The 72,089-nt window shown below is 41.1% G+C and overlaps 1 pseudogene; it reads right to left on the minus strand.

Annotated features, from left to right (window-relative positions):
- Positions 1-17,478: 17,478 nt before the first annotated feature.
- Positions 17,479-35,404, minus strand: LOC138414797 (growth hormone-inducible transmembrane protein-like; annotated as a pseudogene).
- Positions 35,405-72,089: the final 36,685 nt, after the last annotated feature.

Here is a 72,089-nt window from a genome sequence, read left to right on the forward strand (position 1 = left end):
CAGGCTCAAAGAGTCCCAAACAGGATAAACCAAAAGAGAAACATGCCAAGACACATACTAATCAAACTAACAAAGATTGAACACAAAGAAAGAATATTAAAAGCAGCAAGGGAAAAGCAACAGGTAACATAATAGGGAAACTGCATACATTTAACAGCTGATCTTTCAGCAGAAACTGCAGGCCAGAAGGGAATGGCAGGATATATTTAAAGTACTGAAAGGGAAAAATCTACAACCAAGATTAGTCTACCCAGCAAGGATCTCATTCAAAATTGATGCAGAAATAAAAAAGCTTTTCAGACAAGCAAAAGTTCAGAGAATTCAGATTTACAACAAATGTTAAAGGGTCTTATTTAATCAAGAAATAATCAAGAAATACAAGAGAAGAAAAAGATCTACAAAATCAAACCCCAAACAATTAAGAAAATGGCAAATATCAATATATCAATAATTACTTTAAGTGTAAATAGATTAAATGCTCCAACCAAAAGACACAGATTGGCTGAATGGATACAAAAACAAGACCCATATATATGCTGTCTAAAAGAAACCCGCTTCAGACCTCAAGACACATATAGACTGAAAGTGAGAGGATGGAAAAATATATTCCATGCAAATGGAAAGCAAAAGAAAGTGAAGTAGCAATCCTCATATCAGACAAAATGGACCTTAAAATAGACACTATTACAAGAGATAAGGAAGGACACCACATAATGATCAAGGGATCAGTCCAAGAGGAAGACACAACAATTGTAAATATCTAGGCACCCAACATAGGAGCACCTCAATACAAAAGACCAACACTAACATACATAAAGGAAGAAATTGACAGTAACATAATAATAGTAAGAGACTTTAACACCCCACTCACACCAATGGCTAGATCATCAAAACAGAAAATTACTAAGGAAACACAAGTCTTAAATGATACATTAGATGAGATGGATCTTATTGATATCTTCAGGACATTCCATCCAAATGCAGAAGAATACACCTTCATCTCAAGGATAGATCACATCTTGGGTCAAATATCAAACCTCAGGAAATTGGAGAAAATTGAAATCATATCAAGCATCTTGTCTGAACACTATGCTATGAGGCCATATATCAATTACAAGAAAAAAACTGTAAAAAACACAAACACATGGAGATTAAACAATTTGTTTCTAAATAACCAATGGGTTACTGATGAAATCAAGAGGGAAATAAAACAATTTCTAGAAACAAATGACAATGAAAATATATCTCAAAATGCAGCAGAAGCAGTTCTAGGAGGGAACTTTATAGCAATACAATCCTACCTCAAGAAACAAGAAAAACATTGAATGAACAACCTAAATTTACACCTAAAACAACTGGAAAAAGAACAAAATTAACAGAAGGGAAGAAATCATGAATATCAGAGCAGAAATAAGTGAAAAAGAAATGAAAGAAACAATAGTAAAGATTAATAAAACTAAAAACTGGTTCTTCGGGAAGATAACAAAATTGACAAACCTTTAGCCTTACTCATCAAGAAAAAAAGAGAGAAGAATCAAATCAACAAACTGAGAAATGAAAAAGGAGGGGTTACAACTGACAATGCAGAAATACAAAACATTATAAGAGACTATTATGAACAACTGTATGCCAATAAAATAACCTGGAAGAAATGGAGAGATTCTTAGAAAAGTTCAATCTTCCAAGACTGAATCAGGAAGAAACAGGAACTATGAACAACAATTACAAGCACTAAAATTGAAGCTGTGATCAAAAGTCTCCTAAAATACAAAAGCCAGAGGGCTTCACAGGAGAATTCTATCAAACATTTAGAGAAGAGCTAATACCTATCCTTCTAAAACTCTTTCAAAAAATTGCAGAGGAAGGAACACTTCCAAACTCATTCTACAAGGCTACCATCACCCTGATACCAAAACCAGACAAATAAAACAGAAAAAGAGAAAACTACAGGCCAATATCACTGATGCACACAGATACAAAAATCCTCAGCAAAATTTTAGCAAACAGAGTTTAGCAATGCATTAAAAAACTCATACACCATGATCGGTTCAGTTCAGTCGCTCAGTCAGGTCTGACTCTCTGCGACCCCATGGACTGCAACACACCAGCTTCCCTGTCCATCATCAACCTCTGGAGCTTGCTCAGACTCATGTACATTGAATCGGTGATGCCATTCAAACCATCTCATCTTCTGCCATCCCCTTCTCCTGCCTTCAATCTTTCCCAGCATCAGGATCTTTTCCAATGAGTCAATTCTTCACATCAGGTGGCCAAAGTATTGGAGTTTCAGCTTCAGCATCAGTCTTTCCAATGAATATTCAGGACTGATTTGCTTTAGGATGGACTTCTTTGATCTCCTTGCAGTTGAAGGGACTCTCAAGAGTCTTCTCCAACACCACAGTTCAAAAGCATCAGTTCTTCAGCACTCAGCTTTCTTTAAAATGATCAAGTTAGGTTTATTCCAAGGATGCAAGGATTCTTCAATATAGGCAAATCAATCAATGTGATACACCATATTAACAAATTGAAAGATAGAAACAATATGATAATCTCAATAGATGCAGAAAAAGCCTTTGAAAAAGTTAAGCACCCATTTGTGATTAAAACTCTTCAAAAACTGGGCACAGAAGGAACCTATCTCAACATAGTGAAGGCCATATATAATGGGCCTACAGCAAACATTTTGCTAAGTGGTGAAAAACTGAAAGAAGTCTCCCTAAGATCAGGAACAAGAAAAGGGAGTCCACTTCCTTAATACCACTATAATTCAACATAGTTTTGAAAGTCCTAGCTACAGCAATCAGAGAAAAGAAAGAAAGGGATCCAGATCAGAAAAGAAGAAGTAAAGTTCTCAGTGTTTGCAGATGACATGATGCTGTAACAAAATATAGACATTAGTACCTAAATATACTTTACTTAAATAAAAATCTTAAATAAATGATCAGAAAATTACTAGAGTTAATCAGTGAATTTAGCAAAGTTGTAGAGTACAAAATCAACACACAGAAATCACTTGCATTTATATATACTAACAATGAAAAATCAGAAAGATAAAGAACCAATCCCATTCACCATTGCAACAAAAAGAATTAAATATCTAGGAATAAACTTACCTAAGGAGAGAAAAGAACTGTACACAGAAAATTATAAGACACTGATGAAAGAAATCAAAGATGACATAAGCAGATGGAGAAATATTCCATGTTCCTGGGTAGGAAGAATCAATATTGTGAAAATGATTATACTATCAAATGCAATCTACAGATTTAAAGTGATCCCTATCAAATTGCCAATGTCATTTTTCACAGAACTAGAACAAAAAATTTCACAATTCATATGGAAACACAAAAGATCCTGAATAGCAAAAGCAGTCTTGAGAAATAAGAATGGAGCTGGAGGAATCAACATTCCTGACTTCAAATTATACTACAAAGTTACAGTCATCAAGACAGTATGGTACTGGCATAAAAACAGAAATATAGACCAATGGAACAAGATAGAAAGCCCAGAAATAAACCCATGCACCTATGGATACCTTGTTTTTTACAAAGGAGGCAAGAATATGCAATGGGGAAAAGACAGCCTCTTCAATAAATGGTGCTGGGAAAACTGGACAGTGACATGTAAAAGAATGAAATTAGAACACTTCCTAACACTATACACAAAGATAAACTGAAAATGGATTAAAGATATAAATGTAAGACCAGAAAACATAAAACTCTTAGAGGAAAACTTAGGCAGAACACTCAATGACATAAATCAAAGCAAGATCCTCTATGACCCACCACCTAGACTAATGGAAAGAAAAACAAAAGTGAACAAGTGGGACCTGATTAAACTTAAAAGCTTTTGCACAGCAAAGGAAACCATAAGCAAGGTGAAAAGACAACCCTCAGAATGGGAGAAAATAATAGCAACTGAAACAACTGACAAAGGATTGATTTCCAAAGCATACAAGCAACACATACAACTCAATACCAGAAAAACAAACAACCCAATCAAAAAGTAGGAAAAAGACCTAAACAGACATTTCTCCAAGGAAGACATACAGATGGCTAACAAACACATGAAAAGATGCTCAACATTGTTCATTATTAGAGGAATGCAAATCAAAACTACAATGAGACACCACCTCACATCAGTCAGAATCAGTCAGTTCAGTCACTCAGTTGTGTCCAACTCTTTGCAACCCCATGGACTGCAGCACGCCAGGCCTCCCTGTCCATCATCAACTCTCGGAGTCCACCCAAATCCATGTCCATTGAGTCGGTGATACCATCCAGCCATCTCATCCTCTATCATCCCCTTCTCCTCCTGCCCTCAATCTTTCCCAGCATCAGGGTCTTTTCCAATGAGTCAGTTCTTCTCATCAGATGGCCAAAGTATTGGAGTTTCAGCTTCAGCATCACTCCTTCCAATGAACACCCAGGACTGATCTCCTTTAGGATGGACTGGTTGGATGTCCTTGCAGTCCAAGGGACTCTCAAGAGTCTTCTCCAACATCAAAGTTCAAAAGCAATCAGTCAGAATGGCCATCATCAAAAAGTCTACAAACAACAAATGCTGGAGAGGGTGTGGAGAGAAGGGAATGCCCCTGCACTGTTGGTGGGAAAATAGATTGATACAGTCATTATGGAAGATGGTATGGATAGTCCTTAAAAAATTAGGAATAAAACCACTGTATGATGCAGCAATCTCACTGCTAGGCATATACCTTGAGGAAACCAAGTTGAAAAAGACACAGGTAACCCATTATTCATTGCAGCACTATTTACAATAGTTAGAACATGGAAGCAACCTGGATGTCCTTTGACAGATGAATAGATAAAGAAGTTGTGGTACATATACACAATGGAATATTACTCAGTCCTAAAAAGGAACACATTTAGGTCAGTCTGATGAGGTGGATGTACCGAGAGCCTATTATACAGAGTGAAATAAGTCAGAAAGAGAAAGATAAATATTGTATACTAATGTATATGTACGGAATCTAGAAAAGTGGTACCGAAGAATTTATTTACACAGCAGCAGTGGAGAAACAGATATAAACAATAGCGTTATGGACATGGGGAGAGGGGAGTCGAGGGTAAGGTATATGGAGAGAGTAACGTGAAAACTTACATTCAGTTCAGTTCAGTTCAGTTCATTCGCTCAGTCATATCTGACTCTTTCCGACCCCATGAATCGCAGCATGCCAGGCCTCCCTGTCCATCACCAACTCCCGGAGTTTACTCACCTTCATCGAGTCAGTGACGCCAACCAACATTACTGTATGTAAAATATGTCCCAATGGGAATTTGCTGTATGGCTCAGGAAACTCAAACAGGGGCTCTGTATCAACCTAGAGGGGTGGGATGGGGTGGGAGATAGGAGGGAGGTTCAAAAGGGGAGGGAATATATGTATACCTATGGCTGTTTCATGTTGAGGTTTGACAGGAAACAACAAAATTCTGTAAAGCAATTATCCTTCAAAATAAATAAATTAATAAAAATTAGCAACTAGATGGCAGGCCCTGACATGACCCCCTTCTATATATTGCCAATAAAATCCTTGGGAGACACAGAAAACTATGAAGGCCTACAAAAGAAATAAAAAAGGTAGTGTATCAGGGGGTAATATTTTAAAGATATTAAGGCATTGTTTCTCCCCTCTTCCCTTCTCAATAATTATTTGAACTCATTTCTCTTCTCGTACATAAGTGACTCTCAAGAGAGATGCATCCTGAAAGAGGAAAATTCATCATTCTTGAGCTTCTTTGTAGACTTCTGTAAATTTATGCCACAGTCCATAGGCTTAGGGCCAGCATTGTGGGGAGAGTAAAGACCATTTTTAAAAATTACAACATATTGGCTTTGTGTATCAGGAGACGATGCACATAGAATTTACATCACAGGCCAAAAGTAGGAAAGGGAAAGTAAACAATGGGAGTAACTCTTAAGGCAATGAGTTGAAAGGGGGAGTCCAGGAGGGAGTAACAAGAGCTTAGATGCTAGTGTGCCCCTGTGAAGGCCCTTCCCTTTCCCCACACCAGAGACTGTAGGCTGATTCATGCTTCAGCACTCCAAAGCAGAAAGGCTGGGGGTTTGATTCCACAGTATGACTGTGGAAGACTTTCATACTCTTGGGGAAGCCCCATGCTTAATGTGACACTGAGCAGCAGAGTGCTGGAATAGCAGAGAACAATTTCCAGAACAGGAGATGACTGGACAAGCCAGGGCTACCTTACAATCAAAAGCAAATCAACGAAAATAGCCAAGAGTTCCCAGAGCTCCAAAACGGATTAAGATGGAAGAGTTGAGTGATGTCTGATTGAAAAGATTCTACCAAAGGGCAGAGAGTGAGCAGACTGCCAGCGGTAGGATTGGAGGCTTGGAGAGGAGCAGTGAAGTAGCTGTGCAGAGTCTGATGCCCAGGAACAGGGTGGGGCAAGCTTCACATCAGTGGGGGACATCGAAGGCAGGTGGAAATATGTAGACCATATGTTCCTTCCCCAAAGTTGGGACCTAAGCCCTCTGGAACTTAGATGACTCCCAGAAAGAAGGTGGGAAGAAGGAGACAAGTGAGAATCCAGACTTTGAATCGGTATTTACTTCGCCAAAGATGAGAGGCTTCCCTGGTCATTTAGCTGGTAAAGAATCTGCCTGCAATGCAGGAGACCCCAGTTCAATTCCTAGGTCAGGAAGATCCCCTGGAGAAAGGATAGGCTACCCAGCCCCAGTACTCTTGGGCTTCTCTCATGGCTCAGATGGTAAAGAATCCACCTGCAGTGTGGGAGATCTGTATTCAATCCCTGGGTTGGGAAGATCCCCTCGAGGAGGGCAAGGCAACCCACTCCAGTATTCTTGCCTGGAGAATCCCATGGACAGAGGAGCCTGGAGGGCTACAGTCCACGGGGTCACAAAGAGTTGGACACGACTGAGTGACTAAGCACTATAGCACTCCCCAAATATGAAACTTTAAACAAGAAGTTGTTGAACTTCTTTTTATTGACAAGATTGGGTTTTCATCATTGGCAGATGAGGAGTCTTCTGAACTTTTATCTTACTAACAGACAAATGAAGCAAAATAGAAAATGAAGGATTTGTGTACTTGAGTTATGCCTGTCAGTTATACAGGCATTCAAGTAAGATTGAAAGATAACCTAATACCAGAGTTTGACAGACTCTTGACTAACCATCAGGTAGACGGAGCTAGATTTATCAGTATTTAAACAGTCTTCACTGCAGGGCATAACCAGGGCATTATGAAATAAAGAATGTTTCAGGATAGTTGGACATTTGTCCAACCAAAACCCCATCTGGCCCTGTACCATAGATCCAGGACACAGAACTTTATCTCTTTTCCCATCCTCAGCATCTTCAGTGCAAGGGACGTGAGTATGAATGGAGGGGTGGTGCTGCCTAACACCATGGGCACCCATTCCTCACAAGTTAGATGTGAGGAATGTGATGATTTGATATACGTTATAGATCATGGATATTTCAATAAAGCTGAAAAAAAGAAAAGAATAAAGAGAACAAAAAGATAGCAGGAATCCTGAGAAAAGGCACAATGGGCAGAAGAAAGCTCCATCTCTATAACAAAGGTGTACCAGGTTAATGCAGGGTCAGGTCACAGAGGATGTGGTAAGCTCTACTAGAGAATTTGGATTTTACTCTAATTGCCACAAGAAGCTATCAGGGAGATTTCAATAGGTTGACAGTGATCACCCTTAATCTTGGAGAAACTTGCTATGGCTGATCTTCAGAGAATGAGTTATCAAGAAACAAGAGTAGGACGAGAGGGATGCATAAAGGAGGCTGCTGCAATGCTGCAGGTGAGATGTGGTGAAGGCACAGACTAGAATATTGATGATGCTGAGAAGTGGCTTGGATTTGAGAAATAGATGTGACACTTGCTGAGGGTTGGGTGTAAGTGATGCCTGAAAGAGGATTTTGGCCTGAGCAACTGAATTTAGGGTGGTAGCCGATGTGGGGAGTCAGACAGGACTGAATGACTAAGCAGAAGCAAGGTGATACACATATAGTGTGTTAGGCTTCCCAAGTGGTGCAGTGGTAAAGAATCTGCCTGCTGATGCAGGAGACACAAGAGATGCACGTTCAGTCCCTGGTGGGAAAGATTCCCTGGATTAGGAAATGGCAACCTTCTCCAGTATTCTTGCCTAAAAAGTCCATGGACAGAGGATCCTGGTGGGTTATAGTCCACAGAGTGGCAAAGAGTCAGACATAAGTGAGCAGCTGAGCACAGCACAGCACATATATGGGATTACCACTTAATTACATGTTTGTGGCTGGTGGTTCTCCTTAGCGTTAGTTAAATTTTCGATGTTGATTAGGTAACTGGATATATGGGTCCAGATCTTAGTGGGAAGACAGTGGTGCAGGTATGAGTTTTGAAGTTAGCAGTATGTAGGTAGTATTCATAGTGACGGAACTGGACAAGATGAGATTGGAAGAAAGTGTAGATAGGGAAGAGAAGAAGACTAAGGATAGGACCTAGAATTTTCCAACATTTAGAGACTCAGCCGAGAAGAAAGAGCCAACAAACCAAACAAGGAGTAGCCAGTGAGGTAAGAGGAAAAGTCAGAAGGTGGCCAGATGACTGTGGAAGGAAGAGGTAACTGGTGGTCAAGTCTGATGGATAAAAGAGAAAGGTATGTTTAGAAATAGAACTCAGGGTGACAATTTTCATGGTATCAGAAAAACCTGGGAAAAAGAGAGTATGAAAAAGAAGTAGCCAACTGGGTTAAAAGCTGCTAAGTGATTGGGTAATACGAGAATAGGGAATGACCACTGGTTTTTTTGAGACTTTAGTAAATACTATAGGAGTTTTTCATGAAGGGGATGGTGTGAGGAATAAAACCCAAAAAAAGTAGATTGAGAAAAGAAGGTAAGAAACTAGAGATAGTGAGTATAAATAAATTTTGAGAAGTTTGGTTGTGAAAGATTGCAGAGAAATTGCAAGTAACTGGACACCAGTGTGGGAGTAAGAAAGAAGTATTTGTTTAAAAGAGGTTTTTTAGATGAATGATATCAAGACATGTATGTGAGTCAGCGGGGAAAGTCCAGTTGTGAGAGGGCAGTCAATAATGCAAGAGAAAAGGGAAGACTATAGGGTCAAATTCCTCGAGCAGGGAAGAGACCCAGCGCAAACATGGAAGAGTGGGTCCCCGCTGGGAGCCGGGGTGATTCTTCTGTTGTATCAACAGAGAAGGAAAAGTGGGCTTTGAGTAGCTTTAGTGGTAGGAAGATGAGGTTAGTTTCATTTGATTCCTGAGTTTTGTTTTGTTTTCCACTCAGGAATGAGTCAACGTCCTCAGCAGAGATTGAGTGAGAGACATGTATGTCTGTTGAAAATGAGAAGTTTTAAAATATTTGTGTTGGAGAAAGAAACCAAATATCCTAAGGAAGTGGGGTAAGAGTGTTGGGCAGTGTTGAGTTGAGATTAGTCATTGTGAATTTAAAATGAGACATTTAAAATATTGAATATTAATGCGCACACATGGAAACTATAAAAATGGTACTAATGAACCCATTTGCAGGTCAGGAATAGAGACGCAGATGTAGAGAATGGACTTGTGGGCATGGCGGGGGCAGGGAGAGGGTGGGACAGATTGAGAAAGCAGTACTGTTATACACACAGTAATGCACGTAAAGTAGATAGCTAGCGGGAAGCTGCTGAATAACACGGCGAGCCCAGCCTGGCACTCTGAGATGATTCAGGTGGGTGGGATGGGGGAAGGGAGGCTCAAGAGGGAGTGGATATATGTATACTTATGGCTGATCCACGTTGTTATAAGACAGAAACCAATACAACATTGTAAAGCAATTACTCTCCACTTAAAAATAAATTTAAAAAGATAAAAAAAAAAATGAAGTGAGATGTTTAGCTCAAAGTAAGTAAATGGTTTGGATAAGCAGCTTGGAGGTTTAATCAGATGAATAAAACAGGCGGTAGGACCAATAATGGAGTTGAAAAGGAAATGATTCTCAGATCAAAGCTTCTTAAGCTGGAGGGAAATGGAGGGGGGTGGAGTAGTGATATATAGTAGGGTCAGTGCCATGGGAACCCCTCTGTGGTCAAGAGACTGCTGAGGCAGATAAATGAGTCCTCACCGTGAAGGCTGGAGATGGTGGGTGGAGAGGAGCGGGACCAGAACTAAAATTTTGGAGGGTGTAAGTTTATTGGTGATGATCTCAAGATTTTGGGAGAATCATGAGCGTGTGGATGCCTGAAGTGGAATGAAAGGCACATCCTCTTAACTGAGTAGTAAAAAGTCTGCAAAAGAGAAAATTGAAATTGCCAAGAAGGCTGAAAGGGTAAGAGCAAAGAGAGTGAAGCCAGGTGAGCACTAAAGCCGGTGATGAGCAGGGAGTGGTTAGGAGGTGGCCAGATGACAGTTAAACGGAGAGGTGTCTGGTGGATGGGGGCAAAGATACGTTTAGAAGTAGCATTCAGGGTAACAAACCATCTGCTTAAACTGTAGCTATGTTAGGTGGTATAACAAAGTAATACAAACTTTGTAGTTTGAGACAACAGAAATCTATTCTCCCGCAGTTACAGAGGTCAAAAGTACAAAGTCAGTATTACTGGGCCAAAATCAGGGTGTTGTGCTTCCTCCAGAGATTCTAGGGGAGAAGGTGCTCCTTGTTTCTTTCATAGTTTGGAGGCTCCTGGCACTCCTTGGCTCATGCTTTGCATCTTTCCAATTTTCAAAGCTACCACCTTCAAATCTTTCTCTGCTCTCTCTTCATGTTTCTAGACAGTGCATTAAAAAGCAGAGACATCATTTTGCCAACAAAGGTCCATGTAGTCAAAGCTATGGTTTTTCCAGTAGTCATGTATAGATGGGAGAGCTGGACTGTAAAGAGGCTGAGAGCGAAGAGTTGATACTTTCGAACTGTGGTGTTGGAGAAGACTCTTGAGAGTCCCTTGGACTGCAAGGAGATCAAACCAGTCCATCCCAAAGGAGATCAGTCCTGAATAGTCATTGGAAGGAAGATGCTGAAGCTGAAGCTCCAATACGTTGGCCACCTGATGCGACGAACTGACTCATTGGAAAATATCCTGATGCTGGGAAAGATTGAAGGCAGGAGGAAAAGGGGATGACAGAGGGTGAGATGGTTTGAATGGCATCACCAACTCAGTGGACATGAATTTGAGCAAGCTCTGGGAGTTGGTGATGAACAGGGAAGCCTGGAGTGCCGCAGTCCATGGGGTCGCAAGGAATTAGACATGGCTTAGCGACTACACAACAACAATGTTTCTATTACCTTCTCCTCTGTGTGTGTGTGTTAAATCTCTCTGCCTCACTCTTAGGATATGTGTGATTGCATTCTGAATTTACCCAGATAATCCAGGATAATCTCCCCATCTCAAAATCCTGAATTTAATGGCATCTGCATGGCAACCCACTCCAGTACTCTTGCCTGGAAAATCCCATGGGTGGAAGAGCCTGGTGGGCTGCAGTCCATGGGGTCGCTAGGAGTCAGACACGACTGAGTGACTTCACTTTCACTTTTCACTTTCATGCATTGGAGAAGGAAATGGCAACCCACTCCAGCGTTCTTGCCTGGTGAATCCCAGGGATGGGGGAGCCTGGTGGGCTGCCGTCTATGGGGCTATGGGGTCGCATAGAGCCGGACACGACTGAAGCAACAGCAGCAGCAGCAGCAGCAGCAAAAATTGCCATACAAAGTAACAGTCCAGAAATTAGAATGTGGATCTCTTCTTAGAGTTCGTTTTTTAACCTACCACATGGAGTATGAAAAAAAAAATCAGCTTTTGTTTGAGAAAGCTGTGGGGAACCAGTATCTTCAGGGGTGGTTATTTTTCAATAAAAATGATACTAGTTAATAACAGTAATTGTGATAATTTTTATTATTTGAGAAATAAGCATGTATGTAACTTGTACGTAACTTGAGGCGGTTGGAATTTCTGGATTACTGAAATAAATCTTTTGTCAAAACATCTGTTTTAATAATCATACACTTAATTTCATTCATAAGAAATTTCAAAAGTAAATTCTTCTGCATCAAAAATTTACAAATGGCACGAGAGAGTTAAATAATGGTCTATGGTGTAGGGAAGGGAAATTCTGCTAGGGGAAACTAATAAAGCATTTTTCCATTACAGTCATGATTGATATAGTTCATGAAAGAAATGTCGCTTTTTGTTCTGTTTTTTAGTGATTCCTCTGAAAAGCAATGCAAAAAACCAGATCTAAGGGGAAAAATTACTTTAATAATTCAAGTGTAAAACAAACAGGCTTTTCTGATAAAAGCTTTAAAGCTTGAAGAGATGAGAAAGGTAAGAATGTATGCCTTTAAACACCGCAATAAATTTTTCAAAAGTATTCAGCAATTATGCATATATTGCTTGTATGCTTAAAAAAGCAACAATTTTCATGCTTTGAGCTTTTCCCCCAAGTGTTTTAAGGACATTTTGTTCTAGAAGCTTCAAAAATAAGAATTATACAAATATAATATAGAACTGGTGGCTCAGACAGTAAAGAATCTGCCTGCAATGCAGAAGACCTGGGTTCAATCTCTGGGTTGGGAAGATCCCCTGGAGGAGGGCATGGCAACCCACTCCAATATTCTTGCCTGGAGTATCCCAAGGGCAAAGGAGCCTGGCAGACTGGGGTCCATGGGGTCGCAAAGAGTTGGGCACGACTAAACACAGCCAGTTTAATATAGAGCAGGAATTATACATATGATTAACTTTGTGGGCCGCTGTAACAATGTTAAACAATGAGAAGCCAAACATGGATCTGTATTGTGAGGACAACCTGGAGAATTTCCTATGTTTTCTGTTTGGTGCTTCTGCTAAGTTCAGTGGAAGTAAAGTCATCACTTTCCTCCAGATATCCAGAAGCCCTCACCAACTCACCACAATTATGTCAAGTGCTAAGTTCTAAGTGTTCGAAAAAAGACTGCAGATGACACTTTACTTCTCTCTGGTCCCTTTACCAGAACCCCTGTATCACTTAGGACACTACTCATTAATATTCCACATTCCAAAAAAAAAAAAAAAAAAAAACCAAACAAATGTAGGTACACAAGTTTGCTAAATTTCACTTAACCAAATCAATGTAAAAACAGATAAAATACTTAATTCCTGCATCATAAACCTTGGCTTTCACATTCATTAGAACACTTAAATGTTGTTGCTCAGTTATTCAGCTGTGTCCAGTTCCTTGCGACCCCCTGGACTGCATGTTAGGCTTCCCTGTCCTTCAGAATCTCCCGGAGCTTGCTCAGACTCATGTTTATTGAGTCAGTGATGCCACCCAACCATCCCATCCTCTGTTGTCCCCTTCTCCTGCCTTCAATATTTCCCAGCATCGGAGTCTTTTTCAATGATTTGGCTCTTTCCTTCAGGTGGCCAAAGTATTGGAGCTTCAGCTTCAACATCAGTCCTTCTAATGCATCTTCAGAGTTGATTTCCTTTAGGATTGGCTGGTTTGATCTCCTTGCAGTCCAAGGGAACCTCAAGAGCCTTCTCCAACACCACAGTTCAAAAGCATCAATTCTTCAGCCCTCAACTTACTTTATGGTCCAACACTCACATCCATATGCGATGACTGGAAAAACCATAGATCTGACTATGCAGAACTTTGGTGGCAAAGTAAAGTCTCTGCTTTTTAATATCCTGTCTAAGTTTGTCATAGCTTTTCTTCCAAGGAGCAACATCTTTTAAGTTCAGGGCTGCAGTCACCATCAGCAGTGATTTTGGAGCCCCAACAAATGAAGTCTGCCACTGTTTCTACTGTTTCTCCATCTATTTGCCATGAAGTGATGGGACTGAATGCCATGATCTTCATTTGTTGAATGCTGACTTTCAAGCCAACTTTTTCACTCTGCCCTTTCTCCTCCATCAAGAGGCTCTTTAGTTCCTGGTCACTTTCTGCCATAAGGGTGGTGTCATCTACATACCTGAGGTTATTGATATTTCTCCAAGCAATCTTGATTCCAGCTTGTGATTCATCTAGCTTGGTATTTCACATGACATACTCTGCATGTAAGTTAAATAAGCAGGGTGACAATATACAGACTTGCAGTACTCCTTTCCCTATTTGGAACCTGTCCATTTCCATGTCTGGTTCTGAATGTTGCTTCTTGACCTGCATACAGGTTTCTCAGGAGGCAGGTAAGGTGGTCTGATATTTCCATCTCTTTGAGAATTTTCCACAGTTTGTTGTGATCCACACAGTCAAAGGCTTTAGCATAGTCAATGAAGCAGAGGTAGATGTTTTTCTGGGGTTCCTTTGCTTTTTCTATGATGCAATGGATACTGGCAATTGGATCTCTGGTTCCTCTGGCTTTTCTAAATCCGGCTTGTACATCTCGAAGTTCTTGGTTCACGTATGCTGAAGACTCACTTGGAGAATTTTGAGCATGGCCTTGCTTTTGGGTGAAATAAGTGCAATTGTGCCCGAGTTTGAACTTTTTTGGTATTATCTTTCTTTGGGATTGGAATAAAAAACTGACCTTTTCCAGTCCTGTGGCCACTGCTGACAGGTTTTCCAAATTTGCTGGCATGTTGAGTGCAGCACTTTAACAACATCATTTTTTTTTTTTTTTTTTTTTTAGGATTTGAAAAGCTCAGCTGGAATTCCATCACCTCCACTAGCTTCAGTTCAGTTCAGTTCAGTTGCTCAGTCGTGTCTGACTCTTTGTGACCCCATGAACTGCAGCACACCAGACCTCCTTGTCCACTACCAACCCCCGGAGTTTATTCAAACTCATGTCCATCGAGTCGGTAGCTTAGTTCATAGCAGAAACAAGACTGGGAGCTTTCTGTGGCTCAGATCATGAACTGCTTATTGAAAATTTCAGAGTTACAAGAAAGTAGAGGGAGGTGGGAAGGGGGTTCAGGATTGGGAACTCATGTACACCCGTGGCGGATTCATGTTGATGTATGGCAAAATCAATACAGTATTGTAAAGTAAATAAAGTAAAATAAAAAAGAAAGAAAGTAGGGAAAATCACTAGACTATTCAGGTATGACCTATATCAAACCCCTTACAATCACACAGTGGAAGTGACAAATAGATTCAAGGGATTAGATCTGATAAACAGAATGCCTGAAGTGATGTGTTCCTAAGCTTTGTTCATAGTGATTCTTCCTGAGGCCCACTTGACTTTGCACTCCAGGATGTCTGGCTCTAGGTGAGTGATCACACCACTGTGGTTATCTGGATCATGAAGATGTTTTTTGTATAGTTCTTCTGTGTATGCTGGGCTTCCCTGATAGCTCAGTTGGTAAAGAATCTACTTGCAATGCAGGAGACCCCAGTTCAATTCCTGGGTCAGGAAGATCTGCTAGAGAAGGGATAGGCTACCCGCTTCAGTATTCTTGGGCTTCTTTTGTGGCTCAGATGATAGAGAATCTGCCTGCAATGCAGGAGACCTGGGTTTAATCCCTGGGTTGGGAAGATTCCCTGGAGAAGACACAAACTACCCACTCCAGTATAATGACCTGAAGAATTTCATGGACTGTATAGTCCATGAGTTTGCAAAGAGTCAGACATGACTTAATAAATTTCAATCTGTGTATTCTTGCCACCTCTTTTTAATATCTTCTGCTTCTGTTAGGTCCATAATGTTTCTGTCTTTATATTGTCCATCTTTGCATGAAATGTTTCCTTGGTATCTCTAATTTTCTTGAAGAGATCTCTAGTCTTTCCCATTTTTTATTTTTCTCTATTTCTTTCAAGGTTCATTTAGGAAAGCTTTCTTATCTCTCTTTGCTATTCTTCAGAACTCTGCAGAATCAGAACTCTGCATTTCCTTTTCTCCTTCACCTTTTGCTTCTCTTCTTTTCTCAGCCATTTGTAAAGCCTCCTTAAACAACCATTCTGCCTTTTGCGTTTCTTTTTCTTGGGCTGGTTTTGATCACTGCCTCCTGTACAGTGATATAAATCTCGGTCCATAGTTGTTCAGGCACTCTGTTTATCAGATCGAATCCCTTGAGTCTATTTGTCACTTCTGCCATGTAATTGTAAGGGGTTTGATTTAGGTTTATGCTGACTGTATAGAACTTCTCCACCTTTGGTGCTGCAAAGAATATAATCAGTCTGATTTTGGTATTGCCCGTCTGGTGACGTCCGTGTGTGGAGTTGTCTCTTGTGTTGTTGGAAGACGGTGTTTGCTATGATGAGTGTGTTCTCTTGGCAAAACTCTGTTAGACTTTGCCCTGCTTCATTTTGTACTTCAAGGCCAAACTTGCCTGTTACTCCAAGTATCTTTTGACTTCCTGCTTTTTCATTCCAGTCCTCTATGATGAAAAGGACATTTTTTTTTGTGTGTGTGTGTTAGTTTTAGAAGGTCTTGTAGGCCTTCATAGAACTGTTCAAATTCAGCTTCTTTGGCATTAGTGATTGGGGCATAGACTTAGATTACTGTGATATTAAATGGTTTGCCTTGGTAACTAACAGAGATCATTTCTGTCATTTTTGTGACTGCATCCAAGTACTACATTTTGCTTTTGCTGACTATGAGGGCTTCTCCATTTCTTCTAATGGATTCTTGCCCACAGTAGTAGATATAATCTGAATTAAATTCTCCCATTCCAGTCCATTTTAATTCACTGATTCCTAAAATGTTGATGTTCACTCTTGCCATCTCCTGTTTGACCACTTCCAAGAACATTTTCGAGTTACTCAACATGAGAATTGAAAATGTGTGTGTGCTATTTGGCAGAGAACTACGGAATTTATCCTCTAGAAGAAAAAGCAGACCTGAAGCATTATATTACTGGCACACTTGAAACGTGCTCACAAGTTCTTTTTTTTTTTTTAAATTGTAATCAGAGGATTACTATTTTACAATATTGTGATTTATTTTTTTTTTTGCCATAGGTATAGATGAGTCCACTCCATCCTGAACCCCACTCCTGCCTCCCTCCCTACCCTCTCCCTAAGCCTCTAGGTCCTTGCTTCATGCATTGAACTCACACTGATTATCTGTTTTACATATGGCAATGAGTTCTTACCTTCTTTTTTCCTCTAGATACTTTGAGACTATCCTGTTCCCTATAATTGGTAGCACCCTCTCTCTTTTTAAACATTTATTTTTTATTTATTTATTTTTGGCTGCGCTGAGCCTTCGTGGCTGAGTGTAGGTCTCTTGTGTGGCTTCTCTTGCTGCAGAGCACAGCGTCTAGGTGCATGGGCTCCACTAGCTGCAGCTCGTGGGCTTGCTAGCTGCAGTCTGCAGGCTCTGGAGAGCAGACTCAGTAGTTGCGCCACACGGGGCTTCATCACCCCATGGCACGTGGAATATCCCCAGACCAGGGGTCAAACCCGTGTCCTTGGCATTGGCAGGAGGATTCTTAGTCACTGGACTACCAGGGAAGTCTCAAATTCTTATCTTCTAAACTTCAACAAAAGCTGCTTGCACAAACTATTTAATATCTGCCCCTATTAAACAAGCCAGATATTTGATGTATTAAGAAGTCAGAAGCTGGTCACTTCACTTCTTTCTATTGCCTCCAGGTGTTAGAATACTGGCAACTCGCATAAATATGTTCACTGGATCCAGGTAGATTCCCAGCATCAGACTGATGGGATCATATTTCAGAGCTCCATACACCTGTGTGACTTCTGCATGCTTGATTACTTTCTGTTTGTCATACAGAAGAGGCATGCTGCAGAGAACTAATCCACCATCAGTTGCCACTGAGTACGGAGTGGTACCAGCCGCAGTGGGAGGTCGAAAAATGTAGATCCCAGTGAGGACACAGACCAGACCCAGGCCCACTCCCCGGGCTCCCATTTTCAGAAACTTCTCACTGGGCACACACATCTGTGGTCACAGGGAAGAGGCCTCCCACAGTGCCAACTGTGTACCACTCAGCTCTGAGAAGAGGCCCCCTTAATATAGTCAGAGGAGCCACCACTGCACACATCACACTGGGACATGGTAACCACGCGAGATGCTGGGGGCCTGGGCTCTAGTCATATGCTATCAGCGATCCCAACACTTCAGCTTCAATAGTTGCTGTGTGACAGCAGGTGCCATTGAAAGCTGCACCCATTGTCACCCAAGCCTCTCATCATGAAGGTCATGAGAGCAGTTCTGCTCACTGCCAGAAAAGACGAGCTGTGAAACCAACACTTCTGCGAAGTAGGTATAAGTGGAACGAATTCTATCCTTTACATGAAAGTGAAAGTGAAGTCGCTCAGTCGTGTCGGACTCTTAGCGACCCCGTGGACTGTAGCCTACCAGGCTCCTCTGTCCATGGGATTCTCCAGGCAAGAATACTGGAGTGGGTTGCCATTGCCTTCTCCAGGGGATCTTCCCAACCCAGGGATTGAACCTGGGTCTCCCGCATTGCAGGCAGACGCTTTAACCTCTGAGCCGCCAGGGAAGCCCATCCTTTACATACTGAGGCTAAGTTACAGCCATTTCAACAGCTCCAATCCCATTAGACAATCCCAGCCCATAGTAACACAAAGCTCATAGGCCAACATCTTCCCATCGGATCTATTTAAAATATTTTTTCCAACAATGGTTCCAAAGCTGTCTCCGTGAGTTCTTGGCCAGTTTTCCCATGCTGGATCCCAATTCTTGTCTTTGTGGCATATTCCCTGCTGGGTGTTAGGAGCTACTGATTCTTCGTCATGGAATTCTTTTCTTTTCTTTTCTTTTTTTTTAAGATTAGGTTATGTTGCAATTCTTTTTATTGTTTCCAATTCTTTACATAAAAATAATAAGTTTGTATAAACAACAAGGACCTACTCTATTGCACAGGGAACTATACTCAATATCCCACAACCTACAGTGGAAAAGTATCGGAACAAGAATACATACATATATCCACACATATATACATATACATAACTGAATCACCTTGCTGTGTACCGTAAATCAGCTATACTTCAACAACAACAAAAATAAGCCCATGATTCAAATGTTTAAAAAGCTATATTTAAAAGTATACTTTGTGAAGTAACTTTACTTCTGTGCTTGTTTAGTCTATTCCCTACCCTTATATATATATATATATATGGTTTATCATATATATATGATATATATGGTTTTTTTGCATATACTTTCGGTATTTCTTATTGCAGGTATTGGCAAATTCAAATATATAATTATCTTCCCTAATTCTTTACTCAGAGGGTAGCATACTGTAAACACTTTTTCATACTTTCTTTTTTTTTAAATTTATTTTATTGAAGCATAGTTGATCTACAATGCTGTATTAGTTTCATGTGTTATTGCTGTTGCTGAGTTACTAAGTCATGTCAGACTTTTGCAAAGTGATTTAGTTTTTAATATATGTGCATATATATTCTTTTTCATGTTATCTTCCATCGATGGTATTCTTCACCATAGGGAAGGTGAAAGCTGGGTAGAAAGCCCTGGAAGGTGGTATCTGCAGACACACAACTCTTGCAGCCAGCGTGGTGGTGCAGCAGGTTTACCAGGCATATCTGAAATGCTCAGTCCCTGGTCCCCTCAGTGCTCAGTTTCCCTTCAGGGCTGGCAAGACACAACCACACACATGTCCTGTGCCCTCTGTCCACCTCTTACTCTATAATTTTCACTTAATAAAAATTAGCTTGAGCTAAGATCTCAGACAATGTGAACAAAAATCAGGGAAGGAATAAATGAGTAGAACTATGCTAAAGTCTTCATCCTAAATAAGAAAAATTCCCAAGAAGGGTAGTACTAAAGAATGTGCTAACTATTGGACAGTGGCACTCATCTCCCATGCTAGTAAGGTCATGCTTAAAATCTTTCATGCTAGGCTTCAGTGTTATGTGAACCAAGAACTTCCAGATGTCCAAGCTGGGTTTAGAAAAGGGAGAGGAACCAGAGGTCAGATTGCCAACGTTCACTGGATTGTAGAGAAAGCAAGGAAATTCCAGAAAAACATCTACTTCTGTTTCATTAACTACACTAAACTCTTTGTGGGGATCATAACAAACTGTGGAAAGCTTTTAGAGGATGAGAATACCAGACCATCTTACTTATCTCCTGAAACCTGTATGTGGATCAAGAAGCAATAGTTAGAACACTGTGTGGAACAGCAGATTGGTTCAAGATTGAGAAAGGAGTATGATGGCACTGTCTGCTTTCACCCTGCTTGTTTAACCTATATGCTGAGCACATCATGAGAAATGCCAGGCAGGATGAGTTACAAGCTGGAATCAAGATAGGTGGGAGAAATATCAACAACCTCAGATATGTGGATGACACCACTCTAATGGCAGAAAGCAAAGAAGGAACTAAAGAACTTCTTGAGGGTGAAGGAGGAGAGTGAAAGAGTCAGGCTTAGAACTAAATATATTTAAAAAAACACTAAGATCATGGAAGTGAAAGGCAAAGGAGAAAAATAAAGATATACCCATTTGAATGCAGAGTTCCAAGGATAGCAAGAAGAGATAAGAAAGCCTTCTTCACTGACCAGTGCAAAGAAATAGAGGAAAATAATAGGATAGGGAAGACTAGAGATCTCTTCAAGAAAATTAGAGATACCAAGGGAACATTTCATGCAAAGATGGGCGCAATAAAGGACAGAAATGGTATGGACCTAAAAGAAGCAGAAGATGTTAAGAAGAGGTGTCAAGAATACACAGAAGAACTATACAAAAAAGATCTTCATGACCCAGATAACCATGACGGTGTGATCACTCACCTAGAGCCAGACATCCTGGAATGTGAAGTCAAGTGGGCCTTAGGAAGCATCACTATGAACAAAGCTAGAGGAAGTGATGGAATTCCAATTGAGCTATTTCAAATCCTAAAAGATGATGTTTTAAAAGTGCTGCACTCAATATGACAGCAGATTTGGAAAACTCAGCAGTGGCCACAGGACTGGAAAAGGTCAGTTTTCATTCCAATTCCAAAGAAAGGCAATGCCAAAGAATGTTCAAACTACCACACAATTGCACTCATCTCACATGCTAGCAGAGTAATGTTCAAAATTCTCCAAGCCAGGCTTCAACAGTATGTGAACTGTAAACTTCCAGATGTTCAAGCTGGATTTAGAAGAGGCAGAGGAACCAGAGACCAAATTGCAAACCTCATCTGGATCATCAAAAAAGCAAGAGAGTTAAAAACAAAAAACAAAAAACAAAAAAACCAATCACATCTACTTCTGCTTTATTGACTATGCCACAGCTTTTGACTGTGTGGATCACAGTAAACTGTGGAAAAGACATGGGAATACCAGACCACCTACCTTCCTCCTGAGAAATCTGTGTGCAGCTCAAGAAGCAACAGTTAGAACTGGACATGAAACAACAGACTGGCTCCAAATCGGGAGAGGAGTACGTCAAGGCTGTACATTGTCACCCTGCTTATTTAACTTATACGCAGAGTACATCATGAGAAATGTTGGGCTGGATAAAACACAAGCTGGAATCAAGATTGCTAGGAGAAATATCAATAACCTCACATTTGCAGATGACACCACCTTTATGGCAGAAACTGAAGAGGAACTAAAGAGCCCCTTGATGAGTGTGAAAGAGGAGAGTGAAAAAGTAGGCTTAAAACTCAACATTCAGAAAACTAAGATCATGGCATCTCGTCTCATCACTACACGGCAAATAGATAGGGAAACAATGGAAACAGTGACAGAATTTATTTTTGGGGTTTCCAAATCACTGCAGATGGTGACTGCAGCCATGAAATTAAGAGATTCTTGCTCCTTGGAAGAAAAGCTATGACCAACTTAGATAGCATATTAAAAAGCAGAGACATTACTTTGCTGACAAAGATCCACATAGTCAAAGCTATGGTTTTTCCAGTAGTCACGTATGGATATAGACGTGAGAATTCAACTATTAAGAAAGGTGAACACCGAAGAATTGATGCTTTTGAACTGCAGGTGTTGGAGAAGACATTTGAGAGTCCCTTGGACTGCAAGGAGATCCAACCAGTCAGTCCTATAGGAAATCAGTCCTGAATATTCATTGCAAGTACTGATGCTGAAGCTGAAACTCCAATATCTTGACCATCTGATGTGATGAACTGACTCATTGGAAAAGACCCTGATGCTGGGAAAGATTGAAGGTGGGAGGAGAAGGGGATGACAGAGGATGAGATGGTTTGAATGGCATCACCAATGCGATGGACATGAGTTTGAGCAAGCTCTGGGAGTTGGTGATGGACAGGGAAGCCTGGCATGCTGCATTCTGTGGGGCTGCAAAGAGTTGGACACGACTGAGCGACTGAACTGAACTGCAGATCATGGCATCTGGGCCCATTACTTTATGGCAAATAGAAGAGGAAAAAGTGGAAGCAGTGACAGATTTCCTCTTCTTGGACTCTAAGATCATTGCAAATGGTGACTGAAGCCATCAAATCTGAAGCTTCTTGGCAGGAAAGCTATGACAAACCTAGACAGTGGATTTTTTTTTTTTTTTGCATTTCTTTTTCTTGGGGATGGTCTTGCTCCCTGTCTCCTGTACAATGTCACAAACTTCCATCCATAGTTTATCAGGCACTCTGTCTATCAGATCTAGTCCCTTATTTCTATTTCTCATTTCCACTGTATAATCATAGGGATTTGATTTAGGTCATACCTGAATGGTCTAGCGGTTTTCCACTAGAAAGCAAAATGGCTGTCTGAGGGGGGCCTTACAAATAGCTGAGAAAAGAAGAGAAACAAAAGTCAAAGGAGAAAAGGGACGATGTACCCATCTGAATGCAGAGTTCCAAAGAATAGCAAGGAGAGATAAGAAAACCTTCCTCAGTGATCAGTGCAAATAAACAGAGGAAAACAATAGAATGAGAAAGACTAAAGATCCCTTCAAGAAAATTAGACATACCAAGGGAACACTTCATGCAAAGATGGACTCAATAAAGGACAGAAATGGTATGTGACTAACAGAAGCAGAAGATATTAAGAAGAGGTGGCAAAAATACACAGAAGAACTATACAAAAAAGATCTTCATGACCAAGATAATCATGAAGGTGTGATCACTCTCACTCACCTAGAGCCTGACATTCTGGAATGTGAAGTCAGGTGGGACTTAGGAAGCATCACTACAAACAAAGCTAGTGGAAGTGATGGAATTCCAGTAGAGCTATTTCAAATCCTGAAAGATGATGCTGTCAAAGTGCTGCTGAAAAACTCAGCAGTGGCCACAGGACTGGAAAAGGTCAGTTTTCATTTCAGTCCCAAAGAAAGGCAATGCCAAAGAATGTTCAAACTACTGCACAATTGCATTCATCTCACACGCTAGTAAAGTAATGCTTAGAATTATCCAAGCCAGGCTTCAGCAATATGTGAACTGTGAACTTCCAGATGTTCAAGATGGTTTTAAAAAAGGCAGAGGAACCAGAGATCAAATTGCCAACATCCGCTGGATGATGGAAAAAGCAAGAGAGTTCCAGAAAAACATCTATTTCTGCTTTATTGACTATGCCAAAGCCTTTGTGTGGATCACAATAAACTGTGGAAAATTCTGAGAGAGATGAGAATACCAGACCACCTAACCTGCCTCTTGAGAATCCTGTATGCAGGTCAGGAAGCAAGAGTGAGAACTGGACATGGAACAACAGACTGGTTCCAAATAGGAAAAGGAGTACGTCAAGGCTGTATGTTGTCACCCTGCTTATTTAAATTCTATGCAGAATACATCATGAGAAACGCTGGACTGGAAGAAGCACAAGCTGGAATCCAGATTGCTGGGAGGAATATCAATAACCTCAGATATGCAGACGACACCACTCTTATAGCAGAAAGTGAAGAACTAAAGAGTCTCTTGATGAAAGTGAAAGAGGAGAGTGAAAAAGTAGGCTTAAAGCTCAACATTCAGAAAACTAAGATCATGGCATCCAGTCTCATCACTTCATGGCAAATAGATGGGGAGACAGTGGAAACAGTGGCTGACTTTATTTTTCTGGGCTCCAGAATCACTGCAGATGGTGACTGCAGCCATGAAATTAAAAGACATTTGTTTCTTGGAAGGAAAGTTATGACCAACCTAGATAGCATATTAAAAGGCAGAGACATTTCTTTGCCAACAACGGTCTGTCTAGTCAAGGCTATGGTTTTTCCAGTAGTCAAGTATGGATGTGAGAGTTGGACTATAAAGAAAGGTGAACGCCGAAGAATTGATGCTTTTGAACTGTGGTGTTGGAGAAGACTCTTAAGAGTCCCTTGGACTGCAAGGAGATCCAACCAGTCCATCCTGAAGGAAATCAGTCCTGGGTGTTCACTGGAAGGACTGATGTTGAAGCTGAAACTCCAATACTTCGGCCACCTGATGCCAAGAGCTGACTAATTTGAAAAGACCCTGATGCTGGGAAAAATTGAGGGCAGGAGGAGAAGGGGATGACAGAGGGTGAGATGGTTGGATGGCATCACCGACTCAATGGACATGAGCTTGAGTAAACTCTGGGAGTTGGTGATGGACAGGAGGCCTGGCGTACTGCAGTCCAAGGGGTCGCAAAGAGTCGGACACGACTGAGCCACTGAACTGAACTGAGACAGTGTGTTGAAAACCAAAGACTTATTCTGCTGACACTGGTCTGTATAGTCAAGAGTATAGTGTTCCCAGTGGTCACTTAATGGTTGCAAGAGCTGGACTGTAAAGATGACAGAATGCCAAAATATTGATACCTTGAAACTGTGGTGCTGGAGAAGACTCCTGAAAGTCCCTTGCACTGCGAGGAAATCAAACCAGTCAATCTTAAGGTAAGTCAACCCTGAATGCTCAAGGAAGGACTGATACTGAAGCTGAAGTTCCAGTGTTTTGTTCATCTGATGTATACAGTCGAGTCATTGGAAAGTCCCTGATGCTGGGAAGTGAGGGCAGAAAGAGAAAAAGGCATCAGAGGATGAGATTGCTGGATGGCATCACTGATGCAATGGACATGAACTTGGGCAAACTTCAGGAGATGGTGAGGGACGGGGGGCCTGGTGTGCTGCAGTCCGTGGGGCCACAAAGAGTTGGACATGACTGGACAACTGAACAACAACAAAAAAGATCTCAGTCTATCTGAGAAAATCAGGGAAGGAATAGATTAGTAGAACTATGCTAATGTCTTCATCTTAAATAAAATAATTCAAGATACAAATTATTAATGTCGTCAATTAGAAAGCAATTTTGTCACTTGCTTTTTAAAATATTGACAAGAACTGTTGCACCATTCTAGTCACTCACTTTAGGAACAGCACATTCTATCACTTACCTGGTCTGCCTTCCTTTCTTCTGCTCTCTTTTCCCTTTCTGATTAGGAATGTGTCACAGGCATGATGACATTCTATATTTTTTTATCCAATAAAATATCATACCAGCTGGAGGCATTCTGCATTCCTTTTGGCTTTGGACTTTTCATAACCTATGATCAGAGTATAGATGGTTAAAGATGGATGCTTTATCCAGTTCCCTAGGCAGGATTTATGTAATGTTAGTGCTCATTTATTTTGATATGGAGATTGAGCTTGGAAGGATGTGCATGTATTTAAGCTGTACACTTGTCTCCAGGATACAGAGAATGCCGTGATGCAACTAAAACTTTGACAGTGCTGATTGTCAGGATGCCAAATGCAACCTAGAGGGCATCATAACCAGTAGAAATTCCTGGTGGTTTTCCTTTGGAAATACATCAAGAATCTAAACCTTTCTCACCAATTTCACTATTTCTATTTTATTGTTACCTCCCAATGTAACAATTGTAACTAGCTGGACTGCTCACCATTCCCTACTCCTTGACTCAGTCTATTGTCAACATGATAATCTGAGTGACCCTTTAAAAACATAAATCAGACCATGCTCAAAACCTTTCCGGGATTTCCCACTTCATTTCAGCAAAAGTCAACATCCCTACAATGAATGGGGCCCGACCTAGCTCTCCTCTCCTTTCCAAGCACTTCCTTCCTCATCTGTTCTGCTCCAGCCAAGTGGATATTCCAAGCCACTTCCACCTCAGGAGCTTTTTTTTCTAACTGGAAGAAAGTTGCTTTACAATGATGTAGTGGTTTCTGCTGTGCACAACGTGAATCAACCATTGTTTCTGTAGAGTCACTAAGTGGTGTCTGACTCTTTGCTGCAGCATGCGGGGCTTCCCTGTCCTTCACCATCTCCCAGAGCTTACTCAAACTCATGGTCATCGAGTCGGTGATGCCATCCAGCCATCTCATCCTCTGTCGTCCCCTTCTCCTCCTGCCCTCAATCTTTCCCAGCATCAGGGTCTTTTCCAATGAGTCAGCTCTTCGCATCAGGTGGCGGAGTATTGTAGCTTCAGCTCAGCATCAATCCTTCCAATGAATATTCAGGATTGACTTCCTTTAGGTTTGACTGATTTGATCTCCTTGGGGTCCAAGGGCCTGCAGTGCCACAGTTCTAAAGCATCAGTTCTTCAGAGCTCAGCCTTCTTTACGGTCCAACTGTCAAATCCTTACATGACTACTGGAATAACCATAGGTTAAACCACACAGACCTTTGTCCGCAAAGTGATGTCTCAGCTTTTTAATATACTGTCTAGGTTTGTCATAGCTTTTCTTCTCAGGAGCAAGTGTTTTCTTTTAATTTCATGGCTGCTGCCACTGTCCTCAGTGATTGGGAGCCTAAGAAAATAATATCCACCACTGTTTCCGTTAAAAAATGGAAAACCCCATCCGTTTGCCATGAAGTGATGGGACTGGGTGCCCTGACCTTCAGTTTTTGGATGCTGAGTTCTAAGCCATGAATATAACATGTCCCCTCCCCCTTAGCCTCCCTCCCAGGCCCCCCCAGCCCCCTCTAGGTTGTCACGGAGCACCGGGCTGAGTGCCCTGGGTTGTCAGCCGCTTCCCATCAGCTATCCACTTTACACATGGTAATGCATGCGGGTCAAGGCTGCTCTCCCAACTTGTCCCTCCCTCTCCTTCCCCCGCTGTGTCCGCAAGTCTGTTCTCTGTGTCAGCATCTCCATTCCTGCCCTGCAGATAGGTCCATCAGCACCATTTTTTAGATTCCTTGTTTATGCATTAATATATGATATTTGTTTTTCTCTTTCTGATTTACTTCGCTCTGTATAGCAGGCTCTAGCGTCAACCTCACTTCCCCTTCAGAATCTTAGAACCTGATGTTTTCTTGGCTTGAAATGTTCTTCCTCCAATTATCCGCATGACTTGTTTCCTGACTTTCCCATGTCATTGCTAAAACATGGCCATAGGAGAGGGGCTTTGCATGACCACTCCTTACAAAATAGTCACTTCCCTGCACCCTGTTCAGGGGGCTCCCCTTCTCCTTTATTTCCTTTCTTGTTCTCCATGGCACTTGTTCCCTATGTACATTGTTAGACGCAGATCTCCTGGAGTGCAGGCTTCATGAGGGCAGGCAGCTTGTTCCAAGTGCGGATGGATCCCGGCACACCACCCAGAGCATGGCATAGGAGGTGCTGAGTATGTATCTGGGGATGGCCATCACAAGCACACCTCTTGGCTTTCTTAGTAAAGTTTCACACTGCTTATTATGAGATAACAGTCATAAAAAGAGACCTCCTCGACGGGGGACTGGAGACAATATCATACAATGAGCAGAAAGGTCAAGCCTGGTGTTGTGGGTTGAATTGTGTCCCCTCAAATTCATATGATGAAGCCCTAACCCCCAGTACCTCAGAAGGACAGCATTTGGAGACAGGTCCCTTAGAGAGGTGAGTAAACTAAAAGGAAGCCTTGCAGTGGGTCCTCATCCAATATGGTTGCTGTACTTATAAGAGAGGAAATTTGGACACGCAAGGAGACACCAGGGCTGTGCACACGTGGCAAGGCCATGTGAGGATTCAGTAAGAAGGTGACCTTAGGAGAAGCGAAACCTGTCAAGACCTGGGTTTTGAACTTCTGGCCTCCAGGACTGTGAAAAGAAAAATTGGATTGTTTAAATCACTCTGTGGTATTTTGCTATGGTAGCCCTAGCGAATTAGTAAGGCAAGTGATATTTTGAGTTGGACTTGCAAACGTCTGGGCCTGCTTATATATATGACACCAAGCTGGAAACACAAACTAATTGAAGGTTTCTAAAGGTCCAGTGATTCCAGGGAGTTCATAATCACTAGGAGAGAAAGGTATCCTAGTAGAAATTGCACAGAGCTAGGTTGACTTCAATCTCGGGATAAAAAAGGCTCCCCTAATGGGGAGACCACCACCACCATGTGCCAAGTCTCCTTTCAATGGATGTGCATGAACTGAGCCACCCGGTTCTCTCAACAACTCCAAGAAAGCTTGTCACCTCATTTTTCATATGAGAACACTAAGGCACAGACAGGGTGGCAAAATTGGCCAAGGTCATAGGTTTTCAGTGGCAGAACCAAGGTTCAAATTAGGTGGTGGCTCTGGAACTTGTACAGAACTTGGAACTCCTACATTCCACCTCCTTTTATGTATCTTCCCATGCCTGCAAGAGGATTTCCCGCCACATATAGATTTGCTAGTCACTGGTCTATAAGGACAAGCTATTAGTTTAGCTTTCTATTAGCACCAACCTACCTTTTCAGCTAAATTTTTTTTGCTCATATACATTTAGAAAAACCATATCATCCCTTTGTCTCTCAACTTTTCTCTCTCCCCTCTTCTTCCCCCATGTCCCTGCTTTATTGGTCTTTGCCCCCCTCCTTTGTGTTTTTGAGGTCATTCTAGCTTCCTATAGAGCCTTCTGTCCTCATTCTTGCCTCTTATCCTTATCTAGAACATTCTCTTAAAGATCAAATCCAAATCCCAACTCCCCCATAGGGTCTTATTATCTTCTCTGAAAATCTCATTGTACACACAGCTAATTTGAGAATTAATCGTGTACCTTTTAGTTAAAATTCTTCTATATTTGGCTCAATATTATGTTTAAATATTCTCAAAACTTAACTCTTCACCAGTTTTATGTCTCATCTTCAAAATAGACTTAATTCATCGAGGACATGGATGAAATACTCCATATGATAATCTGAAAACAGAGACATTGATCGGCTTTGATATGCAGAAACAGTCAAGATAGAAGGAGATAATAAATGTCATTCTAATTGACAGCTAGCACCATGTTGCATGCATTATATACATTGGCTCCTTTATTCCTTACAGTATGTATCATTATCGCTATATTATAGATGAGGGAAATGAAGGTTAAAGGTACTGTGTAGTTTGTCCAAAGTGATACAACTTGTAAGTGTTATGCTAGCGTTTGGAAGTGCTGTGATGGATTAATATGAAGGATTTATAATAATAAGGAATTTAAATAGTGTGAGTTATCAGGAAAGTAGAAAGCGAAGTCGCTCAGTCGTGTCCTACTCTTTGCGATCCCATGGACTGTGGCCCACCAGGCTCCTCTGTCCATGGAATTTTCCTGGCAAGAATACTGGAGTGGGTTGCCATTTCCCTCTTCAGGGGATCTTCCTGACCCAGGGTTCGAACCTGGGTCTCCAGTCTTACAGGCAAACTCTTTACCACCTGAGCCACCAGAGTCATTAGAAGGGAGAATGCAAATTGACCTTGGAAGTTCTGGTAGCCATAACCTAGAAAATAGGGTTGTCCATCAAATTCTCTGTTTTTCTTGAGCACACAGCTGGACCACGGCAGTTAGGTGTGGATTTATGTCTGAGCTTTAGCCAGTGTGTTTGAGCACAAAGGATGGAGGCTGTCTCTGAGCTTGTCTCTTCCAGGACAGGATGCAGATGCTGCTGCTGTGACCCTACAGGTGATAGAGCCACACAATGGAAGAAGCCTGGGTCCCTGAGTCACCACATGGAAGCCTGCTGCTGGGGGGACACCACCTTGATACTGTGACCTGAGCAAGAAAAGAGCTTATTGGAGGGACTACTTGTTACTGCAGCCTCGTTGACCTAACTGCTGCAATCTGGGAGCTGGCAAGGGAGTCAGAGAGCTCTCAGCCTTGAACTAAGAATTTGCTGTGGAATGCAAAGACCGTCTTAGAATACCTCTCACTCACAAATTGTCAGCTTCCATTTCACAGATGGTGGGCTAACACCAGAAGTGTCTGTTCATTAATGGCAGCCTACGGTTGATTGTTGAAAGGCCTGGCAACCCACTCCATTATTCTTACCTGCAGAATCCCATGGACAGAGGAGCCTGGAGGGCTACAGTACACAGCATTGCAAAAAGTCAGGCGAGACTGAAGCAATTTAGCATGCATGGTCCACTGTGCCACCAAACAGTTTTAAGTAGAATGAAACAAACTGAAGAATAACACCTCTTATAGTGATGAGGAATAGACATTTTCCATCTGCCCCTAAACTGAAAATTCCCGGATTCAGGCACAGCAGTTTCTAAGGTTTCTGAATTTAAATGGCCCAAACACAATACCTTATAGGACAACTGAGAATTTATAAGGTTCTATAAAAATTCAAATTACAATTCTTCTTGTTACTTTAGTCAGTAGTTCAAACATAAAGAATTAAAAAGATATCTGGAGGATTGATACAATTTATGAAAAACTTTTAAGAGACAGAGTTAGACACACGGGTTAAGACGATGCCCTGGCCACTGAAGGTCTCTCTTTTGCCTTCACTGCCCTCTGTCAGCCATCCAGTCTCCTTTGAACTCCTGTTTGGTGTCAAGAGCTGCCTTCTGTGAGCATTTCTAGGCATTTCATCCATGCAATCACCCAGCTCTGTGGGACTCTGAAGAGCGCTGCTCTCCACTGAGTACAGCCTCAATCCTGGTCCCAGCCTTGGAAGGAACTTGAGAATTTCCTGTCCCCTCTCTCCCTCTCACACCCCTGTCTTCTTACCATTTAACAGGGTGTTGATCCTCAGCCCAAGGACGGATCCTGTCTTGGTCTCACTCGCTTCCTCGGGGCAGGCGGCTGCAGTCTCCCTCCCTAACAGTAGAGGGTGCCAGAAGACCACAGCCCCGTGGAAGTCAGGCTTACGGTCCAGTTTTCCTTCCCAAGTGAAGCAGGAAATGGTCACGTGGTTTTTGGATGACAATGGAAGTTTCTCATTTTCCACCTCTTTATATTGCTCTTTTATATCGCCGGTGACATTTTTTGGCAGAAGCTGAGAAAATAGACTAATTTTTCCCACGTGACCACTCATTGCTTGCATCCATCCCCCTTCTCTCTGCTCTTCATACTGTCTTCTCCTCTTACAAAAGCTGTTTCTGCTCCATGGTGCATCTGTTAGATTGTCTGTGGGAACTGTCCAAATCCCAAGCTGCCACAAGTTTCGAGGCTCCCCTCTGTACTTACCTGAGCTGGCTGGCTCACTTAAGCTCATCATATGGAAAGCCCCCAAAATGGAATTATTAAGGAAGAAGATATCCTCTGAATCCTGTAATACAGTAAAAAAGTAACTTTTGGTTGCTGTGTGGTTTGGCAGATTTGTAGATTAATATGGTGGTTGCGTTGTGTTTTAGGGATGGATCGGGATTCTGCTGTATTTACTTTGTTTACTGTCTCAAAGACGCTTACTCCTTGGAAGAAAAGTTATGACCAACTTAGATAGCATATTCAAAAGCAGAGACATTACTTTGTCGACTAAGGTCTGTCTAGTCAAGGCTATGGTTTTTCCTGTGGTCATGTATGGATGTGAGAGTTGGACTGTGAAGAAGGCTGAGCGCCAAAGAATTGATGCTTTTGAACTGTGGTGTTGGAGAAGACTCTTGAGAGTCCCTTAGACTGCAAGGAGATCAGCCCTGGGATTTCTTTGGAAGGAATGATGCTAAAGCTGAAACTCCAGTACTTTGGCCACCTCATGCGAAGAGTTGACTCATTGGAAAAGACTCTGGTGCTGGGAGGGATTGGGGGCAGGAAGAGAAGGGGACGACAGAGGATGAGATGGCTGGATGGCATCACAGACTCGATGAACGTGAAGCTGAGTGAACTCTGGGAGTTGGTGATGGACAGGGAGGTCTGGCGTGCCGCGTGCGATTCATGGGGTCGCGATTCAGTCGGAGACGACTGAGCAACTGAACTGAACTCAACTAAACTGTCTCAAATAAGCATTTTACTGCCAAAACAACTTGAGGAGAAGGAAAAGGAAAAACTTGGGCCATTATCCCTGACTGCTATGGAAAATTCAGGGACCAAAGCTGCCTCAGCCATAAACGACATTTTTTCCCAGCAGGGATTCTCTGGTTTACTCAGAGTCATTAATTCCTGCAACTATAGTCCAAGTACAAGCATTTTGTGTTCATGCAGGATACAATGAGCCATATGTTTCAGAAGTCGGAGAATTTTGGAGAAAGGAGAGGCAAAGGTGGTCTGAGGCAGTTCACTCACTCTAAAAACAGCTCGGAAGTCTGAGGTCACTTGGCCTGTTGGATCTTAATTTTCTTTAGTGTGTGTCTGTGTCTCCTACATCTTGTCTTATTGTTGACTAAGGTAACTTGTCGGGGAAATTGTATTTTCTTAGATTGTCCTGAGGCTGAAGGCAGGCAATTATTTATGACTTTATTGAAGTATAACTGATTTATAAAGTTGTATGGGTGTCTGCTGTATAGGAAAGCGATTCAGATATTCTCAGCTATGCAGTAGGACCTTGCTGCTTATCCGTTCTGTGGATACTAGCTTACATCTGCTCAGTCCAACCTCCTAGTCTTTCCCTTCCCCAAACTTCTCCCCCTTGACAACCACAAGTCTGTTCACTATGCCCATGAAACTGTTTCGGTTTCATGGTTAGGTTCATTTATGTCATATTCTAGATTCTACATATAAATAATACAATATGGTATGTCTTTATCTGACTTAGTTCACTTAGTGTGATGGGGCTTCCCTGCTGGCTCAGCTGGTCAAGAATCAGCCTGCGATGTGGGAGACTGCTGGGTTCAATCCCTGGTTGGGAAGATCCCCTAGAGAAGGGAAAGGCTACCTACTCCAGTATTTTGGCCTGGAGAATTTCTTGGACGGTATAGTCCATGGGGTCGCAAAGAGTCAGACAGGACAGAGCAGCTTTCACTTTCACATGTTTTTCTCTATCTGACTCAGTTCACTTAGTGTGATAATCTCTAGTTGCTTATGTTGTTACAAATGGCATTATTTGGTTCTTTTTCATGGCTGAGTAGTATTCCATGGTATGCATTTACTATATCCTCTTTATCCAGCCATCCATCAGTCAATGGACATTTAGCTTCTTTCTACGTCTTGGCTGTTGTGAATAGGTACTGCTATGAACATAAGGGTACGTGGGCCTTTTTGAATTAGAATTTTGTCTGGATATATGCCCAGGAGTGGGATTGCTGGCTTGTCTGGTAATTCTGTTTTCTTCTCTGAGGAACCTCCGTATGATTCTCCACAGTGGCTGAACCACTTTATATTCCCACCAACCATGTAGGAGGGCTTCCTTTTGTTCACATGCTCTCCAGCATTTGTTATTTGTAGAGTTTTTAATGATTATGGTTGGTGTGAGGTGACACCTCATTGTAGTTTTTGGTTTAAAGGAGGCAGTTCTAATCAGAAATATTTATCTATCTACTTGTATATCTCTTGGAAAGAAATGCCTCATGTGACCTCCTACCCATAGAGGGCACTCTGTGAGCAGGAAATTTCCCTTCTAGACCATTCTATAGTCAGAAAAAGTTGGGCAGTCCTAACTAGATCCCTGGAGATGGGAACCGCCAACACAGGCTTGAAAACCTTGTATCTAACCTCAGAATGCATTCAACTTAGTGGGGAGGGGGCAGGAATCAGGATCTGCCTACTCTGGCCCAGAAGGCTGTCACCCATTTCCTCCTGATTCTGTATCTGCACAGCTTCACGTGTGTGCTCCTGCTTGCCTCGGCTTGAGATGCTTTTCCTTTCTTTGGCCTCTGGAAAATTCCTAGCCATAGGTCAGAGTCCTAAATTGTCCCTTCGCTTTTCAAACCTTCCCTCCTCTGTATTCCAGAACTTTCCACATCCTAGGATTAGAGCACATATTAACCATTATTTTAGTGTGTCTTGCTTTCTGGACTTTGAAACCCTTTTAGGAACTTCAACCATGTTATCTTGTTGTTATCCCCAGTGTCTGGCCCTGTTTAAGGTCCATAATAAATGCCTGAGAAGTGTTGTTGAATATATGAACACATAAATCAATACAATTATGATTTTTTACTAACTAGGATATCATCATAGATAAGTGGGATTATCTGAGGCAGTCTGAAGCCTACAGCTTAATTGGTTTTATTTTTCTTGCTAAGGTATTTCAAAGAAAATATATTTTGCATGTACAAAAATGTAGCAAAAGAAAACAACTGTTATCCAAAATATACAAAGGACCCTTAAAACTCAAACTAAGTAAACAACCAACCAATTGAAAACTGGATCAGAGACCTTAAGAGGCACTTCACTAAAGAAAGTACAAAAATGGCAAATAAGTGTATGAAGAGATGCTCCACATATATCCTCAGGGAAATGAAAGTTAAAATAACAATGAGATACCAGTGTACACTTATTAGAATGGCCCAAACCTGCAACACTGACCACACCAAATGCAGGTGAAGATGTAGCTAATAGGAATTCTCATTCATTGCTGGTGGGAATGCAAAATGTTACAGCTACTTGGGAAGACAGTTTGGCAGTTTCTTACACAGCTAAACATATTCTTGGCATGCATGCTAAGTCACTTAGGTTGTGTTCAACTCCGTATGATGCTATGGACTGTAGCCTGCCAGGTTCCTCTGTCCATGCGATTCTCCAGGCAAGTATACTGGAGTGGGTTGCCGTGCCCTCCTCCAAGGAATTGTTCTGACCCAGGGATCAAACCCGTGTCTCTTATGCCTCTTGCATTGGCAGGCTGATTCTTTACCACTGTGCCACCCGGGAAGCCCATTCTTAGCATATGATCTGGTAATTGTGCTCCTTGGTATTCACCCAAAGGAGCTGAAAAGTTATGTCCAAATGAAAACCTTCATAGAGATGTTTATAGCAGCTTGATTCATGATTGCCAAAACTTGGAAGCAACCAAGATGTCCTTCAGTTGTCAAATGGGTAAATAAACTGGTGCCTCCAGACAGGGAGTATGACTCAGGAGTGATGTCACCAAGTTGGCAACACAGGTTGTTTCTGACTTCATTCCTCATCACAAGAACAGCTAACAACAATTCATGGACAAGTCACCACTGAGAGACTCCTAAAACACAGAGCTGAGGTTGGAACGGCACTGATAGCTCAGAGACCAAGACAGACACGTTAGAAGGGTGAGAGGAGCCTCTGCGGGCTGACCGTAAGGTCCTGCCCCAGGCTGCCTCACCATCGCGCCAAGGAGTCGCCCCTGAGCCTGTGACTCCTCCAGGGGGTAGAGAGAGCCTGGCAGTGGGGGGACATCCAGACCCGTCATCTCGGGAGCTCCCATGGGGACTGCAGGGACTCTGACTGTGACGGAGAAGGGGGTGGGGCTTGCAACCACCAGCTCCAGAATCATGTCAGACCCGGTTCCTACCTGCAGAGCCCAAGCGGAAGACGCAACCAGCAGCTCTGCCCGGCTACAGAAGCAAGTCAGGGGCACATCTGAGCAGGGGGCCATGGTCAGCCGGGCCCACTTCTGAGTGTAGCTCTGGGAGGTTATTCAGGGCTAAAAAGAAATGAGCGTTTCATGACTTGATAAAGCCATGAAAAGGCAGGGAGGAAACGGACACGCATGTTACTAAGGGAAAGAAGCGGATCTGAGAAGTCTCATATGACATGATTTGGACTGTATGACATTCTGGAAAAGGCAAAACTATGGAGACAGTGCAAAGGCTAGTCATTATGAGGGGTGGGGGCTGGGGGAGGAATGAACAGGCAGAACACAGGGGATTTTTAGAGCAGTGAAAATACTCCCTACGATGTTATAATGATGGATGCATGTCATTGTGTATTTCTATAAAACTGTAGAATGTAGAACACCGAGGATGAATCCCAAGGTAAACAGTGGAGCAATGGACGCTGGGTGACTATGATGTGTTGGTGTAAGGTTTATCCTTATTTATTCTTACTAAGGTTTATCTTTAGTAAGAAAACGTACCACTCTGGTGAATAATGCTGATAACGGGACAGGTTCCACCACGGGACAGCAGGGAGAATATGGTGCATCTCTGTACTTTCCTCTGAATTTGGTATAAACCTAAGGCAAATAAAAAACACTTTTTTTTTAAAAAAAAGAAGAGATGTAGCTAAAAATATCTGGACCAAGACACCTGGGTAGAGTTCAATCTGTGCCAGGTTCTTCCTGTGTGACCTTGAGTATCACTTAACCTTTGTGGGTTTCTGTGGCCTCATTGGCACTTTTAAGGGATTCCTTTAGATGCTTTTTTCTGGGTCTTTCTAGCACTAACTTAAAATTGCCTGAAGGAGAACTCATAGATATTAATATTCATTCTGAGGAAAAAGAGGAAGTGTTGTTCAGAATCATCCTTTTCAGGTTTCCGCTAATTGTAGTATACACGGATGTTAAAAAGCAGAAAATGGTGCGTTATTAAAAAAATAATATGTTAAAAAATAATATTGTCTTTTTAAAAGGCTAGCTGGTTTTGAATATTATCAGTTGAATTTCATCCAGCAAGTCATGACTAATTTTCTTTTTTTAAAAAATTTTTATTCTTACTTTACTTTACTTTACAATACTGCATTGGTTTTGCCATACATTGACATGAATCTGCCACGGGTGTACATGAGTTCCCAAACATGAACCCCCCTCCCACCTCCCACCCCATATCATCTCTCTGGATCATCCCCGTGCACCAGCCCCAAGCATCCTAGTATTTTATACAATACTTTCACCTAAATATTCCTCCGAAGTGAGTTAATGCATGTAAATACAATCTAGATACAGCATATGAGTCTTCATTGAGGACATCCTTGTACACCTTGTTGAGTCAGCTGAGGCTGTTTCCATTGTCATTCATAAAAGACTCCAGGACAGCCCTTTGGGGAGGAGTTGTATAATTGATAACTTACCACCAAATTGAAAGCTGAGCTCTCTCCCAAAGCCAGAGAGAAGGAAGGAAGAGAAGGAAACAAAATGAGAAATCTTGGTCTAAAAACAACAAAGTTTCATGAATCCTTCACAAGAATCTACACTCCACTGGGATTTGGCAAAAGATTATTTGGATGGGTTGCATGTAAAGATGGTAGGAATACAACGTGGCTTTCTCAAGATTGTCTGGGGCAGTAGAGGTCAGTGGTGGTGATTTGAAGAAGCTGGTGAGGATTATAAATCACTCCATCTCAGGGATGTGAAGCTAGTGTTGCTTCCTAAACTCAGAACCTCAGATCCGGGTTGATTTCATCCCTCCACTGTCATCTACAGTCCAAGCCCTGGGCTCCTCCCATTAGCCATCTAAGTCTCACCGGGTGTTTAGGTTGCTTCCATGTTCCAGCTGTTGTAAACAGTGCTGCAGTGAACACTGGGGTGCATGGATCTTTTCTTTTTTAAAAAAACTTTTTATTTTGAATTGGAATATATCTGATTAACAACAATGTTGTGATAGTTTCAGGCGAACATTGAAGGGACTCAGCCATAAATACACATGTATCCATTGTCCACCAAATCCCCTCCCATCCAGGCTGCCTCCTAACATAGAGTTCCCTGCGTTATGCAGTAGGTCCTTGCTGGCTACCCATTTGATATATAGCAGTGTGTACATGTCAATTCCACACTCCTTAACTAACCCGTTCTCTGACCTTTCCCCCTGGTAACCGTAAGTTCATTCTTCAAGTCTGCGAGTCTGTTTCTGTTCTGTAAGTAAGTTCATTTGTATCCTTTCTTTAAAAATTCCACATATAAGGGATTCTCTTTCTCTGTCTGACTTACATCACTCAGTATGACAATCTCTAGGTCCATCCATGTTGCTGAAAATGGCATTATTTAACCCTTGTTTTGCTGAGTAACATTCCATTGTATGTAGGTACCATATCTTTGTCTATCATCTATGGACATTTAGGTTGCTTCCATATCTTGGCTATTGTAAGCTGGGGTGCATGTAGCTTTTCTTTTTAAAAAACTTTTAATTTTGTATTGGAGTATAGCTAATTAACAATGCTGTGATAATTTCAGGTGAACAGTGAAGGGACTTGGCCATACACATACACGTATCCATTCTTCCACGTACTCCCCTCCCGTCCAGGCTGCCACACAGCGTTGAGCAGAGTTCCCTGTACTGTACAGTAGGTCCTTGTTGGTTATTCCTTTTAAGTACAGCAGTGTGTCCATGTCCATCCCAAACTGTCTAACCATCCCTTCCCCTAGGCAGCCATAGTTCATTATCTCAGTCTGTGGGTGTGTTTCTCTTTTGTAAGTTCATTTGCGTCATGTATTGTTAGATTCCACATATAAAGGATGTCATGCAGTATTCTTCTCTGTCTGACTTACTTCACTCAACGTGGCAATCTCTAGGTCCATTCCCATTGCTGCAAACGGCATCATTTCCCTCTTTTAAAGGCTGAGTAGTATTCCACTGTATATGCGTACCACATGTCTATACGTCTCTCTGTCAGGGTGATGGACAGACATTTGGGTTGCTTCTATGTCTTGGCTGTTGTAAAGACTGCTGCAATGAACACTGAGGCACGTGTATCCTTTCAGGTCATATTTTCCTCAGAATATATGTCCAGGAGTGGGATTGCAGGGGCACATGGAAGCTCTATTTTTAGTTTTTTTAAGGAACCTCCACCTTGTTCTCCATAGTGGCTACACCAATTTACATTCCCTCCAACACTGTAGGAGGGTTCCATTTTCACCACATTCTCTCCACCATTTATTATTTATATATTTTTTGATGATGGCTTCTCTGACTCATGCGAGGTAATACCTCATTGTAGCAAGTTTTGATTTGCATTTCTCTAATAATCAATGATGTTAAGCACCTTTTCTTGTGTCTTTTAGCCATTGTGTGTCTTCTTTGGAGAAATGTCTACTTAAATCTTCTGCCCATCTTTTGATTGGGTAATTTTTTTTTTGATATTGAGCAGCATGAGTTGTTTGTGTATTTTAGAGATTACTCCCTTGTCAGTTGCTACTACATATGAAATAGATAAATAATAAGGACCTACGGTATAGTATAGGAAACGACTCAGTACTCTGTAATGGGAAAAGAATCTAGAAGAGTAAATATATGTATATGTACAACTGCTTGACTTTGCTGTGCACCTGAAAATAACACTGTAAATCAACTGTACTCCAATAAAAATTAAAAAATAAAGAAAGAAAGAGTTAAACTGGAAGAATGTGTTTCAATAAAAAATGATGAAACAACAATGACAAACAAAAACTAATATAAATCTTAGTGGGAGCAAAAGGCTTTCTTTTCTTCTTCTTTCTTTTTAGAGGGTTTTCTGCTTAGAAATCAGGACGGAAATCTAAGAAGCTGTAGAACTAATTAATGGGAATGGTTCCAGGAGTCAGTTAAAAATGCAGAAAAAAATTGCTTGGATGTAAAATTGCTTGTATGTAATTTGGGAATTATCCAGGAAAAAAAGGAAGAAAGATGATATTTCCCCCCTTCCCCACTCCTTCTTTAAGCAAGTTTAATGGTCAATGTGGGTAGCCAGGCTCAGGGAATAAAGTAGAAGCATCCTATTTAGGCCTGGAAAATAATAAGGATTTAATATCCTTGCTCCCCCCAAGAGTCATCATCATAGTTCAGGTCTTCTGGAGTTCCAGATTCCATTTCCACTCTTTTATTTATTTTTAATTGGAGAATAAATACTTTACAATGCTGTGTTAGTTACTACTGTACAACAAGGTGAATGAGCTGTATGTATACATGCGTCCCCTCCCTCCCGAGCCCCCCTCCCGCCCCTCTCGGTCATCACAGAGCCCTGAGCTGAGCTGCCTGCGCTCTACAGCAGCTTACCACTAGCTCTCTGCTTTACACACGGGGGTGTGTGTGCTTTAGAGCCTCTCTCCCAGTACACCCCGCCCTCCTCCCCTCTTTGCCCACCTGTCTGTTCTCTGTGTCTGGGCCTCTGCTCCTGTGCTGCAAATAGGGTCAACAGTACCATTTTTCTAGATTCCAAATACATATGTTAATATACGATATTTATTTTCCTCTTTCTGACTTACTTTCCTCTGTATGACACACTCTAGGTCCATCCACAGCATTACAAATGACCCACTTTTGTTCCTTTTTATGATTGAGTCATATTTCATTGTGTATATGAACCATTACTTCTTTATTCATTCATCTGCTGATGGACATCTACAATCCACCCTTTTCAAGCAATGTGCAAAACCCATACAAAAAAAAAAATAAAGCAATGTATCCTCTTTATCACTCTGGTCTTTCTCAGTCTGGATCTATGCCATTCATGGATTAAAGGCAGAAGATCTCAGTCATGCAAGGACCTTCAGAATCCCAAGACTGCTTGCCTTTCTCTTTTCTCCGGCAGATTGATTTCCCTACACATGGGGTTTCTCATGTTTCCTTTTGGAGTGGTGGTTGCTCACAAGTTCAGGCCCCTTCCTGCAATGCCCTTTCTCTCCTGGTGTCTTGGGGAACTCCCATAAATTCTTCAAAACTTGCTCTAGTTGTCACTTTTTCTTGGACTTTTTACATCTCCCCAAGCCAGGGTCCTTTAAACCTGTTTACATTTTCTTTGTGTGCTATAAATGCAGGCCTCCACTTTTGTTTTCATTTCTCTTCCCCTAACTAAATTGTGACCATTTAGTATTTATATTTAACTATATTTATATTTATATGAATAACATATATTTATATGACTTTGCCTCCTAGCAGTATCAGTTGTACCACTGAGGGCAATAAATATTTGTGGGATAAATAAAGTTCTTGGTTCTCTGGTCTCAGTAAAGTGGGAATGTTATTCCACATTGGCTACATATTGACAGAAATGAATGTAGAAGTAAAAAAAAAAAAAACCACTTAAATTGTTTTTCCTTTGAAATCCAACCCTATTTTGTATGGACTGCTTTTATGGTGACTGCATATCAGTACTCAATCACCATTTTACGTAAACATGGACCCACAGTAGACGCAATTGTTTAAGAAACGGAATGTGACCATAAAAATAAGCTAAGAGAACACAATTGTTCTGAAGGGGACCCAAGTAGGAACTAAACAATCAGACAATGGTAAGATAAAGTTAAAGACATCAAGATGACGTTCAGAGATATTTGCCGGCAAGTGGAAGATGTATTTCTCCATTGTATAAGCAGTAAGTCATTCATATGCAACCCCAATGTCAGCTGTGTGTATGACCTAGTCCCCTCCCCCTCTGAAGTCAACTTTTATTTTAAAATCCAGATATCTATTGCTGTGGAAAATCCCAGCTGTGGATTTTTGTGGAGTTTACTTGTCTTCATCTGTGCTACAGTGTGCTTCCTAAATACTGTTCTTGGTTCCTACTGCTATTTTCTTTTTCTTATTGAAAGGAACTGAAGGGATTACAGCATAGCATCATGTAGACAGCAATTTAAAAATGAGCATTAGATTCATTGTCCTAAAATTACCTGTTCCTGGCTGGTTATAGGGAGGTGGTATGGGGGGGATGACCTTCCTTCTTGTGGCCCATGCTTTCTGCTTATTGTTCCTATTGTCCCGCCTGGGTTGCCTGCTGAAATTCATAGCTCTTCTCACTTAATTGTGAAGAGTGGTTCACTTCTAATCCGTTCATAAGTTTCCAGATTATGGCTGGAGGTAGGGTGGGTGGACATTCACTGTGAGGTTCAACACAATGCACATATTTTTCTAAATGAACAGCATCTCTTATGATCTGATGCTATTCTGCAGGTGTGCAGAAGAGACAGTCTACTCTAAGTAGTTACTACTTCTGGGTAACCATAAAAATAGTTGCCTTCTCAGTTCAGTTCAGTTCGTCACTCAGTCGTGTCTGACTCTTTGCAACCCCATGAACTGCAGCACGCCAGGATTCCCTGTGCATCACCAACTCCCGGAGTTTACTCAAACTCATGTCCATTGAGTTGGTGATGCCATCCAACCATCTCATCCTCTGTTGCCCCCTTCTCCTCCTGCCTTCAATCTTTCCCAGCATCAGGGTCTTTTCAAATGAGTCAGCTCTTCACATCAGGTGGCCGAAGTATTGTAGTTTCAGCTTCAACACCAGTCCTTCCAATGAATATTGAGGACTGATTTCCTTTAGGATGGACTGATTGGATCTCCTTGAAGTCCAAGAGACTCTCAAGGATCTTCTTCAACACCACAGTTCAAAAGCATCAGTTCTTTGGAGCTCAGCTTTATTTATAGTCCAACTCTCATATCCATACATGACTACTGGAAAAACCATAGCCTTGACTAGATGGAACTTTGTTGGCAAAGTAATGTCTCTGCTTTTTAATATGCTGCCTAGGTTGGTCATAGCTTTTCTTCCAAGGAGTAAGCATCTTTTAATTTCATGGCTTCAGTCACCATCTGCAGTGATTTTGGACCTCCCCAAAATAGTCTCTCACTGTTTCCATTGTTTTCCCATCTATTTGCCAAGAAGTGATGGGATTGAATGACACGATCTTAGCTTCTGAATGTTGAGTTTTAAGGCAATTTTTTCACCCTCCTCTTTTGCTTTCATGAAGAGTTTCTTTAGTTCTTCACTTTCTGCCATAAGGGTGGTGTCATTTGCATATCTGAGGTTATTAATATTTCTCCCTGCAATCTTGATTCCAACTTGTGCTTCATCCAGACCAGCATTTCACATGATGTACTCTGCATAGAAGTTAGGTAAGGTGACAATATACAGCCTTGACATACTCCTTTTCCTATTTGGAACCAGTCTGTTGTTCCATGTCTAGTTCTAACTGTTGCTTCCTGACCTGCATATAGGTTTCTCAGGTAGCAGGTCAGGTGGTCTGGTATTCCCATCTCTTGAAAAATTTTCCACAGTTGCTTTCTAGGCTCAGAATTTTCTAGAGCTGTAAACATGTAGGGCCAGAACATCTATCTGATTTAGAATAAACATTAGAACTCAGATGAACAGGATATATCTATGTCTTTTCTTTTTCTTTGTCTATATGTTTTCAACAATTTTCCCTCATGATGTAAAATCCAGATGTGTAAAGGCTATATGGTTAGCTACTCTTGTTCCATCAATATTGGTAATGACCCCCAAATGAGTCAGGTGCTCTGTGTGTGTGTTTCAGATACTCAATTGTGTCCAGTGCTTTGCAATCCCGTGGACTAGAGTCAGCCTTTGACTGTGTGGATCTCAATAAACTGTGGAAAATTCTGAAAGAGATGGGAATACCAGACCACGTGACCTGCCTCTTGAGAAACCTGTATGCAGGTCAGGAAGCAACAGTTAGAACTGGACATGGAACAATACACTGGTTCCAAATAGGAAAAGGAGTACATCAAGGCTGTATATTGTCACCCTGCTTATTTAAGTTGTATGCAGAATATATCATGAGAAATGTTGGGCTGGAAGAAGCACAAGCTGGAATCAAGATTGATGGGAGAAATATCAATAACCTCAGATATGCAGATGACACCACCCTTATGGCAGAAAGTGAAGAACTAAAGAGACTCTTGATGAAAGTGAAAGAGGAGAGTGAAAAAGTTGGCTTAAAGCTCAACATTCAGAAAATGAAGATCATGGCATCCGGTCCCATCACTTCATGGCAAATAGATGGGGAAACAATGGAAACAGTGAGAGACTATTTTTTTGGGCTCCAAAATCACTGTAGATGGTGACTGCAGCCATGCAATTAAGATGTTTGCTCCTTGGAAGGAAAGTTATGACCAACCTAGGCAGCATAGTAAAAAGCAGAGACATTACTTTGTCAACAAAGGTCCATCTAGTCAAGGCTATGGTTTTTCCAGTAGTCATGTATGGATGTGAGAGTTGGACTATAAAGAAAGCTGAGTGCAGAAGAATTGGTGCTTTTGAACTGTGGTGCTGGAGAAGACTCTTGAGAGTCCCTTGGACTGCAAGGAGATCCAACCAGTCCATCCTAAAGGAGATCAGTCCTGGGTGTTCATTGGAAGGACTGATGCTGAAGCTGAACCTCCAATACTTTGGCCACCTGATGTGAAGAGCTGACTCATTGGAAAGACCCTGATGCTGGCAAAGATTGAGGGCAGGAGGAGAAGGGGACGACAGAGGATGAGATGATTGGATGGCGTCACTGACTGAATGGAGATGAGTTTGAGTAAACTCCGGGAGTTGGTGATGGACAAGGATGCCTGGCTTTCTGCAGTCCATAGGGTTGCGAAGAATCAGCCATGACTGGGCAATTGAACTGAAATGAACTGGACTATAGTCTGCCAGGAGCCTCTGTCCATGGAATTCTCCTGGCAAGAATACTGGAGTGGGTAGCCATTCTCTTCTCCAGGGGATCTTCCCGACTCAGGTATTGAACCCATGCCTCCTGTATTGCAAGTGTATTCTTTACTGTCTGAGCCAGTGGGGAAGCCCGAGTCATGTGCTATTTGCAGGCTATCATCGGCCCTATTCTTAGTTAATAGTGCTTTAAGTTTGATGCAATATAATTATTTACTTTTAGTGGAATTTAACCTGAATATCTCAAAATACTATCATTAAATGTATTCAGCTTTGATTATAATTACAAACTTGTACAACAAATCTCATGAAATTTATAGTTGGTAGCAGTCAAAGAACTAGCAAGGAGACACCTGTAACTAGCTAGTCTGTTAAAAAAAAATCCTCAGTTATAATAAAAATTAGCAAAAATGGGTATGATTAATTGATCATTCTGATTTGCCAGGCACACATCTAAGCCCTTTGTGTGTAAGAGCTTCCTTACAGAAACCATACGAAGTTGGGACCCACATGGTGCAGATGTGGAAATAGAGGTACAAAAAGTTTAGCAACATTTCTTGGAGAGACACAGCAAAACATCCCTTCAAGAAAGGAAGGAATTAACAAATACTTTATTGGGCTTCATTTGGCCTATGGGTCTCGTGTTGTACGTTTACTGTTCCAGACGATGTGAAGAGTCTAAGATCCACAGAGGAGAAGACAGTTGTAAAGACTTGGACATTCATTTTGGTCCATTTTGCATTATAGCATTTGCTCCCTTTTATCTGAAGGGCTTTGGGACTTTACTTTTTACAGAAGGTGGCAGGTATTTTGCAGCTATCTGGAAGCAGTCTACAAATAGCAACCAAGGGGCTCCATTGGCTATTTCATTCATCTGTTAGTAGGAACATTTTTCCATTATTCTCAAAAAATAATTAATTATGGATTTACTTGTGACTGATTCAGGAATGCAGCTGGATATTACAATAAAAAGTTCTACTCCTATGACCCTCTATTAACCTAATAAGCACAGTATCATCCTAGTTATACGTTAGAACCCAAACTTCACAAAATAGAGACTAGCATGGAAAATAAGACAAAATTTCTAAATGTGCAACCACCTTTTATTAACCTGGGGCTCTGTGATACTAAGCTACTTTCTCTCTGAGCAAATGACAAGTTAATTCAGAAAAAAGGAAAAAAAAATCCAAAAGATTTCCTCATGACAATTTTCAGTTTTGTTGAAAAAGCCAAGTTAACAGTAGCAAATATTTTTGATGCAAATGGTAGAAATTGGTTCAAGTTACTCTAAGCCAAAAGGAAAAATTTGATATAATGACCTGGGAGCCATGGCAGGAATGCACATGTGACTCAAAAAGGACTAAGGGAGGAAAAAAAAAAGGACTAAGAAGGCCAAAGGAAGCCCAGAAAGCAAGCTTCCTTTATATTTTGCTTCCATTTCTTTCTGCAAATTCTTATCATTTCTCTTACTCTCTCTGTCTTTTCTTTGGTCTGTCTTTGCAAATTGGCCGTCTCTGCTACTAACATTCATACGATAATGGCTATGCCCCAGTTCTCAAGTTTATGTAATTTTCATATAAGTGAACCCAAACCCATATTGAGATTTCACTCTCTCAGTCACAGAGCTCTGATTGGCTCAGTTTGGCTCTGATGCTCAACCACTGCCAATCAAGTGAGTCCTGAGCATGCTAACACGTGGCTTAGAGAACCAGAGTGGAGAGCTGTTCTCAGGAAAAAAGGACTTGTATGCAGGACATACATCACAGAGGTCTCTTCTATTACCATGTCAACTAGGTCTTTGTGTGAACCAGCCTTTAGAAATTCAAGGGCTATGTAGAATTCAAAGGCAGTGTCTCTTCTATCCAGCCAGGCGCATTTTTAGACTACATCATTGAGTATGTAATTAGGTCAATAAATTTGAAAATCAGCCTGAGTAAATAAAAATGTTAATTTGAGTTTGCAGTTAAACAGAAAATATAACGGATCTCAAAGCTAAGAGGAAGTGCTTTGGAGTCTTATTGACACCACACCCTTAATTTGTGTGGATAATTGAAACGTATCCAAGCTTTAGTCTTGCTGGTGCTGTTTAAGATTTAGCTGAAATTAGACAACCACTTTTTTTTTTTTTTTCCCCATAATGGATAGTCAGATCCTTGGAGACTGTAGGATTTTCAAATGCCTGCATATAATTACATAAATCAATCTAAGGGATGCTATTGTAGAAAGAGGAAATTTTGATCTTGTTTCTGATGTATCTATTGTATTCTTCTAAGACATGAAAGAGACTTGAGCAATCGTCCAGTTAGATCATCTCCCTTTACAGATGAAAAATGAAGCACAGAAAAGGAAGTTGACTCGTCTATTATCTAATGACATTCCTGTGGCATATCCAGGATTCAGATCCTAGATTCCAGTCTTTCTATTATGTTATGGTGTTAATAACAGGACTCAAAAAACATATGACCTACTGCTAGGGTGTTATATTTTCACTAGTTTCTAAATTAAGTTTTTGCAACATTTGGACTTAGTCCATCTAATTTTTTTCATACATTGAATGTAAATGCTCTGGAGAATTTTCTGGCTAATTCAACTAACCTATAGATGTTCAAGCTGGTTTTAGAAAAGCAGAGGAACCAGAAATCAATTTTCCAACATCCGCTGGATCATGGAAAAAGCAAGAGAGTTCCAGAAAAACATCTATTTCTGCTTTATTGACTATGCCAAAGCCTTTGACTGTGTGGATCACAATAAACTGTGGAAAATTCTAAGAGAGATGGGAATACCAGACCACCTGACCTGCCTCTTGAGAAACCTATATGCAGGTCAGGAAGCAACAGTTAGAACTGGACATGGAACAACAGACTGGTTCCAAATAGGAAAAGGAGTACGTCAAGGCTGTATATTGTCACCCTGCTTATTTAACTTCTATGCAGAGTACATCATGAGAAATGCTGGACTGGAAGCAACACAAGCTGGAATCAAGATTGGCGGGAGAAATATCAATAACCTCAGATATGCAGATGACACCACCCTTATGGCAGAGAGTGAAGAGGAACTCAAAAGCCTCTTGATGAAAGTGAAAGAGGAGAGTGAAAAAGTTGGCTTAAAGCTCAACATTCAGAAAACAAAGATCATGGCATCTGGTCCCATCACTTCATGGCAAGTGGATTGCAAGCAAGGTGGGGTGGAAGTGGGCAGTGCCTTCATGGTGAAGTTGGGTGAAGTATTTGGCTACCAATCAGACAGTGACGTTTCTACAGACAGCATTTCATGACCCAAAGTATTTTTATTCTACTTTCTCGTGTGGTTGGTAGTGTGTGTGTGTAGAATTCTATGTGGAAAGTCATTCATTTGAATTTTGAAGACATTGTTTCTTTGTTTTCTAGGTTCAAACATTTCTGTGAAGAAGACCAACATTAATATGATTCACAGTTGTTACAGTTTGTTTTAAATATACCATCTTGCTATTAGTTTTGTATTTGTATCATATATATTTTGTTCCCTTTTCCTAGTCTTCTGCCATTTTTCAGATTAATTTAGTGTTTTAAAAATTCCTTTTATCTGTTTATTACCTATGTCCATTTTTTGTGTAATGCTTTAGAGTTTATGGGCTTCCTTGGTGGCTCAGCTGGTAAGGAATCTGCCTGCAATGCAGGAGATCTGGGTTCAATCCCTGGATTGGGAAGATCTCCTGCAGAAGGGAATGGCTACCTGCTCCGTTATTCTGGCCTGGAGTATATAGTCCATGCGGTCTGCAAAGAGTCAGATATGACTGAGCAGCTTTCACCTTCACTTTGGAGGTTATAGTATACATCTTTAACTTTTCATAGACTACTTTCAAGTAACATTAAATCACTTTACAAATAGTATAAACATTTTGCATTAATATAATTGTATTTCTCTTCTCTTGGCCTTCGTGCTATTTTTGCTATTTATTTCACCTCTCTTTAAATTATACATCTCATATTACATTTTAATTTTTGTTTTAAACAGTCTTCTGGTGATAAACCTTATATCTTTTGTGAGTCTTAAAAAATCTCTACATTCGCTTCTGAAAGGTACTTTCTCTAGGATTGGAATTCTAAATTGGCAGATTTGTTGCTGTTGTTTCTGTGTTTAAAAATGCTCCAGTGTACTCTGGCTTCCATTGTTCCTGAAAAGAAGTCTTTTGTTATTCTTATCTATATTCCTTTGTATGTAACGTGTCTTTTTCCCGATCGGCTGCTTTTATGGTTTTCTCTTTACCACTGTTTCCAGCATTTTGGTTATGATATACTTTGGCCTATTTTTCTTTATGTTTCTTGCACTTTGGGTTCATTAAGCTCCTTGAATCTGTGGGTTTACTATGATATCACATTTGGAAAAAATGTTGGCCATTTTTCTCCTTCAAATATTTTTTTCTCTTTATCCCTCTCTCGCTTCCATTCAGAGACTTCAATTGCATATTATTAGTGCTCTTCAAGTTGTCCCACACTTACTTTTCTTCTTTAATCTTTCTTTTTTTGTACTTTATTTGAATAATTTCTATTGTTATATCTTCAGTTTCAATAATATTTTATTTTTCAGTGTGTAATTTATTAAACTCATACTGTATGTTTTTAATCTCAGACATTGTAATTTTCATTTCTGGAAGATCAGTTGGGTGTCTGAGAAATGTCTTCCATTTCTCCACTTGGTCTGTCTTACTCTTGAACATGAGGAATATAGTAATAATTACCATTTAATGTCATTGTCCACTAATTTTTAATATCTTTGTCTTTTTGGGGTCTGTTTCTACTGATTAGTTTTTCTCCTTAGTATGAATTTTGCTTCTTTGCATGCCTGGTGATATTTGATTGATTACCAGACATTGTAGAATTGTTGGATGTTTTTATATTCTAGTAAATATTCTTTAGCTTTGTTCTGGGAAGCAGATTAACTACTTATAAGCAATAATTTCTTCATTTTGAGGCTTGCTTTTAAGCTTTCTGAAGCAGGGTTGGAGCAGCCCTTGATCTGGGACTAATCTTTCCCCAGGACTGAGATGACTTCTTTCTTAATGTTCTACCTAGTTGGCCATGAATTACAAAGCTTTCCACTCTGGCTGGTGAATACAAAAATTATTCTTGGATGTGTGAATCCACTAATTGTCATCTCTGCTCCTTTGGGTTTTTCTTTCCATGGTCTCATGTGGTTTCCCCACATGCATGTCCTGGTTAAAACTCAGCTGAAAATTTGGATGGGGTCTTTTGAACAATTAATCTGTCTGTGTAGATGCTGTCTCTCATAATTTGCGTTACAAACTCTAGGCACTTTTATCTCCTTGGATACATAGTTCTGTCTCCTCAATTCAGAAAGATGCCTGAGCTGAACCTGGGTTTCACCTCCCTGTACTACTCCCTGGAAATATCTGTAGATAGCAAACTGGGACAACTGGGCTTACTCTGCTGTTTTTAAGGGAATCTCTGCCCTGTATTGCCTAAATACCCAGTGCCCGAAAGCCTGAAAAGCATTGCTTCTCTCTTTCCCTCTCTCACATAAGCACACACACATATATATATATATATATTTGCCCATTTGAAAAGTTGTTTAGTGGAAGAGTAAGTCCGGATGTGTGAAATTCCATCTTTATTGGAGGTGGAATCCTATTATTCTACTTTTGTGATAAAACTTAAGTTTCTTGCCTATAAACTACTTAGTTTTACTTTGGAATGCTCACATAGGCCTCTCTAGGTGGCAGCATTAGGCACTATGCCATCACTCTCAGCTTTGTAAAAATCACTACAAGGGTCTTTATTTTTAGCATCTGTAAAGTAGTTCAATTCCTACCTTAACAGATATTTATTGGGAGTTAGGTGCCTGATGCTTGGGATGTAGAAGTGTAGCAGACACATGAGGTCTTTTCCTTCAAGGAGAAAACATTAAATAAATAAACATAATACAATAGTATCCTATCACTACTTCCTTACCCTGCTTTATTTTTCTTTATAATACTCTTTGCCACCTGATATATGATATGTGTATTTTAAAATTCTTGGTTTTACTCCAATAAGGCTATAAGTTCCATGAGAACAGGAACCTTGTGGTTTTCTTTTTAACAGCTATGTTACCAAAGCCTAGAAGAATGTCTGGAGTACAGTTCTGTGCTGTGCTTAGTCTCTCAATCATGTCCAACCCTTTGTGACCCCATAGACTAGCCTGCCAGGCTCCTCTGTCCATGGGGATTCTCCAGGCAAGAATACTGGAGTGGGTTGCCATGCCCTCCTCCAGGGGATCTTCCCAACTTAGGGATTGAACCCAGGTCTCCCACATTGCACGCGGATTCTTTACCATTTGAGCCACTTGTTTATCAGATAAATGAGTGTTGAATGAAAGAAATGAAAGAATTGCAAAGAGGAAGGCAATAGTATAATGAATTTTACAACCTGGAATACCTCTCAGGATGCAGTCATAGGGACCACTTGCATCAGAAACATTTCAGGTGATCATTTAATATGCAGATTTTGATCCCCTCCTCAGATCCACTGCTGTTGAATTTCTCAGCGTTGTTACTGTTGTTCATTCAGTCATGTCTGACTCTTGGCAACCCCAGGGACTGCAGCATTCCAGGCTTCTCTGTCCTTCATTATCTCCCAGAATTTGTTCAAACTCATGTCCATTGAGTCAGCGATGCCATCCAACCTCCTCTAACACCCCTTTCTCCCTTTGCCTTCAATCTTTCCCAGCACCAGTGTCTTTTCCACATCTTTGCATCAGGTGGCCAAAGTATTGGAGCTTCAGCATCAGCATCAGTCTTTCCCATGAATATTCAGGGTTGATTTCCTTTAGGATTGACTGGTTTGACCTTCTTGCGTCTTTTAACTTGATGGCTGCAGTCACCACCCACTGTCACTGTTTCCATTTTTTCCCCATCTATTTGCCATGAAGTGATGGGACTGGATGCCATGATCTTAGCTTTTTAAATGTTGAGTTTTAAACTAGCTTTTTCACTTTCCTCTTTCGCTTTCCTCTTCACATTCTGCCGTTATCATGGTATTATCTGAATATCTGAGGTTATTGACATTTCTCTTGGAAATCTTGATTCCAGTTTGTGATTATTCCAGCCTGGTATTTTGCATGATGTACTCTGCATATAAGTTAAACAAGCAAGGTGACAATATACACCCTTGACATACACCTTTCCCAATTTTGAACCAGTCCATTGTTCCATATCAAGTTCGAACTGTTGCTTCTTGACCTGCATACAGGTTTCTCAGGAGGCAGGTTAGGTGGTCTGGTATTCCCATCTTTTTAAGAATTTTTCACAGTTTGTTGTGATCCACACAGTCAAAGGTTTGGTGTAGCTGGTGAAGCAGAAGTAGATATTTTTTTTGGAATTATCTTGCTTTTTTGATGATCCAATGGATGTTGGCAATGTGATCTCTGGTTCCTCTGCCTTTTCTAAATCCAGCTTGTACACCTGGAAGCTCTCAGTTCACGTACTCTTGAAGCCTAGCTTGGAGGATTTTGAGCATAGCCTTCCTAGCATGTGAAATGAGTGCAACTGTGTGGCACTTTGCACATTCTTTTTTGCACACCCTGTGTAGAGAAAGAGCACATTAGCCAAGATGGTGTGGTCAGACTTTCTTGCCCAATGGCCTCTTGCTCTTGCCTGATGTTTTGTAAATAATGATTATGTTACAGCTGAGATCACTTGTAGCCCTGTACATAAGCTTCATGAGGGACTTGCTTGGTCACAGGTTGTGTGCAGTTTTGTTGTGCTATGTTATGTCTGTTACTACGGCTGCTGTGCCAGCCTGAGAGAATAAATGTGTCCACAGTTCCTTGCATTTTCTTCTAGCCTCTTAGCTCACAGCTTGCCTACCCTGGGTTCAGTGAACAGTGTGGACAGTGAGATACAGCCAGACAATTGGCACTGTGAACAGGATCAGCAATACAATTGGCGCAGTCAGTGGGATGAACAGCAGTGCGCCCTGAATTTGGAGAAATGTTTTGAGGTATAGCAAAGGTTGAAGAGAAAGCTGTCATGTAAATGAAACACCACATAACGTTTGTGTGTGCCTGCAATCTTCAGGTGGGAAGGAGCTATTTCAAGAAGCATTCTTAGCAGGGGAGTGACATGAGTTTTGGTCTATGTTTTTGAAAAGATCACTCTGGCTCTAGTAATGTAGTTTGGTTTCCCACAAAAGTTGTCCTACCTTAGAGCTGAGGTCCCATATGTAGAGAAGAGCTCACATGCTTTGCAATCAAATGGGCTGGATACAGTGTCCTTTTAGCTGTGTGACAGAGAAAAAGTTTATAACTCTCTTTCCTTACTTTTGTCATGAGCAAAATGGGGATAATAGTACTTTTCACATTGGGTTTTCTGAAGAACTGACTGGTTCAACTGATACAAAATACCTGGTGTGTAACAGTCACGAGAATAATGTTGGTTTCTTGTAACCCTTATTCTCAAGGTCCTTTTGCCCTTTGAAGGAAAAGCAGGGAAGTACAATAAACACTGCTATCTCCAGGACTCTTGTTGATAAGCTGTGAAATCTGTCTCAGATTTGAGACATCTTGTCCAGTGTTGGGGAGATCCTGGGTAGATACAGACTCCTAGAGGCAACATCAGGAAAAGGAGAAGAAAGTAGTGTGACCAGTTCTTGTTGGAAAAAACATGAATAATTTATGCTCAGAAAGCCTGTCATTAGGGACTTAGACTGGAGGCCAAATGTTTAACAAGATCTTTGTCAAAGACCAGCACAAATTACTTTAGTTCCAGTAATGAAGTTGCCCAAGTATTTCATTAGATTTCTCTCTTCCCTGGTGATTTTTGCTCTTGATTGCAAAGGAATAAAAATGTCAAGAACATTTTGTACCTTGTTTTTCTTTCTCTTCCTTTCTTTCCTCCCTTCCTTCCTCCCTCCTTCCTTTGTTAACTTACATCTTAAACAGCCTCTAAGAGTTGGACTTGTTTTGTATTTTCTATTACTAGAAGTGAATGATATTTTAGCAGAGATCTGTGTTCCCAAGCCAACCTCATGTTCCTCCCTCTCACACATCTTCTGCGGTGTACAATCATCTCCCATTTAGTCACTTGTTAAGTTTTACATTGTCTGAGTATAACCTCTTTCCTGTTTGAGACTGTCCTTAATGTTCATTGTAACCAACTTTTCAGCTGGCTTTGACCACCTGATGCAAAGAACTGACTCATTGGAAAAGACCCTGGTGCTGGAAAAGATTGAGAGCAGGAGGAGAAGGGGGTGAGAGAGGATGAGATGTTTGGATGGCGTCACCGACTCAGTGGACATGAATTTGAGCAAGTTCCAGGAGATAGTGAAGGACAGGAAAACCTGGTGTGCTGCAGTCCATGGAGTGGCAAAGAGTCAGACATGGCTGACCAACTGAACAACAGCAGTTTGAAAATGCTAAGTTTGGGAGAAATCCAACAGTATAAATCCAATAAGTAACTGATTTTATAAGTTTGGCGTTTTGAGGAGAGCTCAAAGCTGTGATTACAAATTACAGCTCCATCGATATGTAGATGATAATGTCAGTTGTAGTATCAACTAAGTTTTAAAAAAATCAGGGCCTTCAATACTGTGAATCAAGTTTGTTTCTCATTCATGTAATGGTTCAGAGGAGGTGAGCTGTCTGGATGAGGTAGACAGCTCCAGTCCACAAGGGCATTTAAAGATCCAGTTTGCATTTATCTTATTGATTCATCATCCCTTTGAATATTATTTTTTCTTTGTATGGTTCACATTCGCTTCCTACACCAGGACCACATTCCATCATCTGGAAAAAGGAGAAAAGATAGCATATTCTTTTTAAGAAACTGACCCAGAACTTTTTATATATTGCTTAGCTGCAAGAGAGGCTATAGCATACAGTTTCCAACCTGGCCACATGGTGAGGTATCAATTCCACTAATGAAAGAAAAGGAAAATAGATACCAGAAGACTATATATATATATATTTTTTTTTTTTTCTACCACACAGACAATATATGAGGTCAAGGGAATGGCTATACAGGGCTTATCAACATTGCTACAGTTAACATTTTGGGCAGATAATCCTTTGTTGTGAGAGGCTGTGTACTATAGGATTATGTATCAGTGTTTAGCAGTATTGCCATACTTTGCCTTCTAGATGTCGGTGATATTCTCCCAGATATAACAATCAAAAATGTCTTGCGTACTTGACAGACATCCATTAATGGGCCAAATTAGTTTAGAACCACTGGCTTAAATAGCAAGAGAGGATAGAGAAAGAAGATGAGTGAGGCAGCCAGAGTTGGAGGAGTATCATTATTTAAGGATTGGTAGAGGAGGTAAGTGAGTGAACAGACAGGCAAGGAGTAGTCAATGGATATAATAAAAATCAGGACTGCAGAGTGTCATGAAAGGGAGTTCAAGTGTGGTAGGAATGGTTGACTATTGCAATGATACCCTGAAATCAACTGAGATGAGAATAAAATGTGTTCATTGGATTTGGCAATATGGAGATTACTGGTAACCTAGACAAGAATATTTTGTTGTTTAGTTGTGGAAATGAAATTCGAAGTACAGTGAGTAAAGAGTAAGTCAAAAATAAATGAACACAATATTTGTAGACAACCCTTAAGCAAATGAAATAGTACAGGAAAATGGAGTAGCAGCTGGACGGTTATGAGTTCAAGGGAGTGATTTTCTAAAAATGGAGATGCGAGAGCTTATTTTGTATGAACTGAACGGAATAATTCAATATAAAGAGAGTGACGTGATCTAGAACAGAGAGGAAATGACCATATGATGATCAAAGTCTTTGAGGGGATGAGACCCAGTGCCCTTACTGAGAGACTGACCTTTGGGATGAGAAAGGATATCAGGGTGGTAAACTGGCAGGAGATGAGGATGCAGTTATGTCTGTAGATTTTCTGATGGGAATATGAGGGAGTTCCCATAGGATGAGAACTGTCAGTGAAGCTGGATGTGGGCTCCTGGACTGAGAGTGATGGGGTCATAGAGGTGCTGCGGCATGTGGCTGGCAGGGAATGACTCAGGATAACATTTAAGGGCAGGTTGAGAGAGTACAGTGTTGAAAGAGGTCTCTGAGATTTGAGGTCGAGTGTCTAGAGAAAGATCAGTCTTCCTGCTGGGTGGTTACATTAGCAAGGGATGGGCTTGCTGAGAATTCTAAAGTGAAGTAGCCAACTGTGTATTCAGAGAATCTGTCCAAAAAACCTACCCTGGAGTCACTTCCCTCCCCAGTGGGTGAAAGCAACTCTGCTCCAATTTCTGGGAAGCTGTCTTGAAAGAAAAAGAAGGGCTGAAGTCTTATGCATTCCTCACACACCAAGATGAGAGCTTGTGAGAAGCTTGTATGGATTGCTTATCGGAAATTAGAATTGACCCTAGTGGATCATATAAAATAGGCGCTTTTTACACAGATCCTTGGCATTTACTAAAGGTGCGTTTAGGAGCTTCCCTGGCAGTCTAGCGGTTTAGACTCCATGCTTCCACAGCAGGGGGCATGGGTTTGATCCCTGGTTGGAGAACTAAGATCCCATATGCTGTGCAGCACACACAAAAAATAATGATTTGAATAACATAACATAATATAGAAGATTTAAAAGCACAATGAGGCTAGATATGCCTCATTCTGAAAGTCTGTTACTAATGATAACTAAATTTAATTGCAGCAGTGACTAAACTAATAAATCCAATAGAAGACTGATTTCCTGAAGGTTCACCAGTGGCTCAAGCCTAGAGCAAGAATCCTCAACCCTGTCTTGTGCAGTGTTCTGCTAGTTTTTCACAGGAAAGCATCAAGATTTGAATAGGTTAAATCATTTGCTTTAGTTATGATTGAGACCCAGGTCTACCTGACTGCAGTGGTTAAGCACTATGTTCTAAGATTTATTGTAGTCAAAAGATATTTATTGAGCATATTTGCAAGAAAGAGAAGTCTTAATCAGACATCATACATGCCCCTGAAGACTTTGTAGTTTACTAGGAAAATACTAATCCCCTATAATGTATGGTAGATGATCGACTCAGGAATGAGACCTTACCTTTTAGAAGACTCCCTGGTGGGTATAACAATGGAAGTGGGCCTTCGAAAGATTTATGTTGCTCTAATATAGACTGTGAAGAAAGCTGAGCACCGAAGAATTGATGCCTTTGAACTGTGGTGTTGGAGAAGACTCTTGAAAGTCCCTTGAACTGCAAGAGGATCCAACCAGTCCATTCTGAAGGAGATCAGCCCTGGGATTTCTTCGGAAGGAATGATGCTAAAGCTGAAACTCTAGTTCTTTGGCCACCACATGTTGACTCATTGGAAAAGACTCTGATGCTGGGAGGGATTGGGGCAGGAGGAGAAGGGGACGAGCGAGGATGAGATGGCTGGATGGCATCACTGACTCGATGGATGTGAGTCTGAGTGAACTCCGGGAGTTGGTGATGGACAGGGAGGCCTGGTGTGCTGCGATTCATAGGGTCGCAAAGAGTCGGACACGACTGAGTGACTGAACTGAACTGAACTGAACTGAATATAGACTGTCATTTGCTGTCTTTTTTCAGAAAACTATGGGGGAGGAATTGGCCTTAATTTCATCCCAGTACAGAAAGACAGAAGAAATGAAGGGTAAATCAGCTTACTCTGTGCTGAAAAGTTTTGTGTTAAATGTTGTCCCAGAGGTTTCTTAGGCTGTCTTCATTTGTTGTTTTCATTCTCTTTTTCTATATTCTGAAGCAGTGATTTCCGCCATTCTGTCCTCCAGTTCACTTATCTGCTCTTCTGCGTCAGTTACTCTGCTATTGATTCCTTCCAGTGTACTGTTAAGCTCTGTTCTTTCTTTAGTCCTTGTAGGTCTTGGGTAAACATTTCTTGCATCTTCTCAATCTTTCCCTCTATTCTTTTTCTGAGAGCCTGGATCATCTTCATTATCATTACTCTGAATTCTTTCTCTGGGAGGTTGCCCATCTCCACTTCATTTGATTATTTTTCTGGGGTTTTATCTTGTCCCTTCATCTGGAACAAAACCCTCTGCTTTTTCATCATGGTTAACTTTCTGTGATGCGGTTTTGGTTCTAGCTGCTGTGGGATTGTGGCCCTTCTTGCTTCTTCTGTCTGCCCTCTGGTGGATGAGGTAAGTTTCCTGATGGGAGGGACTGATGATGGGAACAACTGAGTCTTGCTGTGATGGGCAGGGCCATGCTCAGTAAAACCTCAATCCAATTCTCCGCTGATGGGTGGGGTTGTGCTCCCTCTCTGTTGGTTGCTTCCCCTGAGGTGGCCCAGCCTTGGGGTCTATGGGGCTGTATGGTGGCGTTGATAGAGACCTCCAGGACTGCCGCTCCCAAGGCTTCCGTGCCCATGGGGAGCCACTGCTGACCCACACCTCCCCAGGAAACCCTCCAACACCAGCAGGGAGGTCTGGTTCAGTATCCTGTGGTGCCATTACTCCTTTCCCTTGGGTCTTGGTGCACACAAGATTTTGTTTGTGTCCTCCAAGAGTGAAGTCTCTGTTCCCCTCAGGCCTGTAATCAAATCCTACCAGCCTTTACAGTCTGATTCCCTGGGGATTCCCAGTCCCTTTGCCAGATCCCCAGGCTGGGAAGCCTGGTGGGAGATCCAGAACCTTCACAAACAGTGGAAGAACTTTGACATTATTGTTCAGGTATGAGATTCGATTTTATTCTGCTTGCACCCCTCCTACCATCTTGTTGCAGCTTCTTCTTTGACTTTGAACATGGGGTGTCTTATTTTGGTGGGTTCCAGCATCTTCCTGTTGATGGCTGTTCAATAGTTAGTTGAGATTTTTATGGTCTCATAGGAGGAGATGAGTGCACTTCCTTTTACTCCACCATCTTGAACCCGAAGTGTTTGAAGATTTTTTTGATGATGGATATTTTGACTGATATAAGGTGATATATTATTGTAGTTTTGATTTGCATTTCTCTAATACTTAGTGATGTTAAGCATTTTTTTCATGTGCCTCCTGGCCATCTATGTGTCTTCTTAGGAGAAAGGTCTATTTGAGTCTTCTGTCCATTTTTTTTTTGGACTGGAATATATGTCTATATTTTAAATTGAGCTATATGAGCTGTTTGTAAATTTTGGAGAGTAACCCCTTGTTGATCACGTCATTTGCAAATATTTTCCCCAATTTTGTGGGTTTTCTTTTTGTGTTGTCTATGATTTCCTTTGCTGTGCAAAGCTTTTGAGTTTAATTAGACTCCATTTGTTTTTATTCCATTATTCTAGGAGACAGGTTGAAAAAGATTTTGCTGTGATTTGTGTCAAAAAGTGTTCAGCCTATGTTTTCCTCTTGGAGTTTTATAGTGTCCATTCTTACATTTATGTCCTTAGTCCATTTTGAGTTTATTTTTGTGTGTGGTATTAAAGAATGTTCTAACTTTACTCTTTTATATGTAGGTGACCAGTTTTCCCAGCACCATTTATTGAAGAGGCTGTCTTTTCTCCATTGTATAATTTTGCCTCTTTATCGTTGATTAACTGACCATAGGTCCATGGATTTATTTCTGGGCTTTCTAGTCTATTCTATTGATCCATATATTTGTTTTTGTTCTAGTACCATGCTGTTTTTATGTCTGTAGCTTTGTAGCATAGTCTGAAATCAGGACATCTGATTCTACCAGCTCCATTTCTCTTTCTCAGGATTGCTTTGGCTATTTGGAGTATTTTTTGTCTCATTACAAATTCCAAGATTTTTTTTTTTTTGGTTCTAATTTTATAAAAAATGTCATTGGTAATTTGATGGGGATTGCGTTGAATCTATAGATTGCCTTGGATGTTATAGTTGTCTTTGACAATATTAATTTTTCAATCCGAGAATATGGTATATCTTTCCATCTTTTTGTGACATCTTCGATTTCTTACAATTTATAGGTCTTTTGCCTAAGGAAAATGGATCTCTAAAAATGGATTGGTCTTTTGAAATGATGAAGACTGACTAGGCCAGGAGGTGATGAGAGGAGAGATGGAGCAAGAAGAGACAGCTAGAGGGGATGAGGCTGAAACCTCACAGAGTCAAGGAGTCTATGAAACATAAAGGGATCTCTGAATATGATTTGAAGTTGTGTGTGTTGTTCTAATATAAACTCTCCAGCTGCTTAGACATATGCACCTGATGAGATCTGCTGGTTTTTTTTTTTTAAATTGTTTTAAACCAAGGAAGGTGCCAAGTTCTTATCTGGGTGATTTGGGTATAGAGATAAATAGCAGGACAGGAACAAGATCAACAACCACATGGTTGTTGCTGAGAGGAAGCAGGATTTGAGAGCCTGGTTGAATTTTGAAGAATCTACCTCTTGAGAAATGCACAGAAAGTTGCAGGTAGACTTTGGGATTCTGTAAGGAGGGCATAAGAGAGTGGAGTTGAGGCAGTCTTCTCTAAAGTTTGAGGGCAGAAAGACTTCAGAGGACTCTGGGTGAAAATATTTCTCACACTGGTGAGGGAGGAATTAGCAAGCCCTTTAGACTATGGGGGAAGTTGGAAACGTGTGGGGGAAAGGAAATGAGAGGGAGACAGAAAGAACAGAAACAAAGGAGAGTGCAAGTGAGAGGGCCTTGCAGGGAGGCATGGGGGTGCCCTGGATCTCCCTGAGTGACAGCTAGGTGAGAAAGAGCCCCGGTCAGTCCTCGAGGGTGGAGAACAGCCCTGGCTCCTGGTGGAACATGGGGATCAGTAGAGCACACTCTGTTTGTGCCATTTGTGAGTTCTGAGGGAGAAGAAGGGCTGCTGGGCTCAGCTCAATGTCATGCTTTATCCTGCCTATCAGACGGTGGGCCACCAGGACTCTCCCAAGGAGACCTTGCAGGCACGGTGGCTGCTTCTGCCAAGCGGCCGACTTTTGACCACAAAACGGACTGAAGTCGGTTGTCCCTTCAACTGCATAGGCAGAAGGTGGCACCCTAGAAAAGGCACAGGCAAGTGGGGAACGTTTCAGCGTCAGCTGCAGCCCCTGGCTGCAGCTGCCTTTCCGTTCTCTAGGTCTGGGGCTAGCTAGGGCCATGTCGTCTCCTTGGCGAGCAGGGAGCTGGTGCTGCGGTAGACGGGGTGAGGGGAAATGGTGAGGGAGAGGGTGGAGACAGGCAGGAGGCAGAGGCCCCGCAGACAGCAAGGGACGAGAAGCAAAACAGGTTTCTTGGAAATGGAGCTGCTTGTAATAAAGAACAGCCTGATGTGATAAGAGCAACGTAATCCAAAACAGACAGCTCACATTTCCCTGGAAGTGAAGAGCCAAACAGCAACTGGATTTTGACTGTTACCAGATCACTGATTCAAACCAAGTCCTTCCCCAGGTCTTGGGTGTGGAATGGGGTGGGGGAATCTTTCTTCAAAGGCTCTCACTGACTCTATGGCAAAGAGGGCAAAGCCTCGGGAGCAACACCCTTTTACCTCTGCCTACCAACCAATATAGCCCTCTCAGCACTGCAGATAGAGGGATGCAAAGTCCTCTTCCTTCCAAATCCCCCTCCTCTGCCCCCACCCCACAGCTGCTTCACGAAGTTATTCAACTCAGAAAGGGTTGCCCACACCCTTGCTGTGTGGAGGGCTTGTCTGATTCTAAGAGGCAGAAAGTAAATGGAATCCAATCCACACAGCTCACAAAAAGAGGACTTCATCTGATAGCCCTTGTTCAAAGGAGTCAGTGGTGAGACTAGATATTGAATCAAACAGCTTTCCCCACCCCACCCCCTCCTAACCCTTTGTTTTGGCTGATCTCCTCCTAAGCAGGATCCCCAGAGCTTTCTCAGGCTTGTACCAAAACACAGTTTGATTTCTTGCACCATCCAAAAACTGCAGTTTCTGAAACCTTGGCAGGAGCGGTCTGTTTCTTTGGCAGTGAGACAAGGAAGGGGCAGGTCTCTGAAGAAAGTGGGACCTAAGAGCTCTGTGGACTTGGAGAAAGAAGCCCAGTGTTGTCCCAGAGTCTTCATTTATCCCTGAGAGTACCACAGAGGCAATTTCAAAGCAGAGAGAGCTATGGAAAGGCAAGGGAGGACATCTGATGCTTCAACTAAAATCTAGTTGGGAGATGAATAAGAAAGGGCAGTTATGTAACTTTCCCACATGTGAGCCTCATTCTAGCCTGGGCACGGGTCCCTCTGTGAGCTTCCCTCTCTTGATCCAAATGGGCTCTGGGTTTCTGAGTCCTGGATGCAACTTGGTGGAACATGATCTCTGCTTTTCTTGTAATTGTCGCAAAGCCCAGCACAGCAACATTGATTGAGTTCTGAGCGTGTGGGAGGCCCTAAGAGGAGCTAAGTGCTGTGGTGGCTGTTGAAAGAACTGAGGACATGACTTGTGGCCTGACAGGCGAGGAAGGACACATTGCCTGGTTTATAAATGGATTAGCTCAGACTTAACAAGATGTAGACATGACTTCAAATTAACAGTGAAAGCGTGGAACAAAGTAATCTGTTTATCTGACACATAAGAAATTATATACAGGATCCTGTACCTATTAAAATTTAAGCTCTCTTAGGTCAGGGATTTTGCTCTGTTTTATCTCCTGTTGCCTTAAACCAATGCCTAGAATAGTGCTTAAGCATCCTGCACTGCACATGTTAGAGACTCAATAAAATTCTGTGAAGTGCATCCATCCAATCCAGCACCAAAACTTGCATGTTAAGCACCTGTTAGAAATCTCTCCTTAATTCCTCATAAATTTTATTAATATCCTGAAAATAAGAGACAAAACAAATTTTGCTTGGTGATTCAGGTCTGAGTCCAACCTTGTGCTCACGCTTAGCCACTAAGTTGCATCTGACTCTTTGCCACCCCATGGACTGTAGCCCACCAGGCTCCTCTGTCCAAAGGATTTCCCAGGCAGGAATATTGAAATGGGTTGCCATTTGCTTCTCCAGGGTACCTTCCTGAGCCAGGAATTTAACCCATGATTCCTGCTTTGGCAGGCGGATTCTTTACTACTGAGCCACCTCTGAAGCCCAATTCCAGCCTAATTAGACCCTCATAAGAAGAGGTTGGTTTCATCAGGTATATGTATCTGTTTGCCCCTCTGATCAATAGCTTCTGACTATTTTGAGTTCTACTGTTGTGTTTGTATTGTTTTCCTCTACTCTCTTTCACAGGTAAATTGCGATTTTAATATTTTTTTAAAATTTATATTCTTTGGGCATCTACCTATAACTTCCTGAATTCTGATTTGCTGCTTTGAAACTGTGACTGAAACGTCTGTCCTAGTGGGAGAAAAAGCAGGCCCCGAAAGTCTGGGTTTGATGTCACCTCTGAACTTTGTGTGTGTAACTGACAGGTTCATTAACCCCTGTGGGGTTCTGTGTCCTCACTTTGAAAATAGGAATAAAAATATCACATGGTTATTGGGAGAACTCAGGCACCATTCTCCCTACTCTAGTCACATCCACCCTCTCCTTGGCTCTTCCTTCTTAGAATCAACTTCTTTGTTTAAATATCACATGCACATACACACACACACACACACACACGCAGCTGAATCAATTTTTGTACACCTAAAACTAATACAACACTGTAAAACCTATACTTAGATTAAAAAAATAGATGAATTTAAAATCTCAGTTACAAAACCCAATCTGCAACACACCTAGGGCGTCTTGCCACCAGCACCACAGCCCTGGGTGGGGGGAGAGGCTGTGCCCTTCTCTCCCCCCACGGTTACCTTTGGGCGCCTCACCACCGGGTCAGCGGGCAGAGGGCGGGTGGGGGGATTGGGTCGGTCTGCCAGCTCAGCCTGAACAGAGAGAGGGGCAGTGGCTATGAGAGCACAGCCAGGGGCAGTGGACATGCGATGGGTCTCCCCAAGGAGAGTCCTGTGAATGAGATAAGAATGGTCAATCCTAATGCAAGATGATACCTGAACCATAAAGAAATGATGTTTAAGCTGAGGTCCAAAGGGAAAGAAGGAGTTAACTAGGCAGATGGGCTGGAATTGGAAGAGCTTTGCACGCAGAGGAAATAGCATGTGGGGCGGGCCTGCCTTGGAAAGCAGTGTGATACAATTGAAGAAATAAAGGAAAGTTCACGGTATAGGCTGTTCATCTTATGGTTACAAGATTGGAACAAGCGATGCCTGTGTACGTCAGAGGAAGCAGAGTCTTGGGGAAAGAAATGAACTGACGTGGGTCAGCAGATTTCAAATCAGATCATACCAGGGTGGGCACACCCGTGAAGCAGTGGCATTATTTATTTCTTTCCTTTTCTTTCATTCCACCTAAAGATTACTCACTAGAAGATTATATCTTCTCATCTCTCTGCTTAAAAGTCTGTCAATGTCTTTTCATTGCTCTTTGGATGAAGATGAAACCCCTTAAAATTCCTCCCACCGCTGGGTGGTGTGACTCCTTCTTGCACTCCGGCTGTCTTATTTATCTGCTCCTCCTGCTCTATACGCCCAACTCCCCTCCAGGCTGAGTTTTTCCACTCCTCATGCTCCTTTCTACCTTTTTCTGCCTAAACAACTATCCTTTCTCTCCTAACCTTGCTTTTGTATTCAAAACTATTTTTTTCAGCACCTACAATGTGCCCATTCCAGTATTCTTGCCTAAAGAATTCCATGGACAGAAGAGCCTGGTGGACCATCATCCATGATGTCGCAAAGAGTTGGACACAACTCAGTGACTAACACTTTCACACTATATGTGTCAGGCACTGTTTAAGCATCGGAGTTACCACTAAAATTCAAGACATGTATAGGGGGTTGGGGCTGGGGAGGCAAGCAAACAGAAGAGACCAAGAAGAAATTATGCTAACCAGATTAACATACTGAACGTGAACGTGAAAGTGAAAGTGAAGTCGCTCAGTCGTGTCCGACTCTGCGACCCCATGGACTGTAGCCTACCAGGCTCCTCTGTCCATGGGATTTTCCAGGCAGTAGTACTGGAGTGGATTGCCGTTTTCTTCTCCAAGGGATCTTCCCAACCCAGGGATCATACTAGATTATGTTAACCAGATTATGCTAACAGCAATGCAGAGAATGAAAGTCAAGGGACCAAATGGAGAGAAATGGGGTATACTTTAGATCAGGGGGTCAAAGAAGATCTGTGTAAGTGAAAGTGTTAGTCACTCAGTCGTGTCCGACTCTTTGGGACTCCATGGACTGTAAACCCTCCAGGCTTCTCTATCCATGGAATTCTCCAGGTAAGAATACTGGAGTGGGTAGTCATTCCCTTTTCCAGGGGAACTTTCCAAGGATTGAACCTGAGTCTCCCTGCATTGACACACATAGCTCAGCTGGTAAAGAATCCACCTGCAATGCAGGAGACCTGGGTTCGATCCCTGGGTTGGGAAGATCCCCTGGTGAGGGAAAGGCTACTCACTCCAGTATTCTGTTCTGGAGAATTCCATAAATACAGTATATGGGGTTGCAAAGAATTGGGCACGACTGAATTATTTTCACTTTGACTTCACTCCCTGCATTGAAGACAGATTCTTTACCATCTGAGCCACCAGGGAAGCCATATATACATATATATATATATATATATATATATATATTCATATATGAAACTGAAAGTCGTTCAGTCATGACTCTTTGCGACCCCATGGACGATATAGTCCATGGAATTCTCCAGGCCAGTATGCTGGAGCAGGTAGTTGTTCCCTTCTCCAGGGGATCTTCCCAACCCAGGGATCAAACCCAAGTCTCCTACATTGCAGATGGATTCTTCACTGTCTCAGCCACCAGGGAAGTCCAAGAATACTGGAGTGGGTAGCCTACCCCTTCTCCAGCAGATCTTCCTGACCTAGGAATTGAATCAGGATTTCCTGTACTGCAGTTGGATTCTTTACCAGCCGAGCTACTAGGGAAGCCCTATATATGTGTGTGTGTGTGTGTGTGTGTGTGTGTGTGTGTGTATATATATATAGAAATATATATTTCCTTATATGGGGTATAGTTGCTTTACAACAAATATTGTGCTAGTTTCTGCTGCACAGTGAAGTGAATCAGCTACATCTATACATACATCCCCCCTCTCTTGGAGCTCCTGCCCCCATCACGCCCATCTAGGTCATTACAGAGCACTGAGCTGAGCTTCCTGTGCCTTATAACAGGTTGCCACTAGCTATGTGTTTCACACATAGTAATATATATATGTCAATCCCATACTCCCAATTCATCCCAGCCCCTTCCCGAGTACTGTGTCCATGATCCATTCTCTACATCTGCATCTCTATTCCTGACCTGCAAATAGGTTCATCTGTGCCATTTTTCTAGATTCCACATATATATATTAATATAATATATTTGTTTTGCTTCCCTCTGCATGACAGTCTCTAAGTGCATCTGTGTCTCTACAATAAAGGCATGGTATTAAGATGAAATTTGATTGCTAAAAGGAGCCAGGCAGCTCAAAGTCCATAATTTGGGAATAAGCATGGAGTGTCTGAAGGTCTGAAAGAAGTGTGTGACTGAAGGAGGGTTAAGGATGAGGCTGGGGGAAGGAGGGGAAGCAGTAATGGATGAGGTCAGAAGATGCCAATGAAAGGTCCCATAGGGCTGTGGCAGGCAGTGGGCAGAAGTTTGGATTTTATTCAATTGCCATCAGAGGAATCGTAGAAGACTGATATGATATGATATTCTCTTAGACGTTTCACTGCGGTTGCTGTGTGGGGAATGGGCTGTAGGGCCTAGAATGAAATAGCTCTGGATAGGCAGGATAGTGGTGCCGTAGCCCTGGGTAATGATGGGAAAAAGGTGAAAAAATGGTGTATTTGGCATATTATGAGAACAGAACTGGAAATGTTAACCGATAACTGCCTTTGGGGAGGAGAGATGAGGGGAAGAGAATTAGGGATAAATTCTAAACTTTTAATTGCATCAGTTGGATAAGTGTTTGTACCACTTATGAAAATAGAAAAGGCTGGGGGAGATGAGGATGGTTGTGGAGAGGGACTGAGAACTCCGTTTTGCATATAGCCTGAGAAGGCTATATGCCAGCCAGGGAGAGGACGGACATGTACGCAGGATGTTTAGAGACGGGAGGGGTGTGTGGAAAGAGAGAGAAGGGGATCTGACTGCATAATCCTTGACCATCATGCACATTTTCATTCAGTACCTCCCTCCTCATCCCTGTTGGAATCCCTGAGGTCACAGCCATCAGATGCCTTTCCTTTGTAGCCCTCCAGACAACTGAAAGCTAAATTTACTTGAATGATGGTTGATAATGTGATGACTGTGTTATTATGGTAACTCTCTGAGGGTAGAGACTATGTCTATTTTGTTTGCCATCTTAAGAAAGATCACCCAAAATTTGGAAATAAGACATAAACATGATACCCAGAGAATTGTGTAATAAACCTGGTTATCACTTGACATACTGTTTAGCATTAATTAGCACCCAGGCTTTGTAAAACTGGCACTGAACTTGTAGAAAACTGATATAACACAAATGATTGTGTCCAGTAGACAGGATTATTACTACAAATGTTATAGTTTTACTATGCTGGAGGAAACTGTGGGCTTTGTATCCAACTTTATAGTCTTATTCCAGCATTCATTTTTTCTTTATTGTTTATTGTTTAATGTAAAATTTACCACTTAAGTCTATAGTTCAGTGGTATTAAGTAGATTCATAATATTGTATAACCATCACCATTATCCATCTTCAGAACATTAAAAAAACTGAAATTCTATCCCATTAAACAAGAACTCTCTACTTTCCCTTCCCCATAACTACTCTCAGCCACCACTGTACTTTTCTGTCCCTATGAATTTGATTATTTTAAGTACTTCACATAAGTAGAATAACACAGTATTTGTCTTTTTATGACTGGGTTTATTCACTTAGCATAATGTCCTCTAGGTTCATCCTTGTTGTACCATCTGTCAAAATTTCCTTCTTTTTAAGGCTGAATTATTTGCTGTTGTTCAGTCACGCAGTCATGTCTCTTTCTGACCCCATGAACTGCTTCCCTGTCCTTCAACATCTCCTGGAGCTTGCTCAAAAACTCATCTCCATTGAGTCGGTGATGCCATCAACCATCTCATCGTCTGTTGTCGCCTTCTGCCTTCCATCTTTCCCAGAATCAGTGTCTTTTCCAACGAGTCAGCTCTTTGCATCAGGTGGCCAAAGTATTGGACCTTCAACTTTAGCATCAGTTATTCCAATGGACTGTTCAGGGTTGATTTCCTTTAGGATTAACTGGTTTGATCTCCTTGCAGTCCAAGGGGACTCTCAAGAGTCTTCTAGAGCACCACAGTTCAAAAGCATCAATTCTTCAGCAGTCAGGCTTCTTTATGGTACAACTCTCACATCCATATATGGTGACTGGAAAAACCATAGCTTTGACTATATGGACCTTTGTTGGCAAAGTGATGTCTCTGCTTTTGAATATGCTGTCTAGGTTTGTCATAGCTTTTCTTCCAAGGAACAAGCACCTTTTAATTTCATGGCTGCAGTCACCATCCGCAGTGATTTTTGAGCCCAAGAAAATAAAGTCTGTCATTGTTTCCTTTGTTTCCCCATCTATTTTCCATGAAGTGATGGGACCAGATCCCTATTTTTTGAATTGGATCACATAAAGCTTATCTATTCATCTCTTGATGGACACTGGGTTTCTCCTCAGTTTTAGCTATTGTGAATAATACTGCTATGAACATGAGTGTACAAATATTTCTTTTGATTATATATCCAAAAGTGGAATTGCTGGAATACATGTATTTTTAAATTTAACTTCAGTTTATTCCAGGAATGTTTCATAATGAAACATGGTTTTCATTATTACAAGTATTCCACCTCCTTGGTTAAGTTAATTCCTAAGTATTTTATTATTTTTTGACGTTATTATAAATAGAATCACTTTCTTAATTTCAATTTCAGGTAGTTTGTTAGTGTGTAGAAACACAATTGACATTTGTTTGTTCATTGTGTATCCTGATACTTTTCTGATCTCATTTATCAGGCTTTATCTATGTTTATGTGTGGAATCTATAGGGCTTTCAATGCATAAAATTGTATCACCTGCAAATCAATAATTTTATTTTTTCTTTTTCAATGTGGATGTGTTTTATTTCTTTTTCTTGCCTAATTACTCAGGATAGAACTTTCAATACCCCGTTAAATAAAAGTGATAAGAGTCATCTTTGCCTTGGTTTCTGATCTTAGAGGAAAAGCTTTCAATCTTTCACCATTATGTATGATATTTGCAGAGTTTTTCACATATGGCTTTTATTATATTGAGATAGTATCCTTCTACTACTAGTTTTTGCGGTTTTTTTTTTTTTTGCCATGAGAGAGTTTTAAATTTTGTCAAATGCTTTTTCTACATCAACTGAGATAATTACGTAGTCCCCCCAACCTTCATTCAGTTAATGTGGTGTACTACATTAATTATTTTTTGAATATGGAACCATCCTTTCATTCCAGGAACAAATTCCATTTGGTCATGGTATATAATCCTTTCAATATACTGCTGAATTCAGTATTTTAGTATTTGTTGAGAATTTTTGCAATGATGTTCACGCGTATGTGCTGAGTTGCTTCAGTCATATCTGACTTTTTGTGACCCCATGGACTATAGCCTACCAGGCTCCTCTGTGCATGGAATTCTCCAGGCTAGGTTACTGGACTGGGTTGCCATGTCCTCCTCCAGGGGATCTTTCTAAACCAGCGATCGAACCTGCATCTTCTGCGGCTCCTCCACTGTAGGCAGATTCTTTACCACTGAGCCACAGGGAATCCCATTAATGTTCATAAAGGTCTGAAATTTTTTCCTGTAATGTCTGGTATCGAGTAATTCTGGCATCATAGAATAAGCTCGGAACTGTTACTTCCTCAACATTTCTTGGTAAAAGTTTGAGAAGGATTGGTATTAGTTCTTCTTTAAATATTTGGTTGAATTTAGCAATAACAGTATCTGTCAAGAGCTTTTCTTTTTTGAGCGACTTTTGGTTACTAATTCAATCTCCTTACTCGTTATGGGTTTATTCAGATTTTTTATTTCTTTGTGACTTAGTCTTGGTAGGTTTTGTGTTTACAGATGTCCATTTCATCTATTATCTAATTTGTTGATATACAGTTGTTCACAGTACTCTGCAATGGAACTCTTTATTTCTGTGAAATTGATAACAGTGTCTCTCTACTTTCTTTTTTGAATGTTGATGTTGAATATTCTTCCTTTTTTCTCAGTTCAACTAGCTAAAGGTCTGTCAATTTTGTTGTTCTTTTCAAAGAACCAACTTTGGTTTTGTACATTTTTGCTATTGTTTCTCTGTTCTGTTTTTCTCTGCTTTAATCTTTATTATTTCCTCCCATCTGCTAGAATTGGATTTAGTTTGTTCTTTCTCTAGTTCCTTAAATTGTAAAGTTAGGTTGTTGATCTGAGATATTTTTTGTTCTTCAGTGTAGGCATTTACAGCTATATATTTACCCATTTAGCACCACTTTCACCGCATTCCATAAGTTTTAGTATGCTCTGCTTTTGTTTTTATTTGTCTTTAAGTATTTTCCAGTTTTCCTCTTTGATTCATTGGTTATTTAAGAGTATGCTATCTAATTTCCACCAATTTTGGAATTTTCCAGTTCTCCATCTATTATGAATCTTTAACCTTATCCTGTTGTGGTCATAGATTGGCATGATGTCAATGTTTTAAAAATTTAAGTCTTAATTTGTGGCTTAACCATATGACTCTGCTGGAAAAATGTCCTATGTGCACTTAAGAAGAATGTATATGCTGTTTGTTGAGTAGAGTTCTGTACGTGTCTGCTAGCTCCATTTTGGTCTATTGTGCTGTTTAAACCTTCTATTTCCTCACTTCTCCTCTGTGAGGTTGTTCTTGTGTTATTATTGTTAAACTGAAGCTTTCCCCATACATCTTTCTCTCAGAATATATGTAATACAATATATTGATATAACACATAATAAAATACATAATGTGTATTGAGGATATTGTATTATACTATGTTGTTCTTTAGTTGCTAAGTCATGTCTGACTTTTTGCATTCCCACGTAGCCCACTAGGCTTCTCTGTTCATGGGATTTCCTAGGCAAGCGTACTGGAGTGGATTGTCATTTCCTTCTCCAGAGGGATCATCCCAACCTAGGGGCTGAACGTTTGTCTCCTACATTGCAGGTAGATTCTTTACTGTTAACCCACCAGAGAAGCCCATCTTATATTATATATTAATATAAACTATTAGTGAAATTGAAAGTTGCTTGGTCGTGTCTGACTCTTTGTGACCCCATGGACTGTATAGTCCATGGGATTCTCCAGGCCAGAACACTGGAGTGGGTAGCTGTTCCCTTCTCCAGGGGATCTTCCCAACCCAGGAATCAAACCTGGTCTCCCACATTGCAAGTGGATTCTTTATCAGCTGAGCCACAAGGGAAGCCCAAGAATACTGGAGTGGATAGCCTATCCCTTCTCCAGCGGATCTTCCTGACCCAGGTGTGGAACTCCTGCATTGCAGGAGGATTCTTTACCAACTGAGCTGTCAGGGAAGCCCCCAGTACTATTAATATATATGAGCAAATATCTTATACTATGTATTTATATATTATCAATATATATTTATGTTAGTTAATACACTATATTATTTTATATATTATTATAATAAATAATGTTATATTACTTATTACATATTGTACATTATGATATATAATACCTTATATACCATACAACATATATCATAATGTATGATGTGTAATAAGTAATATAGAATTGTTTATTATATATTATAAATGTATTATAATACATGTTATGTATTACATGTAATATGTTATAACATAATAGTAATATACAATATACATAATACAATATATGTGATATTAATGTAATATATAATATATATAATAAGTTATATAATGTATATATCTGCCTTGTATCTTTCCTTGAACCAGCTTTGTCATCTTGAAGAATCCCTCATTAATGAATAAAATACAAAGTACAGCTTTGACATATTCACTACGTAGTTTTACAACAATTATGTTTTTAAGATTTTGAAAACTGTACATGGCAACCATTTGCAGTCTTTAAAACAGTTCACAGGGTCCCTGTCACAGAGTACTTGCTCAATATGTATTTATAAATGAAAGAATAAGTTGTCCTTGTTCAGTCACTAACTCGTATCTGGCTCTTTGCAACCCCATGGACTACAGCTCATCAAGCTTCCCTGTCCTTCACTATCTCCTGATGTTTGCTCAAACTCATATCATTGAGTCAGTGATGCCATCCAATCATCTCATCCATCCTGTCTCCCCCTTCTCCTTTTGTCCTCAATTTCCCCCCAGCATCAGGGACTTTTCCAGTGAGTTGGCTCTTCCGATCAGGCAGCCAAAGTATAGGAGCTTCAGCTTCAGTATCAGTCCTTCCAGTGAATATTTTGTGTTGATTTCCTTTAGGATTGACTGGTTTGATCTCCTTGCCGTCAAAGGGAGTCTCAAAATTCTTATCCAAAACCACAGTTCGAAAGCATCAATTCTTGTGCTCAGCCTTCTTTATGGTCCAACTCTCACATCTGTACATGATAACTAGAAAAACCATAGCTTTGACTATACAGATCTTTGTCTAGCTTTCTCATAGTTTTCCTTCCAAGGAACATGCATCTTTTAATTTCATGGCTGCAGTCATCATCCCGAGTAACTGTGGAAACTAAGAAAGTAAAATGTGTCACTTCTTCTACTTTTCCCCCTTCTATTTGCCATGAAGTGATGGGACCGGATGCCATGATCTTAGTTTTTTAAATGTTGAGTTCTGAAACAGCTTTTTCACTCTTTTCTTTGAAGTTGTCCTATAACTGGGCTTCCCAGATAGCGCAGGGGTAAAGAATCTGCCTGCCAATGCAGGAGACTCAAGAGACATGGGTTTGATTCCTGAGTCAGGAAGATCCCCTGGAGGAGGAAATGGCAGCCCACTCCTGTATGCTTGCCTGGAAAATCCCATGGACAGAGAAGCCTGGCAGGCTACAGTCAGTGGGTTTGCAAAGAATCAGACACAACCAAGCATGTATGGACACACCCACACACTGACTTGTAACAAGAATTTCTTTGGGAAAATGTTTGATAAACAAGC

This window comes from Ovis canadensis, chromosome 11 (genome assembly GCF_042477335.2).
Source record: "Ovis canadensis isolate MfBH-ARS-UI-01 breed Bighorn chromosome 11, ARS-UI_OviCan_v2, whole genome shotgun sequence".
Taxonomy (NCBI): Eukaryota; Metazoa; Chordata; class Mammalia; order Artiodactyla; family Bovidae; genus Ovis; species Ovis canadensis.